Source organism: Castor canadensis, chromosome 16, assembly GCF_047511655.1.
Source record: "Castor canadensis chromosome 16, mCasCan1.hap1v2, whole genome shotgun sequence".
NCBI lineage: Eukaryota > Metazoa > Chordata > Mammalia > Rodentia > Castoridae > Castor > Castor canadensis.
In genome coordinates this window covers 26,999,061-27,071,149 of record NC_133401.1, presented here as the reverse complement: position 1 = coordinate 27,071,149, position 72,089 = coordinate 26,999,061, and the positions used below count along the sequence as shown (strand labels likewise).

Here is a 72,089-nt window from a genome sequence, read left to right as displayed (position 1 = left end):
TTCATTATTAGCTCCATAGTTAATGTTCAGAGGGGTTTCTCAAAGCATGCCAACTGTGAACACTCTCTAGTTTGGTCAGTTCAACCCCTTCTGTTACTTTTTCTTACCCCTTCCCTTCCACACCCCATCATTTGACAGCTTTCAGTAGATATCATTATGTCATCTACTTGAACAGATGTGAAGTATTTTGATTTTGTTGTATTTCTGTCTCTCTCTTTTCCTTTCCCTCCCCCTCCATGTTCCATAGTGTCCTTCCACTGTTACAAATATGTTCTATGTTAGATGTGAGTATGTTCATGCTTGTTTTTGTGTACACATTTACCTTTAGACTCTTCCACATATGAGAGAAAACATGTGGCTTTTGTCTTTATGAAAACAGGTCATTTAAAAAAAATCATTGTCTTACAGTGTGGTTTTCAGGCTCTCCACTGTTCAGTCTCATCAAACATCATTGTGTTGATCCCAAATGGATCCTGGAGAAATGACACAGGACCACATATGAAGAGTGGGGTCTTAGTGGCGATGTTTTCGATTCAGCTGTCTTGGTTTTCCACTCTGAGTTTAGACCATTTGTTCTAGTACTCTCTCCAAATTTTGTGTTTGAGCTGAAGAAATAGAAAAGCAATAGCATACACCAGATAATGTGGAAACTGCACAAAGTTGGGAAAGGTTACCTGGAGTGCAATGGAGCAGTAGGGATGGTAGAAGCATTAGGGTTGAGAAAGGAAGTGCCCAATCAATTAAAGTGAATAATGTTTTGAGGAAAGCATCACAATTTAATACAAGATGTTTCCTTCACAACTCACACAGACATTCCCTTCACCCAAACCAAATATGTCACCTCACTCAAGATCCCCAGCAAACAGTTCACCGTATCCCCAGATGCTATTCCAGAATCTCCTCAGCATGTAGAGCTCATTGTGCAGGCTCAACCACCCTCAGATGTCGACGGTTTGCCCCCCTGTTTTCCTCCTGTTGGATGTTGGTGTTTTCTGTGACTCTACCAATCCTGAAATAGCAGAATCCCAAGAATCACCAGGACCAAGGCAGCCATGCCTATGCTAATGAAATTCTCCACTGTGTAATCCTGAGTATGTGAGGCTGGACATTATGGACCAAGGGGTTGCAGAGGTCAGTGCAGTCCCAAATCATCCCAGTATCCCTGCATGTCCACCACTGAGGGCACCCACCTCCCTGGACAGGACTTTACATCTTGTCTTTCCCTATAATTGCAAATTTTCCTTACTCACTTGTCTCTAGGACCTATTCTGTGATGGGCTAATGGTTTCCATTGCTCCTGAGAATCGAAGAATTGAAGTAGGATATGTGAAGCCTTGAAGAGAGCCCAGCCTTTGTCCTAGACTCCCCATTCTTATGTGTTATTCTCAGACATAGGTTTATGCAGACCCTGAATGAACCCTTTCCCTTTTAGCAGGGCTTCCTCTTATCTCCTCATTGGATTCTTCAGCCTCACTCTGCTCCATGAGTTCAGACCTGTGTCAGAATCACACTACAACAAAGTTTATCTGAACCCAAAGACATCAGGATGAGTGAGGAAAATGATCTTCCACTTTGTAAATAATCATTCCCTCTGTGCTCTGTTAAATGTGGGACAGAGGACCATGTAAAGTAGCTCCCCTGGAGATGAGTTTCCATGGACTCACAAAGTGGGAATCCAGGGTCCATGGGTGTGTGTTTGGACTGAAGGATCCTGTACTTCAGGAGCAATGAGGGGTGAATGTCTGGGGCTACCTCCCCTATACAAATCTTAGCCAGTTCTCCTGGGGATTCATCATCCATTTATCCTCTCTTTTACTGATGCTCACATAGTTAAGAACACCTGCAATGTGCCATGCACAGACACAGATACACAAACAAATGTACGAATAATCTAAATGGCAGTAATGGACATGGTTCATAAAGACATGTGTTTATCCATTTTAGATATGTAAATATATGCAGAATGACTGATAATAATGTAGTAAAAGCATACCAGTTGAACAATATTAATATATTTGAAGATGAATTATTTGTCAACATAAATGCATTTAATAAGTATAAATATATTTACATATCTATATTACTATTAATAATATATATTATAGACATACATGTATATATTTATATAATAGTAGATATATGCATGAATACATAAATACTCATATGAGAATCAAGAAAAATGGTGTGGAATTCAAAATTAATAGGTGCAATTTCTGTCTTGTACCACTGATTTACATTTTGCTAACAAATTAGAACAGGTTGATTGAAAAGCAATTGTAAGTCAAGAATTCTAAGTTAATATAAGATGAATTAATGAGTTAATGTGTCTAAACCAACCACTGTACTCAGTCTACTCTATTATTCAAAGATCTGCTGCCCACTCCTTGGATGGAAAGTGTCCTTTGGGCTCTTGGTCATGTCCTCCCCTAAACACTGGGCCCCACAGTGTCCCTCTCAGTGCAGCTGAGAGGGTCTGTCAGGGAGCTAACCTAGAAAGAAAGAAGAGGGTGAGGGGCTGCTCTACCTTGTTCTCAGCTGAGACCTCACCAGGGTCTGTGTCTGAAGATTTTGTTCTCTCTGTCTGTCTCTGTTTTCTCAGAATCTGCTTATCCCCACACCCCTCTTCTTTCTGTCTATCTTTCTCCTTCCCTGACATCCCCACCACTCATCTTGCCTATCACCTCCTGGGACTCCAACAACAGGGCCTCTGAAGAGTCTGGTCTCTGACTGATCCCACTGGCTCCTCACCTGGGATCAGGTTGTCCAGTGGGTTATTGGGGCTAAGAGGAGAGGCTGTGTGTATAGTACATCTATACCTGCACACATGGGAGCCACTCAGAGGACCCAGGGCTTGAGAGAGCCCAATATGGTGCCGTGGCCCAAGACACTGGTTTATGTCATGATCCCCCTCCCTGGACAGAATGAATCTGTCGTATTTGATATCAGAGAAAAACCACAGGGCCAAGTTTTCTCCAGTGTGTGATTACAGGGCCCCTATGGGTCAGGAAGGGTCACTCCAGGGCTTTCTGGACACCCCTGGAGTGAAGATGAATCAGGGACTGAGTGACTGGTTCCTGGGAAACACCTGCCTTCTCACATATTTCCCAGCAGCTCTCAGTGCCTCTTCTACTCTGGATTTCTGTGTCAGGAGACTGAAATCCCCTTTTGCTCCCATAGTGTGGTGGAAGCTCCTTGGGAACAGTGCTCAAAGCATTGTGTTTGAGGGCTCAAAATGACTGTGTTAAATGAGACCTAGAGCTCCAGGGCAGGGGGTCACTGGGTACTGACCACACCTGAACTTTGCTATTGTTATTGCCATAACATCTGAACATCCAACTGTGGCTTGGTGACATATGACGCACAGAGAACAGGGCTTGGAACTGCCCTCTGGGGTGTCTTGGCCTGGGTCCAAGAGTCTTTGGTTCTCCTTCCTTAGTCAGCAGGAAACTGTCAAATCCTAACCCCAAGCCACTCTAGAGGGTCCCATCCCCTGCTGAGGTCACCATAGTGCTGGGCAGGGCTCAGAGGCTTGGTTTGCTGGAGATTCCTAGGGGAGATTGGGACAGTGTTCTAAATGGATTCAAATCTCCCACATTATCCACAGGGTAGGGAATGCGAGGGGGTACCTGTGAGAGCAGACCCCCTTCCTGAAGGAGGAGACTGGGCTTTGTCCCTCTGAGTGTCCTCTCACCTGTCACCATGGGATCACTATACAGTGAAGAGCCAGGAAGGCTCTGACAGTAACAGTGATACTGCCCTGCATGCTGATCTTCTATGGATAGGATGAAGTACTTGTCCTTGTTGCTGGGCTCCAGTGATGTCTGTGTGTCCCAGGGCTCTAGGGTTCCCTCTTAAAGCAGGTAGTACTTTCGGGCCTTCAGCATCCCCTTACATCAGATGGTCACTGGTCTACCCCAGTTGATTATGGAGTCTGACTCAACCCAGAGGGTTTGTAGAAAACAAAATCTAGGAAATAAGAGTCTTGGTTCCAAGTCATCTCCCTTCAGCTCTCTCAACAACAGGACCTTCCAGGAATCCTGCCATTAGCCCACATCTGCAGTTCTCCCATCCTCACTTTTCAAGGGTGGCCCCTGTTGTCAGTGAGGAAGAGGACCTGGGACAAGTAGAGACACAGTCACCTATGAGCAGTTGTGTTGTGGAGTCTAGACATAGTCCTTGAAGGGAGTTCCCTGTGATAGGATTGTCCCAGAGCAAATCCTCTCCTCCCCTGAACCTCATGATCCATTGGGGTCTGCTGATAGACCAGTGCTTGGCTGTGGGTTTTGGTCCCTCACATGCTACAGCTTCCCTTCCTCTCTTCACAGCTCACCAAGGAAGAGTAGGGCCATGAGGGTGGGAGTCATGGTCTTCTTGTCCCCTGGCTGTGTGATTCTGCAGATTAATGAGACTAGTGAGCATGGCAGGACTAACAAGAGCACAGGATATGGTTAGTTGTAGAATATCTTCTCTCCAACAGGGATTTTCACATCAGGAGGACACAGAAATTGGAACTGTCCAAACTAGGAGCCAGGCTTTCATTTCTCCTGTGCTGCAGCTGGGGTGTGTACCACATTCCCTACAGTGACTTCCAACAGAAGTGTGGTTTCCCTTGAGCACATCTGCTGTCCACCTCTTCTGTCATCTCAACAAGAGCTGGGGTGGAGTAGCAAATACATATGCTGCTTTCCTGAACTGGCCCCTTCCAGGTGAGCTGGCCTTTTACAATGGAGCCTTCTCATGGGATCTCCTTTCCTTCTTCAGCTTGTCCATCCACACAGCATTGTGGGGTCCTTCATGGGAAGGTCCAGTCGCCTACACATCCATGGAGATTGATCAGAGCAACAGAGACACAGAGAAATCCTGACTGCGCAACACATATGGAGCTTCATGACAATGATGAGCACAGAGGAGAACACTGAAATTTATGAGTCTTTTCATGACATTGGTTGTTTTTTTTCTAAAAAGAGGTTACTTTATGTCTTTCCTTTTTATCTACTCCTGTGTCCTGGGAAACAAACCTTTGAGTTGTTCATGTTTCCAGGGCACCATGAGGCATCTTCATCTGCTGCTGTCCATTCAAGTCTTGTGGAACAACACTTAGGTTTGAGCTCTGGTTTTGTGGATTTGAACCTGATTTGAAAATAAATAGTCCTGGTAATTATCATCCTTGAGCATTGGCACCACTTCTCTGAACCTTGGGCTCCCTATCCTGGAGTTAAGTCACTGTGAACCCCAATCCTCAGGATGTGTTGGGCTCCGTGTTTCTTATGAAGTGTTAGGGGATCCATTGTTGTTAAGACAAAAGGAAGTAGTTCAGACACTAAGGAACCTGATATGAGACTCTAGAGTCAAGGAGGACAAGTGATGTATTCACTGAAGAGCATCCATCTACTCTTAAAACTATGAATTTGTACACAGTACTGCTTCAATACGAACTAGAATATTTGTAAGCAGAAACAGTGAAATGAAATTTCCCCAAGTGGAGTAGAAAGCTTAGCAAGGAATGAGGGCAAATTGAAGAGGTTACCAAGGCCTGGGACCAACATTAGGTCACTAGGTGAGAAGATACAACCTTCATCCAGATAACAGAGAAGCCAGGCACAACACTAAATATAACAATGCAAGTGTACTCAGTGAAAATGAGGGTAATGATCAATTTGAATTTTTGTGGTACTGTGCTTTGAACTGAGGAATTCATGCTTGCTAGGCCGGCACTTTACCACTTGAGCCACTCTGCAACAATGGTAATGATAAAAAAAGGCATAGAAATGCCACATATTGGAAACATTTAAAAAGAGTGGGTACATTGGCTCAGGTTTATAATCTATCAAAGAGGAAGAGATTGGGGATTGGGGGGATCTTGGTTCAAGGCCAGCTTGGGCAAATAATTCTCCAGGCCCCTTGTCAAGCAATGCCTGGGCATAGTAGCACAAATTTGTCATTCCAGCTATGCTGGGAAGCACACAGAGGAGGATGGTTAGTCCAGGTCACCCAGGTATGAGGTGAAATACACTCTCAAAGTAACCACCAACAAAATGGCTGTTAGTGTGTTCAAGTGGTAGAGCAACTGCCTAGAATGCATGAGGCCTTGAGTTCAACTCAGTAACATCAGAAAAAAAGAAAAAGAAAGACTACATATCATTTCCAAAGTGGTGTTATAGTTAAATGAGAGAAATAAATTCCAGTTCATCTAAGAGATATCAGGAAAGTAGAAAAGAAGAAGCAAATCCCACATACCTGAAGGAGTCCCACTCTTCTAGGTGTAGTATTTGGGTGGGTTTCCACAGTTGACCCCCCTGAAACTGTGGCTGCTGTTCTTGCAGTTGCCCCAGGCCCTAGAGTTGCTACTTTGCACCCATAGCAGACTTGTGTCCTTGTGCTGCTGCTTTGGCCACAAGCAATTCTCACCCCATACCCGAGCCTTAGCTGACCACTATGCTTATATCAGCCCAAGTCACCTGAGAGGGGAATTGCAGGCAGGCCTGTGCCTAGAAGGGAACTAGTACAATATATCAGGGGAGCCACAGACAGAATTCTGAGGGCCAGAGCTTAGGGAAAAACACCTGTTGTTCAGACAGGACCCAGCCTGTTTCCACTCTCTTTCTCAGCATGAAGAAATATTGGATGATTCCTCCCCCCGATTCACTTCGTTTTGCCTTTCTCTTCTATAGCTATACTGTTATCTCCTACCTTATTTCTTGTACCTTCATCCAATTTTCTTTTCTTCCCTTTACTTATCTTCCTTCTCATTCATTCCTTTGCCATACCCCTTCATTATTTTTAAAATTTAAACTTAATGAATTTAAATTTACCCTTAATTTTAAATGCATACCCCTTTAATAATTTGCAAATCTCTAGTTTTCCCTATAAAAGTCCTAGATTCCCTCTCCTACAGTCTTATTGGGTGTATAGTGATGTTTCTAATAGTTTTTAAAATAAATTATTTCTCAATTTTAGGACAGGCATGGTGTAAGAACTTGAAATCAAAACTGTGGAGGGGGAAGTTCAAGGTTGCCCAGGCCAAAAGTTGGCAAGAACCAATTTTGAAAGAAAACAATGCAGGTCAAGTGGTGCACGTCTATAATCCCTGCTACTCAAGAAGCAGAGATAGGAGAATCATATTGAGTTTGGCTCTGGGTGTGAGAATGAGCCTCCACTGAAAAATGAAAACTAAATCAATAAGAGTGGGGGGCAGGGCTCAAGTGCTCAAGCACTTGCCAAGCAAGCACAAGACTCTCAGTTTAAAGCATTTCTAAACTGGACTCCAATCACTCAGGAAAATTGCCAGCAAAGTTGACCAATGGGGTTTCATCAAGCTAAGTAGTTTCTGAACATCAGAGGAAACAGTTACCAGAATGAAGAGAAAATTCATAGAATGGAGAAAATTTTGCCAGTTACTCATTGTATAAAGAATTAATATCTGAGGATCCAAAATGGCAACTGGGACACAGATGCAGACTGCTCTGTGAATCAGAGACCTTGCTGAGATGCTGGAGATACACATGCTTGAAGTAAAGCACAAGGGAAAGCTGAAACTTCAGTACCCTGAACACTTAGCCTGTGGAAGGATTCTCCATGTCACTATACACTGAAAGAACAAGCAGGCTCCCACAACACCATCCTAAGCCAGGCCTCTTCCCTGCAGGCCCACCAGACTGCTACTCACTGGTCCACCAGGCTTCTGCCCCACAGAAAAGCCAGGCCACTGCTTGCCATCCCACCAGGCCTCTGCCCCATGGAAACGCCAGGCTTCCACCCTGCCAGCCCACCACAGCAACGCTCTGACATCACCAGACACCGGCTCCAAACCTGCCTCAGAGACGCAGACAAACAGGACTGGATGCTAAAGGAGTAAGACCAGAACTACTAAGACTGAAATTCTACTATTCCTGAATCAGGAATTTTTCTTCTTTTTTCTTTTTCTTTTCTCTTTCATGTAAGTGTTTGTTTGTCTTGTTCACTGTCTGATTGCCCACCATATCTCCTTGTTGATTTCTTTGGTTCTCCACTCTTTTTTCTTTTTTTCCCTCCTTCTTTCTTGTTTTTTTTTAGTTCTACTATTGTATGTTAGTTAATACTAAATTACACATAGACCAGGGACAGAAACAGTACCAAACAGAATCATGGGAACATGAAAAAAGGATGGAAACCATTCTCCCCCCAAAAATAATTAGTATAGGATTCAGAGGGAAATGAAGAAAATGGATACCTAGATCCAGACCCCAACAATGATAAACTATACCAAGGAACCCAATGAAGCCCACAGAAAAACCTGAAGGAAGAAATCCTGTAAATAATCAATGAGAATTTCATAGAGATAATACTAGACATGGTCATCAAAACGTGCAGGAGGCATTCAAGAAATTCCAAGACAGCAAAAATAAAGAATAAAAGACACAGAAACAAATAAATGAAATCATAGAAGCCCTAAATAAATATCAAAGTGAAATAGAGAACACCATAAATAGAGAGATAAATAAATTAATTAATTAAGAGGAAGTGACCCATGATATGGAAGATCTCAGAAAAAAGAATGAAACAGAAATAGAAAATACCACGGAAGGTCACTCCAGCAGACTAGAACAAGAAGACAGAAAATCACAACTTGAAGATGAAATGTTAATTAAAGGAAAAACTGAAGAACTATTTGTCAGTCAACTCAACCTGTGAAAGGAATATGCAAGAACTCAGCGACTCAGCTTGTGGTGCAAGCAAGAGGAATTTGTAATAAATTCAATAAAATAATAACAGAAAATTTCTCAAATCTAGAGAAAACTATGCCCATTCAGGTAAAGGAAGTCTCCAGGACACCAAAAAGGCTTAACCAAAATAGAACTACCCCACAACATATTATCATTAAAACAACAAGCACAGAAAATAAAGAATATTGATGGCTATAAGAGAGAAAAAACAAATAACATGCAAAGGTAAACCGATCAAAATCACAGCAGATTTCTCAACAGAAACCTTAAAAGTAAGAAGAGAATGGAGTGAGGTTTTCCAGGCACTAAATGAAAATAACTGCAACCCTGGGATACTCTATCCAGCAAAGCTATCATTCAAAACAGGTGGAGTAATAAAAGTCTTCTATGATAAGCAGAAACTAAAACAATATATGACCACCAAGCCACCACTACAAAAGATTCTTCAAGGGATCCTGTGTACAGAAAGTGAAAGCAAACAAAACAATGAAAGGGCAAACAATGCCAAACCACAGGAGAAGAAAAGGCAAGAAAGTAGAGAGTAACACTGATTCAGCTGCATAGAATCAAACACTTAAACAACATAGACAGGAATCAGCACATACCTATCAATACTAACACTGAATGTTAATGGACTTAACTATCCCATCAAAAGACACTATTTGGCAAACTGGGTTAAAAAGAAAGATCCAACAATCTGCTGCCTACAGGAGACCAATCTCATTGACAGAAACAAGCACTGACTGAGGGTGAAATGCTGGAAGAAGATTTACTAAGCCCACAAAAACAGGCAGGGGTAGCAATACTTACCTCAGAAAAAGTAGACTTCAAACGTACATTGATCAAACGAGATAAACAAGGACACTCCATACTAATAAAAGGGGAAATACATCAAAAGGAAATAACAATTATCATATATAAGCTCCCAATGTCAATGCACGCAATTTCATCAAACATACTCTGAAGGACCTAAAAACATATATAGACTCCAGCACAGTGGTAGTGGGAAAATTTAATATTCACCTGTCACCAACACATAAGTCATCCAAAGAAAAAATCAAGAAGAATTTCTAGAACTAAATCATACAGTAGATTAAATAGACCTAGCTGATATCTACAGAATATTTCATCCAACATATGTACATTCTTCTCAGCAGCTCATGGGACCTTCTCCAAAATTGATCATATCTTAGAACACAAAGCAAGTCTCAGAAAAGATATGAAAATAGAAATAATTCCATGCATTCTATCTAATCACAATGCATTAAAACTAGAAATCAACAACAAAAACAAGAGTAAAAAACATGCAAACAATTGGAAGCTGAACAACATATTGCTCAACGATCAGTGGCTTATTGATGAAATAAAAGAGGAAATTAAAAGGTTCCCGGAAGTTAATGAAAATGAAAACATGACCTACTGGAACCTATGGGACACAGCAAAGGTAGTCCTGATAGGAAATTTTATAGCCACGAGTGCATATATTAAAAGGTCAGAAAGATCTCAAATCAATGACCTAAGGCTATGTCTCAAACTCTTAGAAAACCCAAAACAAATCCCAAAACAAGCAGAAGGAGAGAAATAATAAAAATAAGGGCTGAAATCAATGAACCAGAAACAAATAAAGCCATACAAAGAATCAATGAAACAAAAAGCTGGTTCTTTGAAAAAATAAATAAGATTGGCAGAACCCTGGCAAACCTCACTAAAATGAATAGAGAAAAAACTCAAATCAATAAAATCAGAAATGCAAAAGGGGAGATAACAACAAACCTATGGAAATCCCAGAAATCATCAGAGATTACTTTGAGATCTATATTCCAATAAATTTGAAAATCTTGAAGAAATGGACAGATTTCTAGATACTTATGACTAGATACTTGGCTCCAAAAGTGAACCAAGAGGATATTAATCACCTCAATAAATCTATAACTTAAAATTAAATTGAAGCAGCAATAGTCTCCCAATAAAGAAAAGTTCAGAACCTGATAAATTCTCTGCTGAATTCTACAAGGGCTTTAAAAAGAACTAATACCAACCCTCCTTAAACTGTTCTATGAAATTGAAAGGGAAGGAACACTGCCTAACCTATTTTATGATGCCAATATTACTCTCATCCAAAAACCAGACAAAGACACCTCCAAAATGGAGAACCATAGCCAATTTCCTTAATGAACATCAATGCAAAAATCCTCAACAAAATAATGGCAAACTGAATCCAACAACACATCAGAAAGATCATATACCATAACCAAGAAGCCTTCATCCTAGGGATGCAGGGGTGATTCAAAATACACAAATCAATAAATGTACTACAGCACATTAATAGAAACAAAGACAAAAAACACTTGATCATCTCAATAGATGCAGAAAAAAACCTCGACAATATCCAACACCACTTCATGATAAAAGCTCTAAGAAAACTAGGACTAGAAGGAATGTACCTTAACATTGTAAAGGTATATATGACAAACCTACAGCCAACATCATACTTAATGGTGAAAAACTGAAACCATTTCCCCTAAAATCAGGAATGAGACAAAGGTGCCCCCTATCCCCACTCCTATTCAACATAGTGCTGGAATTCCTAACCAGTGCAATTAAGCAAGAAGAAGAAATAAAAGGAATACAGATAGGTAAATAAACTGTCAAAATATCCCTATTTGCAGATGATATAATCCTATACCTTAAAGACCCAAAAAACTCTACCCAAAAACTCCTAGACACCATAAACAGCTACAGCAAGGTAGCAGTATACAAAATCAAGTTACAAAAATCATTAGTTTTTCTATATGCCAATAATGAACAAACTGAGAAAGAATATATTGGAACAATTCCATTTACAATAGCCTCAAAAAATCAAATATCTGGGAGTAAAGAGAACAAAGGCCATGAATGACCTCTAGAAGGAGAACTACAAACCCCTGAAGAAAGAGATGGAGGAAGACTACAGAAGATGGAAAGATCTTCTATGCTCATGGATTGGTAGACTCAATATAGTAAAAATGGCTACACTATCAAAAGCTATCTACATGTTTAATGCAATTCCCATCAAAATCCCAATGACTTTCATCACAGAGATAGAAAAATCTACCCTAAAGTTCATTGGGAAACATAAGAGACTGCAAATAGCCAAGGCAATACTCAGCAAAAAGAGCAATGCTTAAGGTATCATAATAACCAACTTCAAACTACATTACAAAGCAATAGCAATAAAAACAGCATGGTTCTGGCACAAAAACAGACATGAAGAGCAGTGGTACAGAATGGAGAACCCAGATATGAGTCCACACAACTATACCCACCTTATTTTTGACAAAGGTGCCAAAAATATATGACGGAGAAAAGACAGCCTCTTCAACAAATGATGCTGGGAAAAGTGGTTACCTGTCTGCAAGAAACTGAATCTAGATCCATGTTTATCACCCTGTACTAGTATCAACTGAAAATGGATCAAAGACCTTAATATCAGACTTGAAATTCTGAAGTTAGTACAAGAAGGAGTAGGAAACACTCTGGAATTAATAGGTATAGGCAAGGACTTCCTCAATAGAACCTCAGCAGCCAGCAAGTAAGAGAACGAATGCACAAATGGGACTTCATAAAATTAAAAGGCTTCTGCACAACAAAAGAAATGATCTCTAAACTGAAGAGAACACCCACAGAGTGGGAGAAAATATTTACCAGCTATACATCAGATAACCAGAATATACAGAGAACTCAAAAAACTAAACTCTCCCAAAATCAATGAACGAATAAAGAAATGCGCCACTGAACTAAACAGAACTTTCTCAAAAGAAGAAATTCAAATGGCCAAAAAACACATGAAAAAATGCTCACCATCTCTGGCCATAAAGGAAATGCAAATCAAAACCACACTAAGATTCTACCTCACCCTGTTAGAATAGCCATCATCAAAAACACCACCACCACCAGCTGTTGGCAAGGATGTGGGGAAAAAGGAACACTTGTACACTGCTGGTGGGAACACAAGCTAGTGCACCTCTGTAAAAAAATTTGGAGGCTTCTTAAAAATCTAAACATGGATCTGCCATATGATCCAGCAATCCCACTCCTGGGGATACACCCAAAGAAGTGCAAAACAGGCTACTCCAAAGGCACCTACACACTCATGTTTATTGCTGCACTATTCACAATAGCCAAGTTATGGAAAAAGCCAAGATGCCCCACTACTGATGAATGGATTAAGAAATTGTGGTATTTATACACAATGGAATTTTACTCACCCATGAAGAAGAATGAAATCCTATCATTCGTAAGTAAATGGATGGAACTAGAGAACAGCATTCTGAGCAAGGACAGCCAGGTTAAAAGACAAAAAAATCGTATGTTTTCCCTCATATGTGGACTTTAGATCTAGGGCAAATGCAGCAATGTTGTTGTACTTGGGTTACATGACAAAGGGAGGTATGGGAATAGGTAGGTTCAAAACATGAACACATTTGATGTCCCCACTCCAGAGGAGCTATACAGAAACCTTAAAGTGACAGAGGTCAACACTAGAAGGGGATGAGGAACCAGTGTAAAGATTAGTTAGAAATGAATCCCTTGGGTTGTAACACATTTGTACATGGATGCAATGCTAGGAATCTCTCTGTATATCTATCTGTATAACTATCAAAACCACTTTGTCTTTCTTATTATGCTTATGTCTTCTCTTCAACAAAATTTGAGATAAGGGCAGAACAGGTTCTGCCTGGAAGTGAGGGGGGTTGTGGAGAACAGGAAGGGGGCAAGGGACAGGGAGGAGAAATGACCCAAACAATGTATGTGCATGTGAGTAAATGAATAAAAGAAGAATTAATATCCAGAATATACAAAGAGCTCAAAGAGTTAAACAGCAAAAGAACAAATAACCCAATTAATAAATGGGCAGATGAATTAAACATTGCTCAGAAGAAGTACACATGGCTGACAAATACATGAAGTGATTTAACATCCTTAGTAATTAAGAAAATGCAAATCAAAACTACATCGAGATTCCACGTCAGCCCAGGCAAAACGGCTGCCATCAAGACAACACACAGCAACAAAGCTGGCAAGAATGCAGGGGAACAGGGACCCTCGTGCTATTGGTGGGAATGTGACCTAGTGCAACCCCAATGGAATCAGTGTGAGATTCATCAGAGAATTAAAAGTACACCTACCTTATGAACATGCTATATGAGTTTTGAGCATATTTATATCCAACGAGTGTAAATCAACATACAGGAGAGACACCTGCACACCTGTGTTCATCACAGTACTGTTCATAGCAGACAAGTTCTGGAATCAGTCCAGATGCCCCACATTGATGAATGGATAAGGAAAATATGGGGCATATACCCAATGGAGTATTATTCAGTCATGAGGAAGTCCAAAACTATATTATTATTTTCAGGAAAATGGAAGGAACTGGTCTCATCATACTGAGAAAAATAAGCCAAGGTCAAAAAGTCAAATGTCGCACATCTTTATCATATGCAGAATCTAGGTTTAAAATGATAATGATGATGTTGATAATGCTGAAAGTAATAATAATTATTATAATATTGGAACATGAGTATAAAAGAGAGACTGTCAGGGGAAATCAGAGGTAACAGGGAGGGGAAAGGAGAGGGTACTTGAGGTGTGAAGAGGTTCAATGTATAATCTCTCTCTCTTTTTCTCTCTCTGTATATATATGAATATACCATGGTGAATCTTAACAAATACTGTTTGATGACAGGGGAGGAGGGAAGGAGTTAAGGGAATATTAAAGAGGGGTGAATTTGTTCAATGTGCAGTTTGCATCAATGAAAACTTCACAAGGAGTTCCAATGTGTACATATACTAACAAACATTATTGCTGCTATGGTTGATGGATTTGAACTTTGTCCTGTTGTGATGTGAGCACCATTCCTATTGATGTTCCTATGGTTGTTTCTTCGAGTGCAGATGTACACAATCTTCTCTAGGTTATGCACTTAGGAGCAATAACTTTGTTTCTCTTCCTTTAACCACAGGGTTCCAATCCACTTCCCTAAATATCAATCTCTACTCCTACAAATACAGCAAGATCATTCTATGTGCTAAGTACTGACTCCCAGCATGATTTTACTAATTTCTTTTTTGTCTATCATCCATATGACAGGATTTTAAAATATCATTATTTCATTGAAATTGTTGCACCACACTGGGACATAAATTATGATCAAACAGAAGGGACACACACACACATTCAGAGGGAAATTGCTTGCCTGGGAAAGACAATTCTGCACATCACTTCCCAACTCCACATCTAGGGACGTCACACTGGCTCCTGGAATCTGGTGGACAGAGGACACACACCACATAAATCAGAAAATACCATAAACCAGTACATTTATGAAAAATGATTTTCTCAGAAGCAGTTTGTGCCTTTTCATTGGGAAATACCTATAAACCCAAGTTCCAGGAGAAACTACACAGGAGCACGTGAAGAGGGGAAGGTGGGCATCATTTTAGATGTTGCCATGTCAGGTTGGAGTCTGACTTAGGCTCATTTATTTTGTTCTTTTCACCAGATTCCGTGTTTGAGCTGAAGATGTAGAGAAGCAATAGCATACATCATCAGGGAATGTGGTTTCTGGGGAGCACTGTGTGAAAGTGTGAGAGGGAAGTGATGTCTGCACAGGTGCATAGGGGTGAGAAAAGAACAAACCAGTCAATGAAAGTGAGAAACATATGAAGGAAACTGTCACAGTTTAATAGAGGACGAGATTTCTCCAAAGACATCACAGACATTCCCTACACCCAGATCAGGTCACCCCCCCAATGATTCCAAGAGGACAGTTTAGCAGTTTATACCCCAGATTTTCTTCCAGAACTATATCCCAGGCTCCACCTGTCTGAACAGTGCACTGCTTTCTCTCCTGTTCACCTCATGGCTGCTTCTTGGGTCCTATTCTGGCTTTGCTGAGCCTCAGATAGCAGAATCCCAAGGACCACGAGGACCAGACCAAACATGCCCAGGTGGATGAGATTCTCCACTGTGTAATCCTGGGAGTGGGAGGCTAGGGATTGTGGATAAAGGGGTCCCAGAATTCAGGGAAGAAAAATTTTTTACCCCATATCCCTAGACATCCACACAGGAGACCTGCCTCCTCTGGACAGGACTTCTCCCTGTGTGTCCAGGACCAGATCTCAGAATTCTCTTTACTGACTTCTGTTGGCGTCTGACTAGTTTTATAGTAGGATGAAAGCCTTAATATCTCCTTTGTTCGTAGCAATGGGGTTTGAACTCAAGGCCTCATGCTTGCTAGTCAAGTGCTCTTATAAACTGGGCCACTTTGCCAGTAGACTTAGCATCTTATGAGAACCAAAAAGGAGGATTTTGGTGAGACTTTGAAGGGGACTGAGGTTTTCTCTGGGTTCCACATTATTATGTCTTATTCTCATGGAGTAATACTGTTTGCTCCAAATGGTTCAGTGGCTCCTCCTCATCAATCAGCCTGAGGATCTTCCATGTGTCCAAGTCTGGCCTGGATACCATGTCCTGTTGACTTGGGCTCTTCTCCTGCCTCTATTCCTCACAGAGCCCCTGGGACAGAATGGGTGTGTGGGGATCATGTAGGTTTGTGTATAGTGGTGTGTATTAGCAGAAAACCTCAACAATCTTGCATGACTCACAAAAGGGGTGGACTCTAAACCTGTGGGATTTTGTAAATCTCAGCAATTTCTATAATACCGTGGCTTCATATTAAGGTTATCACTCAGCAAATATGGATGAAATCTTTGTGCCTAACCACCTCCCTCAGCTTTTTCTTCTTCACAAGTCACAGTTATTGAGAGAAGCAGAACAAGACAGAGAAGGCTGGAGACTGGAGTAGTCCTAGGATACTCCCATCCAGATGCTCCTGAGGTCAGAAATAAAAGGTCCCTATAGTTCAGGTCCAGAGAGCTCCCCTTGTTGAAAAGGGAAGCACAGAGTAGGAAGGAGAGCACTTTCTCAGAATGTCACCTTTCCAGGACAGGCTGAGCCAGCGCAGACTCAGAACACCTCTCAGGGTTCCCTGCCATGCCTGGTTCCTGGATTCATTGTCCTCCTGTTCTTCTACAGTCTGTCCTGGTCCTGACAATCCAGTGAGCAGAGGGGCTCCTGGAATACTGCTCAGGAAGGGCTGGACAGGTACAGCTCTCCCACCTCATCAACTCACATGTCTCCTTCCTACCTGGATCTCAACACCTCTACTCCTGTGAAATACAGATGAGCACCTGCCCCTTCCTTGGAGACCCAGAAAACCACCTGACACTCATTTAATGTGTACCTCTCACTGCTATTTGGGACATAGATCTCGAAGATTAGAAATACGGTTGAGAGTAGTCTAGAAGATTCTCTTGGAGAAGGTAAAGGTCTTTCCACCACACATGGGGTCAGGAACTGTTGGTGAGATATGGGATACCTGAGGAAGTTTACTCTGAGATAGAGATATGGTAGGCGTTGAGGCCACCGTCCATCAACTTCTGGCTAATCGTGTTTCCTGTGAGCATCACCCCATCTCATTCCATCACTTCTACCATTTAACTCTTTCTGAGTATCAGGGGTCAGGAACCCAGATGAGGGAGGTTCAGTCTTTTCAACCCTTTAATGGAGAAGACCCTCCCTGTGTGTCCTCCCCTTCACTCCATGTGCTGTTATGTTACCAGAGCTGTGCATGGGTGGGAGGCACAAGGCCCTGTGTGAAGCTTTGTGCTCAGAGTAGACAGGGTCAGAAGTTCCTCACCTGAGACCACAAGCTCCAGTGGGCCACTAGAGAGTGACAACAGGTAGGGGGATGAACTTCAAGACCCATAGCACCTGTAGATCCCACTTAGGGCTGAGGTCACAGCAGTCATGGAGAATGCTGCCTGTGCTGCTGAGCTTGGGACTTTGATCTGAGACACAGGGCGGGGGATTGGTTTCCCCCTCTTTGGACAAAAGGAAAGTATCTATCAGGCTCCGTGACTGACACAACAGGGTCACATCTCCTGAGGGCACTGTAGTTCCTGACAACACCAAGAGCAAAGGTCTGTCAGGAAGTGTCCTAGGGAGAAGAAGGATGATGAGGGGCTGCCCCATTTTGTTCTGATTAAGACTTTGTCAGATCTATGTCTGACAACCTCAGTCTCTCTGTATGTTGATGTTTTCTCTGACTATGCTTTCCACAACCCTCCCCTATTTCTCTTTCTCCTTTCCTGATATCTCACCCTTCATCCTGCCCATTAACCCCTGGGTTTCTCCTACAGGACCTGTGTAGAGTCTGGGTTCTTGACTGACCCTGCTGGCTCCTCACCTGCAATCAGGATGTCTAGCAGGGTTCCTAGGGGCCTACAACTCAGAGGAAAGATTGAGTTGTCCATAGTATCTGTACCAACCACTATAGCATCTGCTCACAGGTCCCAGAAGAAGTTGGCCTGAGAGAGCCTAGCCTGGAGCTGACTGCCATGGTGCTGGAGGAGGTCACAATACCCTTTCTTAGGTAATGCAAATCTGTCACATCTGGTGTCAGAGAGAGACTGGAGGGTTTGGTTCTCTCCAGATGCCAGGACATAGCTCTGCTAGGTCCTGAGCGATGGCTTTCTGGACAGCCCTAGAGCAAAGAAAGCCAGAGATCAAGTACTCAGATCCTACCAAACACCTGGCCCTCCCCTCCAGGCCTGCAGATCTTACTGTGTCTCACACTCTGGGACTCTGTGTCAAGGTCCCTGAGCTCCCTGGCAGCACGGTTCATGGTAACATGCATGAGGCCTCAAGAAGTAATTGGAACAAGATGGGGTTTCCTCACATTAGATCTGGAGCTCAGGGGATCCCAGAGTTTTGACCATCCAGCAAGGGTGCAATAGTACCACAGATAGCATCATACACGCTGCTCAATCATGGATGGCATGGAGCCTGTTCCCAGGCTCCAGTGAGGTCTGTGTGTCCTAGTTCCCAGAGATTCCTGGGCCCCCAGGGTCCCCTGGTATTCCGGGGTCTCTTTGGTCCCCTGACACCATATGGTCACAAGGCTCCCCTACATGATCACAGAGGCTGACTCATCCCAAAGGGTGAATTTGGGGTTGGTCCCTGTAAGTAAGCAAGTGACAATGACATGGGTTAGTTCTGAAGAGTGCAGCTGTGATATTTGAATTGGAAATGACATTTAAGCTGATCCCTAACTATCAGAAGGGCCAGAAGAGTCATGAGATAACCCATTCCACTTTCATATCTTCTGGTTTTGGCTTTCATTGCTTCCTTTGATTTCTATAACACTGCCCACTGTCTCCAACCCTCTGTATTAAGGAGTTCAGGAGCCCTGGTTCCCCTTCTCCCATCACATACCAGGACCTCCTCAGGACCTGTATCAAGTCCCATGTCTTTAAGTGAAAGGCTGGGACTTCCTCACCTGAGACCTGGCACTCCGAGAGGTTACTGTGTACAGACCAGAGCAGAGGATTTCTCCTGTAAGACCCATAGTGTCTGAATGTCCCTCTGTGATGTGGGGGTCACAAGGCCCACAGAGAACAGGGCCTGCAACAGCAATTGGGGTGTCACTGGGCGTCCACAGTTTAGGAGAGCTTCTATTTCCCTTCCTTGGTCAGAATGAATCTCTCAAATCCCTGCCATGCCACACTCCTAAGGTCACCACAGGGCTGAGTAGGGAAGAGACACTTGTAGACTCCAAGGAGAGAAGGAAGCAGTGTTTCAAATGGACTCTAACCTCCAACATTATCCTCAGGCTGGGCTGTGAGAGGGAGACACTTCTGAGAGAGGACCTCTTCTTGAGGTCAAAGCCTGGGACTGGGACCCCTATGTGACCTCTCACCTGTCACCATGAGCTTCATGGGGTCGCTATCTTCTGACCAGCCAGTAGTGCTGGGATAGTTGCAGTGATTTAGCCCTGCATAGTGCTCTGTCATGTGGGTGATGGAGATCTTAACTTTGTTGGACTGCAGTGGGCAATATGTGTAGCAGGGTGTGAGCAAATCCCTTTATTTAGGTGGTATTCCTGTGCATCCAGGATTACCTCACACCATATAGTCACAGGCACACCACAGGTGTTCACAGAGCCTGGCTCAGCACAGAGGGTGGGTGTGGAGTGGGTCCTGCCAAGAAAACAGAGATTGGTTTCAGTACAACCCCCGTAGACCACAGCTCTCAGCCTCAAGACCCCACAGGCTCCCTTGCATCAGCCACACCTGCTGTTCTCCATCCCCCACTACCCATGGATTTCCCCTTGATCCCAGTGAGGAAAAGGGATCTGGAACAGCTGGGGAGAAACTCACTTCCCTACACTCAGGTCCTAGTGTCCAGATTCAGTTCTGGAAGTGAGTTCCATTGAAAAGTTTGTCCGTGAAGTGTGAGCAGTGTCTCTCCTTCTCAGAGACTCCTGAGCCCTGGGGTCTTTTAACATCTAAGACCTGGCTTTGGGTGGCATCCCCCCCAGTCAAGGGTGCACTGTCTCCCTTTACTCAACTCATTCAGGCAGGGCAAGGCCACAAGTGTGGGGTTCATAGCGTCTCTGTCCACTGACCAGGGATGTGCAGATGGATAAGACTAAGTTTCCCAGAAGGACAGCCAGAGAGACAAACGAGTTGTGGCCATTCTGAGGGCAGGTCATGCCTGTCATGTGGTTGTGGCATCAGGAGCCTTACAGTAAATGGAAGTGCACTGCCTAAAACGGCTATCATGTCGTGAGGGTTGAGGTGGAGTGAACACCAGCCTGTGGCACACACCAGACAGAAAGGGTGATGTCCATGACTACTAGCTATTTCCATCTTTATTTTCTTCTCTGCCCTCAAATCAACAACATATCTTTGAGTATTTTCACGTACATCACTGAATGACACACATTGAAAACACTAACTTTCACAACTCAAAGTAGGAAATATACACACACGCACACACACACACACACACACAGAAATTCAGTATTACTTTCTTATTCCTTAGAAAAACTCAGATCACTAGTTCTGCACAATTTAAGTGCAAAGTGGTCTCTGAATTCGAGTCACATTCCTCCAGGGCTGTGTCCTCTACAGTCCAGGGCAGACACTGCTCACTCACCTCTTCAAGCTCCTGCAGGCTGTGCATTCTGTGCCTCCTCATCCCTCCCCTCTTAAAGATGAGTATGCTGTTCCCAACTCTGCACCACCTTCTCACCTTCATCTCTGACCCTGCCTCACTCTGTCACCTATAAGGACCTTGCCATTGCATTGGGACCCTATGGATAATCTCCCTTCAAAATTCCTTAAATTAAGCTAATTTGGAAAGCCCCTTCCTGCCAGGTAAGTTAATGTAGTCATAGGTTCTCAGGATGAGCATGTGGATATAATTGTACTTGAGTCCAGTGAAGTTTCTGTACTAGGGCACTGGGCTTCCTTCTTTATGCAAAAGGTATTCTGGACATCCAGGTTCCTCTTACACCACGTGGTCACAGATTTCCACAGGTCATCACAGAGCCTGGTTCAGCCCAGTGGCTGGGTTTTCTATTTTGCACACCACATGTTTTTGGGAACGTCTTAAGCCAAATCTCATATGAGTCACTTCTCTGACAATGGACAGTGGATGAGTTCAATTTAGGGCTGGGTGGGTCATGATGTTCACCTCTGGTTCCATAATGAGTAGGCTACATACACATGGCCAGACATTCCCACTCGTGGAACTCAATAGAAATACAGAAATCCCTTCCCCAAAGAAGATTGTCTCTCTGAAGAAATGGGACTGTGTGGCTCTAAAATTTTATGATCTGTGCTGTGACTCTCCACATACACCTGCCACACCTTGGCCTGTGCTGCATCCTGGATCAATTGCAAGGACTTCTCTGGCTCTTGTCCTCACCTGAGCTAGCTGCCTTTCAGATACTTTATGAGTCGACTGAGATCAAACACCCAAGGAGGCACATGCTTTCCTTGAACTCCAGAATTGCCCCACAATGCTTTGGGATTTTCCTTATTACACAAGTGTCCAACTAAACATATCTTCACTTTGTATGGAGAATTTCAACATGCTTCATGAATCTGGACTCCTAAAACTTGTATCAAGGCAGTACGAACCTGAAGGTTGCTACATTTCTTTCCCCCACTCAGAACCCCTTTGTTTCCATCAACTTTCTCTAATAGCTGCTGTGTCTATGAGGTCCACCTCGTGCATAATCACTCTGATGGACGTGAGGTATCCTTAACACTGGAAGAGCTTGTGGCCTGCAGACCAGATGGTAGAGGCTATTTTGACAGAGACTTACAAAGGACAGTAAAGAAGCACTCCTGATCCTCAGGCCTTACAATATCTCATCCATGTTTCAACACTGAAGTTTCCCAGGAAGCAAAACTGCTATTTCCCAACACATTGACCTTTGCAGTGTTCTAAAATAAGATACATTAGTTATCTTTTTTTCCAAAATCTATTTCTGCCTGTCATGAACCTCTGAGGTTCATACTTGATACTTTCCCAAATATGCCATTGGCTGAAGAGAGCCCATTGTGTGAAGGTCAGGAGCAGCCTGGTTCTGACCAAAGTCCCACCTCTTCCTCATCAATGGTTGTATTCATCTCTAAGTCTTCCCAAGTTAGGGAATCCTGGGTAGATTGTGTTACAACAGCATGGATGGGATGCCAGGGACCTTCTCCTTTGGCATTGTCTCTGGTCTTGGGTCAAACTCAGCTGCAAGGTGTTAGGCAAGGGTCCAAATTCCCAAATACCCCAGGACTAAATTGAGAGACAAACACCCTTTCTGCCTTTTGAGGATGCAATGAGAGGTCAGTGCCTGGCGATGTCGACTCACCTACCATGTGAACTATGCAGAAAGGGCAGAGACATGACACTGTCCCTTTGCTCTCCCATCCTGGAGTTCCATGACCTTGTTCAGGGGTGAGGAGCTGGAACTTCAGTGGGAACAGGGCTGTCCCTGCTCTTCCCATCCGCACTTCATGTCCTGCATCAGTTTTAAGTTCCATCTCTCTGCATCATAGCTTAAAACATCAGTGTCTGTGATCTTGTAAAAGGTGCCAGTGATGGATGAAAGTAGTATGACCCATGTGTTTCTGTCATTAGGACAGGAAGGATTTCAGCTCACTCCCTCCTTTGTCAACTGTCCTGCACCCCAGTGTCTGTAGTTCTCCTGGGGCTATGTGCTGAGCTTATAATTAGAAGAACTTGGGAACCTAAAAGCTGGGTGGGTCCCATGTGAGATTCCAGGCCCCCGTATATCCCTGGGTGCTGACATCCCATGGTGATGACTGTCAGAGCTCCAGGATCTGTGGAATATGCTGATACCTCAGGGAAGAAAGAGGACCATGTGTTGTTCCCTTCTTCCACGGGGTCAGATCATGAGCCTCACAGACACTGATGACCTGTGGCAGGAATAGGGTGTCCATGTGAATGGGATCAGGAAGGGGAAGGACAGGGAGGGTCAGCTAGGACTCTCCTCTCCCAGAAGGTTCTCTTTAAGTTCCAGAGGGAGAAGGTGAGATTTCAACCACTCAGAGAGCTGCACACAGGCCTAGGCACTGGGCCAATGACATTAACTTATGCTAGGCAGCATTATCCTAATACAGAAACTGGACAGAATATTGGAGAAAACTAAGTATAGACATACATTTGTCGGGAATGCAGTTGAAAATCTCTCAAAAATACATTCACACTCCACAAAATGACTTTTGAGTCAATGACAGATCTCATATGGTATGGTTGTCCCACAAGATTAGAGAACTTTGTGATATCAGATCCATGTGACACCATGTATGTACACACTATGATCACACAATGACAAAATTGTCCATGGATGCATTCCTCAAAACATATTATGTCAAAAAGTCATGAAAGTAAATTGTAAATTAAATCCAATGATGTGTAAAAAGAATTTCATTTCATGATTAAGTGGAATTTACCCTAAGTATATAAAGCTATTTTAATATTAAAAAACCTAATAATGTAATCAGTCATAGCAACAGAGTTAGAAAGAAAAAATACATGACAATGACATATCTGTAGATGTAGAAAAGCATTTGTAATGATCTCAAATACCTTCCTCATAAAAAGTATTAGCAAATTAGTAGTTGAGAAATTTTAAAATCTGTTTAAAATCAGATGCAAAGAAGCCTGACACTTAGATGGTATTTAATTTTGAGAAACTTCCCACTAAATAAGGAAGATGATAAGGGCATTCCCCTGTCCACTCCCTTTCAGCATTGCACTGGAAGCCCTGGCTAAGGCAGGAAGAGAAATGAAGGAAGCACAAGGTGTACAGATCAGAAAGGACAACTAGAACTTTATTTTAAGAGGCATTGATTGTTGTATAGAAAATCTTTTTTAAAGAAAGTCTTAATGATTTGACAAAATGAATAAAAGATAATGAATGCTTGCAGGAAGGTTGTTTCATGGTTAGTATACAAGTGAATTTACGTTGGCTAGACTAGCAATGAACAGGAATTTGAAATGAAACACACAACACCACTTGAGTTCACTGCTCCTCATCCCTCATGACTGACATGACATCTGCATTTTGAAGTTGGCCATGAAGGGAGTGTATACAGTTTTTAGTCAACGCCACTAATCAAGACTTTGTTTTATAAAGTGACTTTTTTGAGAGCCATGTCAACAGTGCCCACCAGACTCTTCAAACACCAGTGTGTTGTTCCAAATTGTTATGTTTTGGGACAAAACCAGAATCTGACGAGGACTGAGGGCTTGAGGCTCCAGAGAGACTGTTAGAATATCATTGTGCATTCAAGTTTTTTTCACGCCAGAATCTGAGATTTTTCATTTGTTCTGTTAATTGAGCCAAGTTTGTGTTATCAGATGAAAAGATGGAGTCTAATTAAAATACAATGGAGGAAAGGGTAATTAAATATGGAGGAAAATGTTACATGAAAGTGAAGTGAAGCAGTAAGTGTACAAAGATGAGGACCCACACCTGGCCCACACCTGACGTGAGGGTGGGATTCACCCTCACGTCACAGAGGTGAGAGGAGAGGAGAGGCAACCAACAAAAGTCCACGTGGAGGAAATCACAGTTTAGTAGAGAAAGAGCCAACCAACCCCAGACATTCCATGTTCCCAAACCACATTTGCTCCCTGGACATTCTCAGAACACAGTCCCCCAACTCATGCCCCAGATTTTCTTTGAGATTCTCCTGGGATTGTCATATTCAGTTCTGAGACTCCACTGCTCTGCATGGTGTCCTGTTACTTATTCATCTTCAGAGTGCATCTCACGTCCTTCTCTGCTGTGTTGAGCCTCAAATAACAGAATCCTGAGGACAGTGATGACCAGGCCAGCCATGCCCAGGCGGGTGAGATTGTCCACTGTTAATCATGGGACTGTGAGGCTTGGGATTGTGGACAATGAGGACATAGAGGTCAGAGCAGGACAAAATTACCGAGGATCACCACATGTCCACCCAGCGCTCCTGATCCCTTGGACAGCACTGTCCCTTTGTGCCCAGCCCTGTATCTGAGAATTCTCGTTACTCAACCATCTTGGGGTCTGACATGTTCTGGGATGGGATGAAGATCTCTGCTGCTTCTGAGAACAAAGAAGAGCAGTAGAACGTGGGAAGTGTTAAAGAGACCTGAGTCTTTGCCCTGGGCTCCACATTCCATTCCAGTGTCTTATTCTCATGACACAATGTCACGTAGATCCTGAACACACCCTCACTCTACCACATCAAGTTTCCCTCTGGCCACCTCATTGCATTCTTCAGCCTCACTGTGCTGTGTGAATTCAGAAATTGTGTTCTCAGTCCTTGGATAGACAGATTTTATCTGATTCCCAAGAGTTTAGAATGAGGGGAGAAATGGTCTCCCAGTTCAGAAATAATGGACCCCTTGTTTTCTCTCTCTTCATATTAGAACACAGGACAATGTAAGTTAATTCCCCTGGAGATGAGTTTCCACTGACTCGCCACTGAAAATCCAGGGTCTGGGTGAGTGGTTGGGGCTTAAGGATCCTGAACATCACAAGCACAAAGGAGTGACAGTCTGGGGCTACCTTCCCTGTACCCCACCCCTTCCAGTTCCTCTTAACCTCATCATGCACTTAGCCTCTTCTTAACTAACCATGATTAACGAGAAACACCTGAAATGTCACATGCACACCTCCTCCCACAAAAGTGTATGCACACATATTCTAAAAACTGGTGATGTCAGTGGTTCCTAAAAACCATATTGCTTATGGAGGTACCTCACAAAAGTATAAACTGAACTAGTGATATCACTCCTGAGTGTATATCTAAAGGAAGTTGTTCCAGGACTTGATAGAGCCACTTGTGCACCCATGTTTATTGTAGCACTATTCACCACAGCCAAGCTTTGGAAACAGTTCAGATGTCCCATGACTGATGAATGGATTAAGAAAATGTGGTGAGGGTGTATGGTGGATGGACTTCATATACGTACATGAAATATAACAAATGTAACTCTTGCAATTGCCTTAAGTGGGGTGGCGAGGGGGTTGATGGGGAGTGGCGATGGGGGCGATATCACTAATGTACAATATAAGCCTAATTGGAATTGTCACTATGAATCACCCACTGTATAACAAATGTATCCTAATAAAAAATTTATAAAAATTAAAAAAGAAATTAACTGGAAACCTTCAAAAAAGTAAACATGGTATATGTGCACAAGGGAGTTTTATTCAGTCATAAAGAAGGTTGAAATTATGCTGTTTGCAGGTAAATGGATGGAACTGGAGAACTTCATGTTAAGTGAGGTAAGCCTGCCTCAAAATGTTAAAGGTCACATATTTTCCCACACATGTGAAAGCTAGAACTGTAAGTTAAATGCATATGTAGATATGTATGATCATGTATGTATATATTCATAAATATAGTGAGAGAGAACAAAATTGTATCAGTGAGTCTGTCTGAGGGGACTTTGTGAGGTGGAAAGGAAATGAAAATGTTAGAGAATGAAAAACATTGAAACAACCAGTCTACATGTGAATATATTACACTCACTGTAAGCTGTTGATATTAGGTGTTCATGGTGATAGAAAAAGTAAGAAATGGGGGAAGTTAATTTGATTAAAGCATGATGTAATCAGACCTGAAGTGCCAAGGTGAAACCTTCTTAGACTATGAATATACACTTAAAAAATAAATGAAGGGCAGGAGGGTAACATAGGTCTTTTGCAGGGGTGGGTTTAAGAGGGAGGGTGGGTATAAGGAAAGGGTGGATGAGGGTGAGTAGGTGCATGTTTTCATATTCATACATGAAAATAGAAGAATAAACCCTGTTGAAAATGTTCTGGGAATGATGGAGGAGGTGAATCTAACTAAGATCCACTGAAAACACATACGTAAATATAACAATATATTCCCCGTACTACTATTATATGCTTATAAAATTGTTATAAAAAGAAAAAAACATATTGCTAATTTTAGAGGTGTATATCTACATTGTTACCAATAACAAACATGTAAAAACATACCATTTGAGCAGTATTGATATGGATAAATATTTGAAAATATGAATCAAATGTAAACTAGATATACAATGTATATAATTATAGATGTGTATACATATGTATGTATACACATACATATGTGCATATATATATATATATATATATATGCACATATGCATAGGTGGTCTGAGATGTCTCCAGGTTGGGTGGGGACCCAGAAAACTCCTGAACAGAGGCCTCCAATACTCACCAGCTGTTGAGATGGGCCCTGAGAATGGGCGTATTGGTACCCCAGAGGGTCCTGCAAATAAAGAATTAGAGCAGAGTGAAGGGGTTGGGGCTGCCCCTAAAGACCCCAGCTCTGCTCACTCCCCTATATCTGTCCTGTGGCTTCCTCAAGGAACACTCACTGCCCATAGAGCAGTGTAGGTCACAATAAAGGGGAGGGAGTACACATGCCTGGGTAGATCCTGCCATCCTACTCCTCTCTGAGTTCTCCCCCTCTATCTGTCTCACTCCCAACCATGTTCAGAGCTGTTCTTGGAGCAGGCCCCTGAGTGAACCTCTGAGCTCAGAGTGGACAGGCTCTGGGGTCTCACATGAGAGAAGGTGCATCAGAGGGTCACTGGGGGAATGAGCTATGAGAACTCTGTAAGTGCCCCTGAGGGATAAGGTCACAGCAGCCATGGAGAATTCTGCTTAGTGCTGCTGAGTTCAGGACTTTGACATGATATGAGGGGGGAATTTTGGCTGCCCCCTCCTTGTAGAGAAGGAAAGTGTCCATCAGCTCTGTGACCGACATGACATGGTCACATTTTCTCCTGAGGACACTGTGGGGCCAAGATGCCCTGAGAGGGAGGTTCTAACAGAGAGCTGTCCTAGATACAAGGAGGGTGATGTGCATCACCACCTTCTCCTCAGCTGAGACCTCACATGGCATGTCTCTGAGGATCTACCTCTCTCTGTCTTTCTTTTCTCTGACTCTTCCCCTCCCCATTCCTACCCAGTCTCCATGTCCCCCTCCTGAGGGCCACATCACCTTTGAGGCCCTGGTTAGAATCTGGTCTCTCACTGACACTGTTGGACTCTGCACCTGTGATCAGAATGTCCAGGAGCTCATTGGGGGTCAACACATGGAGCAGAGGCAGTGTGCACCAGAGCATCTGTATTTGTCCCCATAGGATCCTCTCACAGGTCTCAGAGGGAAGTTGGCCTCAGAGAGCCCAGCCTAGGGCTACCAGCCAGCATGCTTGGTGAGGTCAAGTTCCCCTTCCTCGGACAGACAGAATCTGTCACAGCTGGTGACAGAGTGACACTGGAGGATCAAATTCTCTCCATGAGTAAATTCAGGATCCTTCTGGGTCAGGAAGGATGGCTTCCTGGAGGGTGATGAGCTGAGTGATGAGGGACCATTTCCTGTCTCAGTTCTTCTTTATTCAGAGTCTCTGACTCAGTATCCCTGATCTACCTCAACATCAGCTAGTGGCAAAGTATTAGGGATTCAAAAAATAATTCTGTCAAAAATTAAGCTACTTCACCTGAGACCAGGAGCTCCAGGAGGTCACTGGGTCCCGACCACACCTGGGATTTGTTCTTGTAATAACTGTAGCATCTGAACATCTATCTGTGGCTGGGGGACAAAGGGATCACAGGAAATAAGGCCTGGAACTGTGCACTGGAGTGTCACTGTGAGTCCAGGGTCCAGGAGAGCTTGTGTTCTCCTTCATGAGTCAGAATGAACCTACCAAATCCCTGCCAGGAAGTACACTGGAGGGTCACCATTCTTCCTGAGGTCACCACAGGGCCTGCAGAGCCAAGAGGCTGGGTTTGCTGTAGACTACTAGGACCAAAGGAAGCAGTGTGTTAAATGGGTTCACACTTCCCACATTATCCCCAGGGATGGACTGTGGAAGGGAGGGAGACCCCTAAGAGCAGACCCCCTTCTTGGGGGCAGAGCCTGGGGCTGGAAACCTGAGTGTCCTCTCACCTGTCACAACCAGCTCCAGTGGGGGGTCACTGTGTTCTTACCAACCAGCTCGCTGTGATAGCTACAGTAATATCACCCTGCATAGTTCTCTGACATGGATGGGATGGAGAACTTAGCATTGTTTCTGGGATGCAGTGGCTTCTCTCTGTCCCAGGATGCTGAGCTTCCCTCTTCATGCAGATGGTACTCCTGAGCCCCCAGGGTCCCCTCACACCAAATGATCACAGCACTCCCTCTGGTGATCACAGACCCTGGCTCAGACCCAAGGACTGGTTTGAGGAGGATTCCTGCAAGGAAATTAAGGGATAGGCCACAGACTCCCCCTTCTTATTCCAGCTCTCAGTCCAGTACCCTCCAGACACCTCCAGCATCAGTCACACTTGCCATTCTCCACTCCCACTACCCTTGTCCCCAGTGATGAGGAAGGACAGCCTGGGAACACACTCTCCCGCCTGCACTTGGGTCTTTGGTTTCATGCTAAGCCCTGGAAGAGAGTTCCTTGTGAGTGGTTTGCCCCTGAAGCCTGAGCAGATTCTCTGCTCCCTGGAGCATTCTCAGGCCATGGGGTCTCCTGATGGGCCTCACAGATGGCAGTGGTTTGAGACTTCTCCCAGACAAGGGTATCTTAGGGTACAAGATACCCTTGACAAGATGTCCCTAAGACAAGGGTATCTTAGGGACAAGATACCCTTGTCCCTAAGGTCTCACTGAGGCAGAACAAGACTGTGAGGGTGAGGGTCATGCCATCTCCACCCATGACTCTAGCTGTGCAGATGGATGAGGCCACATAGACATAGAGGATGTGGCATTGAAATCTGGGTTTTGCCTGTTAGAGGACTGTTACATCAGCATCCCTACAGGAAGAGTAACTCCCCTTTTCAGAAGACTAGTTTTTACGGCCCTATGGGTGGCACCAGGGCTGGCACTAGACTCTATGCAGACACTTTCAACAGAAATGGGGTCTCCCCATCTCCATCCATATTCATTGATTTGTTCTCATCTCACACGCAGAGAGCTAGGATACAGGAGCAAATAAACCTGGTGCCTTCAGGGTGACTGAAGTCTGGTCATTCCCTCTCAAGCCCTGATGTAGTCACATTTACTCCTTCAGCTTATCCACTGCATTGTGTTGTGGGGTCCTTACCATGGCCAGTCAACTCCCCAGCCCTGCGGATGCTGTTGGGCATTTGCAGGTCTCTGCTGCAGAGAAGAAGCAGAGCAGAAGAGACACAGAGAGCACCTGACCATGCAGTTCATGTGGAGCTTCATCATGGGGATAAGCACAGAGGAGAAGCAGGGACATGTGGAAGGAAACACGGCTCTTCTCTGTGCTCTGGTTGTGGGTTTCCTTTGCTAAACTGTCCCCTCCATGGACTTTCTTTTTCCTAGCAACAGCATCCCCAACTCCATCTCACTAAAATAGATTCTGAGGCATTCTCAAGTCCTCTGTGATCCTGTCTCCCAGGGCAGAATTCTTCTGGTTGGGTGGGGGCTAATTTGTATTTTCTACCTGCTCACCACTCACTGCCTGGGCCATCTTGAGGATGGACACCTGTCTCTGAGCCTCAGTTTCCTCCTTTTCATCCTGCACTTCATTCCTCAGAGTGGTCATCACTCAGTGGTGTCTGGGACATGGAGAGGCTCAGCCATCATTAATTTCCAGGGCAGGATGGAATATGGGTTTGGGACATGAGAGGTTCATGGTGTTGTACAATGTAGGTCCCCTAGAATGGTCCTTATCTGCTCTGAGCTCTAGAAATGGTCCATGTAGTATGTGTGAAACCTGTAAATCATCACAGTCATGAACAAAAGGAGAAACAAAACTTCCCCAAATGGAGAAGAATCCACACCAAAGACAGGGGGCAGAGGTGGTGCCACAGGATTCTAGGATCATCCTGAAGATCTTAGTGAGAAACCTCAGTAAGAGCAGGTTTCCTCCATTGTGTGGGATGGAATTGAAGACAGGGTTCCAGGTGAGGGTTTATAGCTGAGTGTCTCCTCCCCTGTGTTTGCAGATGGCACTGGGCTTTCTCAGCTCACTGTCCATGGCCCATGGTCAGCAATGAGCCTCCTCCCTATGTGTGTAAATCAGATTAACTCAGGTGCTGTTACCCATGGTGTCTGTCTCACGTGTGAGTGTGAGGGTCACGTTGGACCCATCCCTGCCAGGCACAACCATGAGAAGGTGCTAAGTTGGGAAGAGGGGATGTCACAGGGCAGGTGAACCATCCCCCATCAGGTTGGAAGATGAGGTGCAGGGCAGAAAAGACACCCAACAGGAATGGAGAGCACACAGCAGGCTACAGGTGAAACAGGCATCAGAAGTGATTAGGGAGGTGTGATAGTGGAGGAAAGGAGTGAGTCGAAGTGATGTAGTAAAAACAATTCTGATCAGTGTGGCACTACTTTTTGCTTTTTATTATATTATATTTTATTTTTGTGCTGGGGAATTATTTTCCTTATATTCTTTTGTAAGTTGACATTGGATTTTATTAGAACAATACTGGATTACCTTCTTAAGATACATGTTGTTTAATTTCCATGTGTTTGTGATCTTTCCTGCTTCTCTTTTGTTATTGATTTCTGGCTTCATACCATTGTCATCTGCAAAGATACGTGATGTGATTTGAATCTTCTATTCCCTCAGAAGGTTTTGTGACCCCTGTGCTCTGTCCTGGAGAGTGGTCTGGTGTCTGTGAGGGGACATGTTCTCTGCCTGTGTGGGCTGGGTGTTCTTACCGTCTGTCAGGTCCATCAGGTCTGCAGTCCTGTTCATGTGCCCTGCTTTCTTATTGATTTTCTCTCTGTGTGGCTGACATTGAAGTGGAATGTCGACTTCTCTTATTATCTTCTTTCTTCCTGTTTCTCCCTTCACATCATCAGTGTTTGCCTTTTATACTTGTGTGCTTTGATTTTGGATGGATATATATATATATATATATATATATATATATATATAGATAGATAGATAGATAATTGTTATATTTTCTGATAGATTGATCCTTTTGTCATTATTTAGTGACTTTTTCTCTGGTGACAAATGTTGACTTAAAGTCTATTTTGTCTGTCATAAATATACCAACTCCTGCTCTTTTGTTATCATTTGTGTAGAATATTCTTTTCTACTCTTCTCCTTCAGCCTATGTATGTCCTCACTTCTACAAGGAGTCTTAGGAGCTAGGTGTGGTGGCACCTGCAGTCCATGATATTCAGAAGACTGAATTAGGAGCATTACTGGAATCCAGGAGTTCAACACCAGCTTGGGCAGCATAATGAGTCCTCATCTCAAAAACTGATATAAAGTAAAACCAGGAAACAATGTCCTCCAATTTAAAGGGAGTCTATTGTGGACAGTACATAGCTGCAACTTGTGTTTGGATGTGTTCAACTCCTTGTATCTTTGATTGGAGAGTTGGATCTGTCTATGTCTAGAACAACTACTGGTAGGTGAGGAGTTCCTGTTGCCATTTTAAAGTTATTTTCTGTCTCATAGCATTTTGTCTGTCTTTTCTTTCTTGCTATCTTCCTTTGCTATATTTTGTAGTGACATGGTGTGATTCTTTTCTTTTTTTTTCTCTTGTGCATCTTCTGTAGATATTTTCTCTGTGTAACTAAAGGTTTACATTACACATCAGTCTTTCCTATGCTGATGACAGCTTGACTTCAAGGCATATAAAAACTATATGTCACTTCTCCTTCACATTCTCACATCACTGGTGCCATAATTCACATCTTTTTATATCGTTCTTTCATTAGTACATGTTTGTAGTTAGGAATATTAATGTGTTTGTTATATATTAGCATTAAAGTGATTTACATATCCCATTACACCCTACGATATTCTGCATTTGCCTACCTACCTATGACCATTATTAGAGAGCTTTATACTTTCACTTGTTTTTTTTGTTGTCCAGGTGTTTTGTGGTTGTTGCAGGGCCTGGTATTGACTGAGGGTCTCACCATGCAAGACAAGACTCAACTGAGCCTGAACACAGCTCTCGTGGTTCTGGGTAGCTTCCTTGGGTTTAAAGATGAAGATTTCCATTCATTGTTTGTTTTAATGCAAGTCTAGTAGTAATGAACTCCCTCAGAATATGTTTGTCTTCCATTTTTGAAGGAAGACATTTCCATATTTCAACCCTCCTAATTTTTGCTATGCATAGAAAGAAATAAAATCAGGTGCTTACAAGATGTCTGACTCCTGTGATACAGAAGCATTACTCACAGTAGCCAGAGTGTGAAAGCAAACTAAAATCCCATTGGTGGACCAGTGAGTGAACATAATGTGGTTTATACTCACAACAGAATGTGATTACACTTCCAGAAAGAAAGAGATCCTGCCATATTTGACAATAAGGATGACACAGTGGAATAGCCCAGTCACATAAGGACAAAAATTGCATGATGTCACTTAAGTAAGGGATCTGAAGTAGTCAAATTCATAAAAACAGATCACACATGGTGGTTTTGGGGTCTTTGGGTGGTGGGGTTAGGAGTTTATGTTCAATATGGATAAAGTCACCATTAGATACTGTGAATAAGTTCTAGAGATCTGCTGCACAACAGGATTCCTGTAATTCACAATAATGTATTGAGAATTTAAGTTTTCTAGATGGAAGCTTTCTTGTTAAGCTTACATAACACAATAAAAATTGGGTAAAAATTCACCTGAAGCCAGGTGTTGTGGCTCATGCCCATAAAGAATCCTAGCTACTTAAGAAGCAGTTATCAGGAGGATCAAGGTTCGAAGTCAGCTTGGGCAAATAGTGAGACACTTTCTTGAAAAAAAACTTTCATAAAACAAGGACTGAGTCGCTCAAGGTGTAGGCCCTGAATTCAAGCCTAAGTACCACAAAAATATTGACCTGAGGCTGGGCATTGTGTTCCATTTCTACAATCTTGGCACTCAGGGGTCTGAGGCAAGAGGATCATGAGCTTGAAGACTGGGAATGTAGCATGATGCTGCCTAGAAATTCATTTATGATCAATTCATAGCTGAAATAGTGAACATTAAATTGGAATAAAATATTGATTAAAGTTTATGGAATTCACCACACTGAGAACATAAATTTAAAAATAGAACAGATGAATAAAATGCACCAGAAAGGGAATGAAAGAAGGAAATAGACGCCTGTCACATTCCAGGTGGAAACAAATGGAAGCATTAGGCAATATTTGCAGAAGAAGTGGCTATTTTTATAGAAATGAAGACAGAATAAGAATTTAGTGCAAGAATGTCACAGTTTGGAACTTGAATGTCCCCAGAGGCTCCTGTGTTGAAGGTGTGGTCACAGCATGTGGTGCTATTGGAGTTCCTAACACTTTGGGGTTGTTAGGAAGTGGGCTTAGGGGACGGGAGTTAGGTCATGGGGTCACGCCTTCAAAGGGTATATTAGGTCACCAGCCTATCCAATCTGTGCTTCCAGCTGCCATGAGGTGAGCAGCTTTACTCCACGATGTGCTCCCTGCCATGACGTGGGCCTGGTCACTGGCCCACAACCAACAGAAACAAATGACCATGGATTGAAGCCTATACACCATGAAGCAAAATAATTCCTTTCCCTTTTAAATTGATTTCCTCAGGAGTTTTGTCACAGCAATGGAAAACTGACAACATGTTAATGTGATTCTGTTTTGTACTTTTTTGGGGATTAGTGATGTGGAGACACTTTTCATATATATGGGTCATTTGTGTCTCTTCTTGGGGATGCCATCCTGCATTTATGGATCAGAAACATTGTATTGCTAAAATTCTCATAAGACCCTAAATGACCTACAGATTCAATGCAATCCCTTCAAAATCCCAGTGACATGTTCTAGGCAAGTTAAAAAGCAATCCTAAGATTCATATGGATACACAAATTCAGTAAAATGGTGGGTTACAATTTTCCTCCATGTGAATCATTGAATGAGAAGCACTGGAAAGATTACATTCCAAAGAGAGTTGAGAGATAAAAGATCAGGAATCAAGAAAGAGGTGAGAGGACCCCAAAAAAGCATGGAGAGTCAGAAAGGCAGCTCAGATAATAGAAAGAAAAAGTCTACAACTCAAACCCTGGCTCCCAGAGTGTGGGAGGGAAAGATGAGACATCACAGACAAGGTCAGCCAGGAAGCCATGGTGACAATACACTGGGATTCCTAGATGTAGGAGGAACCCACAATTCTCTCAGGTCTCATATCCAGAGGGGGACTTGTTGTGACAGGGAGTCCTCCTTCATGGCAGACCAGCATTGGAGAAGGAGTCCATTTTGGTAGTAATCACAGCCCATATCTCAGATGCCATAGCCAGGCACCATCTTCAGATTTCCAAGAGAGAGGCTTGTGGAGTTGGGGATAATTGGTCATGGACCCACTGAAAATTTTAGGAAGCAGAGACCTTTGGTTATAGAGAGTACAGTGGTTGGTGGTGCTGCCCACTGTGACCAGGAGCAACTCTCTTACTGTGAATTTCCTCAGAGACTACAAGCCCCAAGCTGTGGCCAGTGATTGCATGTCCTCTGGAGATGCATCCCTGCCACTTATGGTTTGCTGGTAAGTGGGGCAGAGAGCTCTGAACTTTGGTCCAGTGAATTACTTCACTTACTGGATCACCTCCCCAACACGTGTGGTTTGCTATTGGGTAGATTGAGAGCTTTGAACCCAGGTTCCAGGGATCACTTGGTTTCCACAGCCTCCTCCTTTCCACAGTGTGTTTCACTGCTAAGAATCATAAGGAGAGTGTCAGGTCCCTTTGGCTATCACCCTCCAGAACTTGCTTTCCTCCACTGTGAAACAGATGGCAAAAAGTACCTCTCTCTTGGGCACCAGGGTAGGAATTTAAGTAATAGTAGATCATTGTTAAACACTGTCCAAATACTGTTGATGTTAATAATGAGCCTTTGTTGTACACATCTATTTTATGTTTATTTTTCCTATAAGTGTGCTGGCATGAAGTGGGTTGAGGTCATTTAATGTTCTAATTGAAAGCTCTTATCCCCTTCCCTGGGTCCCTGGCTGCCTTGACAGAAGAAATGCCAGCCAAGCAGATGCAGACTGCCCTCATTCCAGGTCCACCTTGAGGAATTGAAACGACAACCAGCGCTGGCTGTTGAAGCACAGCTCAGCACTGGAAGGCAATGCCTGTGTAAGTAGCTAGCACCACATGTTTTGCTACTACAATCCTGGCTGAATTATTGAGGCCAGTCACTTCTACTCAGGCCACAGGGGGACCACTTCTTTTTCTTGGGTGTCTGGGAGAAGACCTGTGACTTGCGTAAACATTTTCCTTCTCTTCCATAAGAGACTGCCATAATTGGTGACAGGTCTGTGCCAGGATTGGTGCAAATATAATCCTACATTTACATGGCTGTATGCAAATACCTGTCAGAAACCCATTCTGTATACATCAGCAGACTTTGGCTCACATTGTGAGTAGCCAGAGGACAACAGGTCCAGGTGTGGCAATAGCAGGTCCAATGAAGACTTCTCACAAGTGACTTCCTTTCCTACTTCTGATTTCATCATTAATAGAGCATCTGAACTAGTAACAGGAAGAAAGAAGAGAATGTGCAGTGGTAGAGACCACAGCAGGGCAGTGAGAGCAGAACTGACACTAGGTGATCAGGCTCAGAGGCAGCTGCTGACAGGAAATCCAGATCCTGATCCCATTGTTGACTCTGCCAAGAGTTCTTGTCACCTGCTCCTACCTTTTGTGTCCTCTATGGGATTGCACAAAGCAGCCAAGGGCCTGGGATAACTGAGGAACTTCTCTTTGCCTACCCAGAATTTCTATAGAGGTAGAGCAGAAGGACCCCAGCCAGCTGTCTTGTAGAACCTGCACTGGAAAATGTGGGCTGTGGTTCTCAAATATCCTCATTTGGGATTGAAAGCACCTATGTGTTGGCTGGGTGTGGTGGCTTGTGCCTCAAATACCACCTACATGAGAGGCAGGGATAGGAGGATGGTGGATCAAGACCAACCTGGGGGAAAAAATCAAGACCCTACTTCAAAGAACAAGCCAGGCATGGTGTGACCCTCTATCACCTAGCAGTGTGGGAAGAATAGGTATGTGGATCATGGTCCCACACCTACCTGGGGAAAATTTGAGACCTAATCTGAAAAATAACTAAAGCAAAAGTTTAAATTCCTGTAAAGTTGTAGAGGAATTGCCACTCAAGACCGAGGCCTTGAGTTTAAAACCTCAGTATCAACAACAACAAAAATGTTTACAGATGCAAAAGCAGAGAAACAATTGTGCAGAAGATGCTGAACAGGGCTTTTTTTTCTTATTTGGAATTACTTAGAAGTTTTTAAAATTGTTTATTCATTTTTTTCATATGTGCACACGTTGTTTGGGTCATCTCTCTCCCCTGCCCCTCGTCCCCTCTCTTTCCCCCCATCCCCCTTGCTACTAGGCAGAACCTATTCTGCCCTCTTCTCCAATTTTGTTGAAGAGATGACATAAGAGATAATAAGGAAGACATAGCGTTTTTGCTATTTGAGATAAGGATAGGTATACAGAGAGATTCCTAGACTAGCTTCCATGTGCATGTGTATTACAATACAAATTGGTTCATCTCTACCAGACCTCTTCACTACTTCCTGGTCACCTCCCCATAGTGGCCTCTGTCAGTTTTTGATAACTTTATTCACTCTGGACAGGACTTTTTTGAAGGCCCAGCACACAAACACCCAGATAGCTTTGGGGTGGTGGCTGATCTTGCCTGGGACTATGATGATCCTCAGAACAGGGTTCAGTGACTGGCAAGGGTGATCTTGCAGGCCTCCACTGACAACTTGGAGTCACCCTCCTTCCTTCTTCTTTGCATTCACAGATGGGTCATTTGTTCTCCACAACTGGTCCTTGGATGTGAGCTGAGCTGACTGGAGTTTCTGGGTGCTCACCAGGTGGTGGGGTCTTTTGCTGGGTCTGTGCCTCATGCTCTGGTTGGTGTCCATCTTGTCTCTGCTCCTTCAGTGGTAGGGTCATTTATTGCTGACTGAACATCCCCTTAGTTCCAGTGGGTCTGCATATCCATGAGTACCTGCTCTTCAAAGGTGTGGATTTGGGTAAGGTGTGGTGTTTTGATATGCAATTTTGGCAGCCCTTCTGCCCAATGGATTCTTGCCAGATCCATTGTCGCATTTTTTTAAGCCATGTACACTCAAAAGCTTTTCTGGTTTTGTGGTGGGTTCTTTATTGTTGTTATTCTGAAGACAGGCACACAATCAAGATGAGACTCTCTCTCTCCCCCTAGTGATTTTCTTCATAATTGCTCATTTTAATTTTTTGTTTTATTATTCATTTAAATATTCTTATATTATTGTCATACTGGGGGTACACTGTGACATTTATAAAAGTGCTTACAATATATCATAGTCAAATTCACGTCTCATCATTCTCCTTTGTATCCCCTCCCACCTTGTTAGAACAGTTTCAACAGGTCTCATTTTTTCCATTTTCATACACAAATACATATTACTTCCACTATATTCACTCTCCTTCACCTTGTCCCTAATCCTGTGCTCTCCCATTGGTACCACCTCCAATAGGGCCCATTTTTACCTTCCTTAATTCCTTCATTTTTGAAAAAAAGGCATTTCTGTGCAAGATAGCCTCATAGGGAATTAATTGTTCCCTTTTAATTTGACAGAAGAGAGCATATGACCTCTCCTGAGGGCAGGGATACTGGTAAGTTCCATCTCACAAGGGGCTCATGGTTCTCCTGGTGCCTGTGTGTGTCTGTGAGGGTACACACGTGTGTAGATGTGGGTAGGTGAAGCCATTCTGCCCTCACTGTCTTAATCCTTGATCCACACACTCCATCAGCAATCACGGACCCCAACTTCACTAGTCAGATGAACAGATTCAGGGTTCCTATGTGCAGCATTGCTATAGCGAATGTGATATGTGTATGATTTTAGCCATGGGTGCAAAACACATGTGCACATCAGCTCCTCACAGTGCACACCTTGAACATGTGCAGTCTTGTTCAATTAGACACCTTTGTGGCTCTCCTTTCCCCCTTTCATCATCTGTCAAGGCAGCGAAGGGATAACATGTCTGTGTGCCCAGGACCACCACAGGGCTGTGGATGTTCATTGCATAAAAATGCCCACTGATGCACCAAGAGCTGCCTAATGGGGATAATGGGCTCAGCTCTCAGCTTCTGACAGCCCAGACTCAGAGTCAGTGCTGGGGTCTAGAGAGGATGTTGATTCCACCAAGCCGCTCCTGAAAACAAAGTGGATTTTCCCAGAAGATGTCTGAAATCAGCTGAGCAACTGAGACCTGGTAATGAAAACAGCTGAGCAGCTGTGAAAACAGCCAGGAGACTGCAGCTGGGTCTCTGGAAACAGCCAGGAGACTGTTCTTGCGTCTGTGTAGTTGACTTGGATCTCCCTATGGAGAACAGCCCAGAATATCAGTGGGGAAGGCGTTTTATTCAGGGAGGATGGTGGTGAAAATCACATACCAAAGAGAGAATATGGTATTTGGTGCCCTTGCCTTACACCTGTATTCCTAGCTAGTCAGGAGGCAAAAGATCAGGACGGTCATGGCTCAAGGAGCAGCCAGGGCAAATAGTTCCCAAGATCCTATCTTGAAAATATCCAACACACACACACACACACACACACACACACACACAGTTTCAGTGGAGCTCACTCAAACTTCTGTACAAACATTACACACACACACACACACACACACACACACACAGTTTCAGTGGAGCTCACTCAAACTTCTGTACAAACATTACACCATCATCTCTAGAGCTTGTCATTTTTCCAGTCTGAAACTCTGTCCTATGAGACACCAACTGCCTGCTCTCCTCCCCAAACCCTGAGCACTAGTGCTCAACCTTCTGTCTCCTGGAGATGAACTTCTCTATCTGCCTCATGTAATAGGAACCACACAGGGTTTGTCACAGTGCTGCTGGAGGATGTCACTCAGTACACTGTCTTCAAGGCTCTTCTGTGCCCTAGTTAATTTCTATTTAAGATGAGGTGGTAACCAGGCTGGGGATTTAGTTCACTGGAGGACTGACTGCCTTGTGCACACAAAGCACTGAGTTTGGTTCTGAGATCCCCACAAAGGTAGAAAAATATCTATCACATGTCTACATTATTAAATCTCTGTGGTCATTGGATTGCTTTTATTTTTATTATTGTGAATAGGAAGATGGGTGTATGACAATCTTTCCTTGTATTTCTTTGGTTATCTATGGAGAACTGGAATTGCCAAGTAAAGGCAATGCTTTATTTAAGTATTTTGAGAACCCATTTGGAGCAGTTGTTGTAGTCTGATTTCATTTGTATCTGAGGAAGCCAAAAACTGAAGAGAAAAGTGGGTTATTATTATTGCAACCCCACAATGACACCTGTGACCAGAGCAGAAGGACTATTAAGAAGATTCCCAAAGCAAAGGGAGAGATGCATGAGCAACAAGTAATGTCTGCAATGGATTGTTATTTTTGGGGGCCAAGGGACCCACCAGGTGTGGATTAAGGACTGTGTTCTAGGGTTCCTATGGATGTGTCCATGTGTCCTGTCCATAACTTGCCCAACTGCTCCTCCTCCCCCATCAGTTTCAGCATCTTCCCTGTTTCCAAGTCAGGTCTGGAAACCACATCCTGCTGGCCCATCCAGTTCTCCCTCTTCTTCCCACACATCCACAGGGACAGGTGCTGGGGGCTCAATACAGAGCTGTGTGCCATGGCAGCTCTCATGAGAAAATATGAATGATTTGAAATTTAGAAAGAGACAAGCTGTACACTTTCACCACTTTTAACCAAGATCATAACAGAAGCTAGACACAGTGGAACACACCTGTATTCCTAGCATTCAGGAGGCAGAGGCTGGGCCACTGCAAATTCAAGACCAGCCAGGGAACAGAGTGAGACTGTCTGAAAACACCAAGAGCTGGGAGTTTAAATCAGTGGAACAGCACCTGCCTGGAAAGCCAAGATTCTGGCTCAATCTTTAGCTCCAAAAAGAAAGAATTAAAAGATTGTAATGGAAGCCCTATCAAAAGCATTACAGAAGAAAAAGGAATCCTAACTGGAAAGAAAGAATTCAAATTGTCCTGCATATGGGACCATCACTGTGCCTGTCCCTTGCACAATGTCACTGTCACTGTGCAGAGGGGACAGGCCCACTGAATAATTGTGTCCTGGAGGCTGCCCTGGGAGGCTTCCTCTGCCAGGTGGTCACAGCCATATTAGGCATTGGAAGAAGTTTGAAGGTCTGGGTCAGGCTACTCCTTTACACTTGGAGAAACTGAGCCCCACATGAGGGAGGGGCTTGTCCAAGTCAGTGTCTCCAAGGAGGCTGCACCAATCCCAGAACTCAGATTCTGTTCCCCTGCACTCAACCTCCTACCAGAGCCCTTCCCTTTCCTGTCTGGGGTCCTGAGTCAATGGGGTGAAGGAATGATGCTCAGGACCTCTGGGGTTGGCTAAGAGGTGAGTGAGTGAGCATCTTGCTCCCTGTGTTAACCTGGCTACTTTTCCCTCAGCTTAGGTCCCCAAATTTCCCTCTGTCTTGACTTCACCCTCATGGCACCCAGGTTCTGAATTCCTGTACCTCATGGATTCTGACACACTGATATGTGACCCACAGCCCCCTGGACACAATCAGAGCTGGCACAGGAGTGAGGGCTTAGGTGGTCTAAAATGTCTCCAGGCAGCTTGGGGACCCAGAGAATTCCCTGAACAGAAACCCCAAAGACTCACCAGCTGTTGAGATGGGCCCTGTATATGGGAGTGTTGTTACCCCACAGGGTCCTGTGAATAAGGAGAATAGGGTGAGACACTGGGGCTGCTTCTGAGCACCCCAGATCTTCTCACTCCCCTACATCTGCCTTGTGGCTTATTCAAGGACCTCCCACAGCCCGTTTGGCACTTTAGGTTCCAATGAACGGGAGTTGGTCACGTGTCTGGGAGGACACTGCTACCTTACTCCTCTCTGAGGAGTGCTCCTCCTATGTCTGCCTCACTCTCAACCAAGTTCAGAGCTGTCCTGGGGCAGGGCCCTGAGTGGCCTGTTGAGCTCAGAATGGACAGGCCCAGGGGTCTCACCTGAGACCAGGAGCTTCAGTGGGTCACTGGGATGTGACAAAAGTTAAGAGGATGAGCTATGGGAGAATCATTGCACACCTGAGGGCTGAGGTCACAGCTTTCATGGAGAATTCTGCCCAGTGTTGCTGAGCTTGGAACTTTGATAAGAGATGGGAGTGGCGCACTCAGCTGTCCCATCCTTGGACAGAAGGAAAGTATCCATTGAGCTCCATTACTGACACAGCAGGGTCACATCCTTTCCTGAACACTGTGGTGCCAAGCTGCACCAGGAGGGAGGGTCTATCAGGGAGCTGTCCTAGATAGAAGGAGGGTGATGAGTATCCCCACCTTGTCCTCAGCTGAGACCTCACAGGGCATGTCTCTGAGGATCTACATGTCTCTGTCTCTCTTTTCTCTGACTCTTCCCCTCCCCACTCCTACTCAGTTTCTGTGTCTCCATCCCGAGATCCACATCACCTCTTAAGGCTCCTCCAGCAGGCCCTGTGCAGAGTCTTGTCTCTGACTGACACTGATAGGCTCTTTCCCTGTGATTAGAATGCCCAGTGTGTGCTGGAGGTCAACAACCTGGAGGAGAGTCTGTGTGCAACATGGCATTTGTACTGGATCCTATGGGAGCCACTCACAGGACCCAGGAGGAAGTTGGCATCAGAGATCCCAGCCTGGAGCTGCCAGCTAGGATGCTGTCTGAGGTCAAGTTCCCCATCCTGGGACAGAGAGAATCTGTCATAGATGATGACAGAGTGACCCTCGAGGATCAGGTTCTCTCCATGAGTGAAGACTCAAGGGCCTCCTGGGTCAGGAGGAATGGCTTCCTGGATCCCAGTGGATCGAAGATGAGCCAGTGGATGAGGGTCCATTGCCTGTTTTAGTTATTCTCCACTCTGGGTCTCTGACTCAGTTTCTCGGCACTCCCTCAGCTTCAGCTAATGGCAAAGTGTTAGGGATTCAAAAATAATTGTGTCAAAAATTAAGCTACCCCACCTGAGACTAGGAGCTCCATGGGATTGCTGGGTCCTGACCACTCCTTGGATTAGTTCTTGTAATAACCATAGCATATGACCATCCACCTGAGGCTGGGAGTAACAGGGACAACAGGGAAGAAGGCCTGAAACTGCCCACTGGGGCGTTGCTGGGAGTCCAGGGTCTAACAGGGATTGTGCTCTCCTTCTTTAGTCAGAATGAACCTGTTAAATCACAGCCATGAGCCACACTGGAGGGTCACGTTCCCTTCTGAGGTTATCACAGGACTGGGCAGGGCTGAGAGGCTGGGTTTGCTGTAGTAGACTCTGAGAAGAGAATGAGGCAGTGTGTTAAATGGGCTCACACCTCACACACTGTACTCAGGGCTGGGCTGTGAGAGGGGGACACCCCTAGGTCTAGAACCCTTTCCTGGAGGCAGATGCTGGGGCTGGGACCCCTGAGTGTACCATCACCTGTCACCATCAGGTTCAGGGGTTCACTGAACTTTGAAGAGCCAGCACGGCTGACATAATAACAGAGATATCGTCCTGCATCCTGCTCTGTCATGGATGAAATGAACAACTTGGCCTTTTTCTGGGCTGCAGAGGAGTCTGTCTAATCCAGGTCTCTGGAGCTCCCTCTTTATTCAAATGGTATTCCTGGGCCTCCAGGGTCCCCTCACACCAGATGGTCACAGGAATCCACTGGGTGATTACAGAACATGGCTCAGCCCAGAGGGTTGGTTTGGGGAGGGTCCCTGCAAGGAAATCAGAGGCTGGGTCCTAGGATATCCCACCTCCTATCCCAGCTCTCATCCCAGTACCTTCCAGGCACTCCCAGGATCAGCCACATCTGCTGTTCTCCATCCTCACTACCCTTGTCCCCAGTGATGTGGAAGGATAGCTGAGGACACACTCACCTGCCAGCACTTGGGTCTTTGGTTTCACCCTCAGCCCTGGAAGAGAGTTCTCTGTGAGGTTTGTCCCTGAAGCCTGAGCAGGTCTTCTCCTCCCAGGAGCCTAATGAGCCCCTGGAGTCTCCTCACAAATCAGGTGAGGCTGTGGTTTGAGATTCCTCCCAGACAACGGTACCCATTTTCCCTCCTGTCTCACTGAGGCAGAACAAGGCTGTGAGAGTGAGGGTCATGCCATCTCCACCCATGGCTGTAGCTGTGCAGATGGATGAGGCCACATAACACAGCAGGTCAGGTTGTGACTTTGGAATTCACGTTGTGCTTGTCGTAGGATTGTCACGTCAGCAGCCCCACAGGAAGAGGATCTACCCTTCTCAGGAGCCTGGTTCTTGGGGTCCTATAACTGGGACCAGGGCTTACGCTATGCTCATTGCAGACACCTCCAACAGAAAGGGGGTTTCCTCCACCCCCTTCCATATCCACTTGATCTGTCCTCATTTCACTGAGGGCTAGTATATAGCACCAAATACACCTGGTTCTTTCAGAGCTGGCATTTTTTAGATGAAACTGACTGAAGTACAGTCCTTCCTTCTCAAGACTTCCATGGAGTCCCCTTTACACTTTCAGTCCATTCAACTGCACTGCATTGTGGGGTCCTCACCAAGGCCAGTCACCTCCCCAGCACTGTGGATGCTACTGGGAAGTTGCAGGTCTCTGTTGCAGGGCAGATGCCGAGCAGAAGAGACAAAAAGTACACCTGACTGTGCAGCTCATGTGGAGCTTCATCATGGGGATGACCATAGAGGAGATAGAGGGACATGTGGAAGGAAACATGGCTCTTCTCTGGGATCTGATTGTGGATTTGCTCTGCTAAAACATCCAATCCATGGCCTACCTTTTTTCTTAGCAACAAAATCCTCACACCCATCTCCCCAGAAGAGATTCCAAGGCATTCTTACCTCCTCTGTGCCCCTGTTCCTCAGGGCTGAATTCTTCCAGTTGGTTGGGTGATGATTTGTATTTCATGCATGCTCACCACACACTGCATGGGTCATCTTGAGGATGGACACCCCATCTGTGAGCCCCACCTTCCTCCTTTGCATCCTGCACTTCTCTCCTCAGAGTGGTCATGGGTCAGTGGTGTCTGGGACTTGGAGCAGCCTTGCCATCATTAATTTCTAGAGCAGGATGGAACGTGGGCTTTGGACATGACAGGTTCTTGGTGTTGTAGAATGTAGGCACCCACTAATGGGTCCTTATCTGATCTGAGCCCTAGAAATGGTCCATATAATGTACCTAAAATCTGCATATCATCACAGTCATCAGCAGAAAAGAATAAAGGAAAGTTCCCCAAATGGAGAAGAATCCACATCAAGCACAGAGGCCTGAGGTAGGGGCTACTGGATTCTAGGATCATCCAGGGGTCACTAAGGGTAGGTGTCCTGCTCCACATGGAGGTGGAGTCAGGGCTCCAGGTGAGGGCTGCAGGTGTGTGTCACTTTCTCTGTGTTTGTAGATGGCTCTGGGCTTTCTCTGCTCACTGTTCAGGACCCATAGGCAGCACAAAGCTGCCTCTCTGTTTGTATAAATCAGATTCACTCCAGTGCTGTCATCCATAATGTCTGTCTGACATATGAGTGTGAGGGTCACATTGGACCCATCCCTACCTGTCACAACTCTGAGAAAGTGCTAAGTTGATAAGAGTGGCCTACACAGGACAGATGAACAAACCTCCTAATGAGGCCAGATTCCTGCATCATCTCTGGGAGTAGTGCTCTGTGGGAAATCAGGAACAGAATTGTGAAGGTAGGTTGTTTATTTGAAATTTTTGTGTTTTTAATATTATAGGTATTTATTACTACAAACTTCCCTCTTAGAACTTCTTTTGCATCACTCATTAAGGTTTTATTTTACTCTTTTTCACTTTTGGTGCTGGGAATTGAACCCTGGGCCTGTAGCATGCTAAGCATGTGCTTGGCCACCTAGCTGTCATCCTACCTTATCCCATAATTTTCCATATATGCTGCTCTCAATTTAGTTTGACTTGCAATAGTTTCCAATTTCCCTATTGATTTCTTTGACCCTATGGTTGTTCAATATTGTGTTTTTAAATTTCCATGCAGTTGTGAGGTTTCCTGCTTGCCTTTGTGGTCTGAAAAGATACTTGGTGTGATTTCAGTCTTCTGAAATTCATTCAGACTTGTCTTATGACCATCCTTGCTCTTTCCTGGAGAATGTTCTGATGTATGCAAGGGGATGTGTGCTCTGCTGCTGCTGGCTGGGTGTTCTCACTTGTCTGTTAGGTCCATTGGGTCTGTAGTGTTGCTCATGTCCCCTGTTTCCTTATTGTTTCTAAGTATGGATACTGTATCCATATTAATGTTTGACATGGAAATAGAATAGAAGATTGAGAAATAAAAGGACACAGTTTTAGCCATCTGATATTTGACAAAGGGCAAAAAACATATACCATTGAAAAGACAGCCTGTTCCCAAAATGGTGTTGGGAAAACTGGTTCTCCACATGCAGAAAGATAAACATAGGTCCCTATCTCTCACCCTGTAGAAAAATCAATTCAAGTAGATCAATGATCCCCTGTAATTCCTACAATTTTGAAAGTACCACAGGAAAACAGGGAAGACACTAGAAGATACAGATACAGGCAACAACTTTGTGAATGGAATCCAGCTGTTCAGGATATTAGAGCAAGAATTGATAAATGGGATTAATCAAATTTAAAATATTCTCAACAGAAAAGAAATAATTAACAGAATGAAGAGAGAACCTGCAGACCACAAGAACATCCTTGCTAGCTATTCACTGGACAATATCCAGAACAGATAAAGTTCTACAGGGCTGGCAGAGTGGCTCAAGTTGTAGAGTGCCTGCCTAGCAAACATGAGGCCCTGAGTTCAAACCCCAGTACTACCAAAAGAAAGAAAGAAATCTGTATAAAGAGCCAAAAAATTATCCCTAACAGATCAAATAAATCCAATTAATGAGTGGGCAAATTCATTGAACAGACAGTTCTCAAAAAAAGATGCTAAAATGGCATGTAAATACATGGAATACAGGAAGTATGTAATAATTCTTTTGAATTTTTTACAAGGACTCACAGCTGAATTTCACTTGATTTTTCAAGGGGACATTGAACTTGGAAATTTCTGCAGTGCTCATAACATTAAGATTTTGGGGACACTTTTTTAATTATTATGCTGGGTGGGGGTACAGTGTGATATTTATAAAAGTCCTTACAATATATCAAATATATCATACTTAAATTCACTCTTCCACCATTTTCCTTCATCCTGCCTTCCCTCCAATTCCTGGAATAGTTTCAACAGATATCATTTTTTTATTTAAACACATGTGTACACAGTATTTGCGTCATATTCATCCTCCTTCACCGTTTCCCCTCTCCTACTGGTACCCTCTGCAGACAGGACTAGTTCTGCCCTCTGTTCTCCAATTTTGTATAAGAAAAGAAGAAAAAAATCACATTTTTGGTTGTTTAAGATAGCTATGCAGCCAAGCACCAGTGGTTTCATGCCTGTAATCCTAGCTACTCAGGAGGTAGAAATCAGGAGGATCACAACTGAAAGGAAGCCCCGGGAAAATAGTTTTGTGAAAAACTATCTTGAAAATCCCTTCATAAAAACAGTGCTGGTGGAGTGGCTCAAGATGAAGGCTCTGAGTTCAAATTCCAATATCATAAAAAAGATAGCTACACAGGGAGTTTTCTTATGGAACTTCTATGTTTATATGTGTTATAGATTGATTTGGTTCATCTTCTCTATTTTTCTTCTTTATACCTTAGTCCTTTTCTTATGGTGGTTTTAACCACAGTAAAACTTGTATATCCATTCTTCTGTAGAGAGTACATAAACCATAGTTACCTTCTCATCTTCCTTCTTTTACCCTCCCTCCCTTAAATGTAACCTTACTTACATATAAGGTTACTCTGTCCTGTCAGTGAGGGCACTGACAGGGACAGAGTGGGATGTTGAATGTTGAATGTGGACATGCGGGAAGACCCTGATGAGGCTGAGGTCATTGAGTTCCTAAATTCTGAAGAGAAATTTGTCACCAGTAGTAGTTTCTCCTTCCCCAGAGGAGAAGGTTAACCGTGCATACTCCAAGGAATCTATATTGAACTGCTCCCTGACAGTTGCCATGCAAACAGTCCTGGTTCACCAAGGTCCCACCTCACCACCTATCTTTGCTTCTAGACTCATAACTACATTTAGGCTCTTTAATATCCCTAAGAGTGAGTTACAGAGTGAAACCCATCAGGCTGAGTGCTACACGCCAAAGTACTTACTTGATTTTGCTAAGTTATTCCCACAGAAAACTGAGGACCCCATATATGTGGTAATTGATACAGTAGTGAGAGATAATGGTAGAAAGAATAAAAATCAAATCATGGCAGAGTTTTTGATATGGACCCACTAAACAGAAGTACTGCCTGAGTCAAACCTCCAGCCCATTTTGCTCTTTTTATTTGGAGATGGAGTCTTGCAAACCATTTGCAGGGGTTGGTTTTGAACTGTAATCCTCCTGGTCTCAGGCTCCCAAGTATCTAGGATTACAGGCGTGAGCCACTGGCACCCTGCAAGATACCCTATTTTATGTTGTAGCTCATGAAAGCAAAGACAGTTCTGGCATCATTTTTTCTTGTTGGTGGAGCAAATGGTGACCCTCAGCGAATGAACTGGAAATCCACATCTGCCTTGATTACTATAGAGGAATGAATTTAAATAGTTAGAGGAGAGAGGAATGTTAGTGGGATTTATCATTAAAGTTTCCTCAATCCACACTGAAAGAGTCCAGAAAGTATCCCTCTTACCTGTCCTTTGAGGAACTTGTGAGGGCATCACTGACATTCTGCAAGGCTCTATGACTGCTCTTCTCTGCAGGTCAGAACTTGCAGTGGGAATGGCTGCTGCTGAGTTGGGAACCTGAATGTAGCAGGATTGTGTAGGTCCTGGAGTGGAAGGTTCAAGTGAAGGCATCCTGCCACCAAAGGCAAGGTAACTTTGGCTACCATAGAGGACAGCAGATTCACAGAAGCATAAGGGGCTGAGGGTGTGCTCACATGGTAGAGCTTGCCTACCATCTTTGCCTAGCAATCACAAGGCCCTAGAGTCCATCCCCAGTGCAAAAAGAAAAACTTAAAAAGCAGCATTGGAATGTTCTGACCACAGAGAGCCACCAGCAAAACAGAGAGGATGCCTGAAAACTTCTTACTTGATTTGTATCAGCACAAAAGTTCAAGGTCAAGAGAACAAAAATATGACTCAAGTCATAAAAAATGAATCATGGCCCTTCATCAATTCCCAGATTCAACTCACTTTTCAGGCACAAAACCCCTTGAGAGAAGGGGAGGCTGGGGACTCCTTCAGGAATTATCCTGGCATGATTCAAAATGCATATGCTTTCTCTCTCTCTCTGTCTCTCTTTGTCTCTGTCTCTGTCTCTGTCTCTCTCTCAGATGCTATGGCCTTTCTCCATAGTTACTGAACTGAGTAAAAGGAAATAAAAAGATTTTGAGGGACTACCTGGCACTGGATTTGAATTGATATTGATTCCTAGGAAGACACAATGTCGCAGTGGTCAGCCGGTCAGATGACGGCCTTGTGGATGTCAGGAGGGCAGTGTAGTTTAATCACAAGTCTGTCTAACTATCCCATTGCTGTTTCTCAGGATCCAGAATGCCTAAGTGCAATTGACAAACTTAGCAACTGCAGAATCCCCATATGGGACTCCTGGCGTGTGGGAGAAGGCACAACAGAAGTGGACATCCTTGTATTTTGAAGGTTGCATATTTCTCATTTGTGTGCAGAACTCCAGCCTGTGTACCAAGAAACCTCAAAAAACTGCTGGTGTTCAGAGGGGTCAAAAATAGCAGCAGGTTCTGCAACAGGTCCAGGATGCTGGGTGCTGGTCACTCTGGCCATGTGGTCCAGCAGATCCAGTGGTATCAGAGGATGAAGTGAGGCTGTGAGTCTTTGACAGGGCCCTGTAGTGAGTCATGGCTCATGACTCTAGGATATTTGGTAAAGTCCTGTCCTCCTACGTGGACAAATGCTCTGTTCTTGAGAAATCACATTTACTTGCTACTGGACCTTAGGAGGCACTGAACATGGACAGAACTGAGTGCTCATGTATCCTGGGCTACCTATCATGAACCAGCCAGTGCCATAATCTGGGATGTGAAAGCATCCCTCCATCATGACATGGAAGTGGTACACATGCAATGGAACTCGTGAAGACCCTGAAGGCACAGGTAAGTTAATGAAGTGGCCCAATTGCCTGTGGTCGCCTCTCCTGCTGCAGAGCCCCCTCTCTCCTACCTGCACATAGTGTCTCATGCAGAGCCCTCTAAATAAATGACAGTGGAAGAGAAGGCTCAAGCTTGGTTGATGGATGGTTCTTCAGGACATGATGTCAGCACTTGAATGTGGACAGCTCCAGACCTACAACCCACTCTGGGGCATCCCAGCAAAATGGGAGTGAGGGGAAATTTCACCACAGTCAGAGCTTTGGGCAGTGCACCAGGTTGCCCACTTTCCCTGGTAAGATAAATGACAGATATATGATTACATACCTGTCCATGTGCTAGGCCAATGGTGTGGCTGGATATTCAGAGACTTGAAGGATTATGAGGGAAAATGACAAGAAGGAAATTGTGTAACAGGGACATGGCTGGACCACTCTGAGTGTGAAAGGAAGTGGAGAAATTTCCATCCTGTGTGATGCTCAACAAAGAGTGATCTGCAGAGGAGGAATTTGACAGAATGACAGTTGATGCTGTTCCACAGATGCTAATTTGTTTCTTTCTCCATCACCCATGTCATCACTCAGACCAATGATGAAAGTGGACATGGTGTAAGGGATGGAGATTGTTCAAGGGCTCTGCAACATGCACTTCCCACTCACCAATGCTGACCTGCTTACAGTCACCACTGAGTGCCCAATCTGCCAGCAGCAGAGAGACACTGATGTGACACTGCTCCCTGAGGTGACCAGCTAGCACCCTGGTGGCAGGATGGCTACATTGGACCCTTCCATCAAGAAGGGACAGAATTTTGCTCTTACTGGAAGAGACACCCTGTATACAGATGTGCCTCTCTTCCCGGCACACATTGCTTCTATCAGAACTACCATCCATGGACATACAGAATGCCTGACCAATTCTCGTGGTGTTGTCACTCCAGGTATGAATTTACCTCCTTACAGCTGGTGAATCCACTGGTCTTGCACATTCTCCATAATCCTGAAACAGCAGGCTTTGTGGAATGTTGGAAATCCCTTTTGAAAACCCAGTTCAGAGTCAGCACAATGGAGAAGGGCAGAGGTGGGCATTGCTTTATTCTCCCCTCTTAACTGGGTCTCTTCCCTTCTCACAGTTCCTCCCACTTAACACTACCAGTGACCTCATTGCTGTTGGATACATGAATCCCTCACTTTCCTCCACCTTCCTCTTCAGATCCTCCTTGTGGACATTCAGAATGGAAAAGTGTAACCTGAGACAGCAAGATCTGAGGGAGACTGACTCCTCTAGGCTGAGGTGGTGGGGGGGGGACTCTGTGACTTAATAGGCAGGACCCTTGTTCACATGGGTAAAGGACTGTGTGGCCAAATGCTGCTTATAATGTGGACAGAGGAGGTTGTGGGACTGTGGCTTCCTCTTCCTCTTTTGGTCGTTTCTTTTGCTCACAGGTTTGCCTGGTTTCTCACTTCAATCTCCTCCCTCCCTTCATCCAGCACTGGTTTGTCACCTTAGGCAGGCACAGGGATGGAAAGAGGTGAGATTTTCTCAGATTTTGCTAAGTGACTCTAAGACAAATATCTTTGGCAGGATGCCCAGCCAGGTGTTGTGAGGCCATCTCAGGACTTTTCTGTGGACACTGAAGCCCCACAGTCTTGTTCTCTCTGTAGCAGAGGTTCCTACACTTGGGACTTCTCATTTCATGCCTTCTCTCCACCCCACGTAGAGAGAAATGGTGCTGAGAATGTCTGATGGTTTCACTAGGGCTGGATCCTGAATTAGGATCAACTCTGCAGTGAGAGAACTCAGATTACACGAGACCCTTGACCTTGCTCCCTGAGTTTCTTAAGTCAGTCTGGGGGTGGGTCAGTACATAGGGCATTGTAGTGCCCAGTGACCAGCAGAGGGATGTCCACAGGTGCAGTACCCAAGCAGGCTGTAGTCCAGGAAGCAGTAACTGGGATCTGCAGTTTCTATTCCCTGTTGCCAACTAACTACCACACAGCCAAGGTGATCCTAGTGGTGGGGAAGAAGTGGGTCTCTTGGGCACTGTTCCACCTGGATAGGAGACACACCACTCCCATGCTACTACTCTCTCCTGAGAGCAAACCATAGGACTGGGAGCCTCTCGTGTCACTAAGCTGTGACACCTGGAGGGATGAGCTGTGTGATGTGGAATTGATCTTCTTCTCTCCTTAATGAGGCCACTTTTGGGGTTTTTCTCCATTCATGATCTGAGTATTCACCTGATCCCACAAAGTTTCTCTCATCCTTCTGTGTTTGTTCAAAACAATTATTCTGTAGGGTTTGTGTTGACAGTCCTATGGTGCCCCTTGCTGGTGTCACTTTTAGTTGAAATTTTGTGTTTTCTGTTCTATTCTCACCTAGGCAGGACTCAAGTAAGGCTGGATAAGTAGTCAGAGGTCATGTTATTAGGAAACCATAATGTCAAATTAGATGTTCAATAGATACTTGGCCTGCAGAAATTCCCAGCTTACTTCAACCCCACCTGAGTATGTTGTATGCACACTCAAGGTAGCTTACAAAATAGAAATGCACTATGGCCTCTAGAAACAGGTGCACTAAGAGACATCAAAGGAAAGCCAGCAAGAGCTTCACCTGCATTCTAGCAGCCCCTCTGGCTTCACCTTCAGCACATCCTCCCCATAGCACCTTGATGTTACCACTGTAACAAATTACATAGGATTCTTTCATTTCCTTTAAACATAGGGTTTATGTTGGGAATGCCTTCCTAAATAGTAAATGTTGTATCCTTTTGTTGGTATTGGAATACCTATTAGGCATTCAGTTTATATTTCATTTACTCACAACCATTTTGAAAATTGATCCTCATTCTTGTTTTCAGTTTTTGTTCATATGTTTTCTCTTTTCTGTGTTTACTATTTCAATATACACATATAATACCATATTTTATTTGGTTGTTGCTAGATAGAATTTTGTACTGCAAAGCTTTTGGCAATATGAACAGCACTCCTATCAATATTCTTGTGATTGCATCATGGTGCATATGTGTGTATTTTTATCTAGAGTGTATACCTCACAACAATTGCTGGTGACTCCCTTCCTATTAACTGCATGATGCCAATCTACTCTGTTAATTGATTTAGCCAATTTCTATGAATTTTAATGCATGATGATTTTATGTGCTAATCATTGTCTCCAAATAGGATGCTCCTAATTTCATTTTCCTCTATATGGGAAGGACGGGTTTTTTGTATATGATTTCATTGAAATGATGGCCAAACATCAGGGCATAATTTGTCACAAACAGAAGGAATATATGCACACATTGAGGATGCCAGAGATACATGGTGCCAATGCCTTACACTCCCTTGGGAAAGACACTTCTACACCTCACTTCTCAACTCCACATCTATTGACATCACACTAGCACCTGGGATTTCGTAGAGGGATGACCCACACCACAAAAATAAGCAAATGCCACAAAAAGGTCATTTTTCAAACATTGATTTTATCGAGTGTGGTTTTCCTTGTCCACTAGGTGGTCCCATCAAACACAAGTGTGTCCATCTGAAATGGGTACTGCAGAGACTACACAATGTCATCACAAATGGAGGATCTTTTTTTGTTAGGACTCTGATTTAAACTCAGAACTTCATGCTTTGCAAAGCAGGTGCACTACTGTTTGAGGTACAATTCTGATCTATTTTGTTCTGGTAATTTTAGAGACAGAACCTTATGCACTATTTGCCCAGGATGACCTTGATCCATAATCCTCCACATCTCAGTTTCCCAAATAGCTAGGGTTACAGGCATGAGTCACTGGTGCCTGAAAAAGAATGGAGGGTCTTATGGAATCATTCTGCATTTCTCTATCTCAGGTTGAAATCTGCGTTTGTCCCATTTAATCTGTTATTTTCAGCAGATTCTGATTTGAGCTGAAGAAATGGAGACTCAAGAGCATACATTAGGAAATATGGTAATTCCCCACAGTAAGATATTACCTAAAGTGCAATAGAGAGGTGAGGACTGTAGAGGTACAAAAGGGTGGGAAAAGAATGAGCCAGCATTTGGGGCAAATGTCACAATTTAGTAGAGATAGAGTTCTCTACACAGAAAATCCAGAAATTCCCTTATCCCAGCCGTGTTACCCCAAATGATTCAGAGCAGAGAGTTCACCCAATTTATGTCCCACATTTTCTCCCAGAACCACCTTCTCCTGTAGGATTCATCTCCAGGACTCCACCAGTCTGGGTGCCCTGCTCTCTTTCCTATTTACTTCCTCCTAGCACCTTGTGTCCTTCTCTGGCTGTGCTGAGCCTGAAATATAAGAATCCCAAGGACCATGAGGACCAGCCCAGCCATGCCCACATGTATGAGATTCTCCTGGAACTCTGAGTCTCGGGATTGTGGACAAAGAGGACGTGGAGGCCATGGAAGTCCAAATGACCCCAGGATCCCTGCACATCCACTTGGGGCATCTTCCTCCTGGGAAGGAGATGACCCTCTGAGTCCCATAACTGAGAATTCTCCTTAATCTCCCATCATGAAGTCTGATGTTCTGCATGTTGGGTTGAGGACTGAGCTGCTCCTGAGAACCAAAGCAGAGAAGTAGGAACTGTGAAGTGTTTAAGGACCTGAGACTTCCCCTGGGCTTCCCAATCTTGTGTCTTCTCCTCATAACATAACTTCATGTAGATCTTGAATGACCCCTTTCTCTAATGTAGCAGGGTCCTCTCAGTTCTCCTCATTGGGCTCTTCTAGGATCATATATTATATGCACTCAGTTCACCTTTCCTTTATTTATTTATTTTTAAATTTTTTATTGTTCATTTATTCACATATGCGTACATTGTTTGGGTCATTTCTCCCCCCTGCTCCCCAGTTCTCCTTTCTGAGTCACTGAGGAGCAATTAGTCTGTTTCTGGACAGTAGAAAAAATTTCTCTCACCCAGAAATAACAAGCAGTCGTGTGCTCTCTGTTCACTTCATGACGCAAGACCATAAGCTAATTCTCCTGCCGATGAGTTTCCACTTTGTGACCAGCTAAGAACTCAGGGTCCAGGAGTGAGGGATTGGTCCTCACAGATGCTAGAAGTCAAGAGCAAAAGGGTTTGACAATCGCGGAAGTCTCCCCTGAACTCCACTCCAGCCAATTCCCTGGATCTTCACCATCCATTTAACCTCTCATTAACCAATAGTCATGGAGGTAGTAATACAATAAGATGTACGTGTATGCTTATTAGGTGTGCGTGTGTTTTACCTACCAACACTCAATGAATATATTTTTATCAAATAGTATTTTTAAGTCAAGTTAATCAGCATATTTCTGATTTCCTGGATTGTGAATGCATTTAGGTAGAATACATGTATATATGGAAATGTCACAATGAAACCTCCTGTGTAACTGTCATAAACTAACAAGATATCTTTTTTAATGAAGGACAGGAATGTAAAATAGGTCTTGTTCAATGGTGGGTACCAGTGGGAGGGGAGGGCATAAGGAAAGGGTAAAGAAAGGTGAATATGGTGGAAGTATTTTGTTTTTGTGTATGCAAATAAAACCATGAAACTTATCAAAATTATTCTAAGGAGTAGGGAAGAGTGAATAAAGGAGAAAGATGGAGAGGTGAAACTAATTAAGATATATTGTGAGCTGTTATGTAAATGTCACCATGTACCCCCCACGCGCTACAACTATAATATAATAATAAATAAAAAAAGAAAAGTCTGGCAGCCAGGCATCAGTGGCTTATGCCTGTAATCAAGCTTCTTTGTAGGGTAAGAAAGGGAGGATTATGGTTTGAGGCCAGTACGGGCAATTCGTTCATGTGACCTCATCTCCAAACAACCAGAGAAAAATGGAGTCAAGCAGTAGAGAGCCTTCTTTGCAAGTGTGGAAGCCTGATTACAAACTCCAGTCCCGCAAAAAAACAAACAAAAAATCCAAAGAATAAACCTGGCAACACATGCTAATGAAATATTAGTTAGGTGGATGTATATTTCTAACTACAGATTCTGCATGCTATGGTTTGAATACTTGTGTCCTCTTTAAAATTCCCATGAAAAGTCAGTCCTGAGAGGAACAGTAGAAAGATGCAATGTTTGTAGGTGACTAGATCACAAAAATCTCCACTTTATGCACAGTTCAGTGCTCCTGTGAAGGAGCCAAGGGGCACTGGCAGGGCCCCATCTGCCTCTCTGTTCTTCCTGCCAAGTGAGGAGTCCCCTATCTGGAAAGCACAGTGTTCAGGAAAACAGAGACTGGACCTTTTTAGACAACCAGCTGCCTGTCAAGACCTTAGACTTCTTTCCTCCACAAACAGGAGCAATGTCCAGGCTGCTGATCTGCCACCCAGTCTCAACCGAAAGAAAGCAGATTCACCTCTAGAATCTCAGCAAGGAGTGAATCTCTGTTAGTGACTTGATTTTATTCCCCCAACACCCATTTCTGAATTCCAAGCTTAAAAGCAGTGAAATACTCTTTGAAACTGCATAGTTTTAATTCACTGAACTTGCAGAAATTTGTTATATCAGCACTATCCAGCTCAAGGAACAGCAGTGGAATGAGGTTAATGAAAGTGTGTGTGTGCGTGCGTGTGTGTGTGTGTGTGTGTGTGTGTGTGTGTGTGTGTGTGTGTATACCTGATTCTATCTTACTGCAAGGCTCTCACTCTACTGACTGGACCACAGTTGCATCCTGGCAGACAGAAGCTTATCCCCTGGTCAATGGGATTTCTCTAAGAACTCCTCCAACAGTTTCTCCTTCCTTTCTCATTCATCTCTTCTTCAGTAAATATTGGAGCTAGAATCAACTCTGCATTTTTTCTGGGCAGGGGTCTTGTTTACTCTCCTGTTCCTCTTTGAGGAAGTTAGGAAGCCTTGGCTGTAGGAAACTAGAGCTCAGAGTGTTTTCTGAGCCCCTTCTGCTGTTGTAGAGTTTGGGGATTAGTGAGGGAGGATGACAAGGCCAAGACAACAGAGTAGGAAGGTGGCTGAGCCAACATTCGAACTCATGGCTTCTGCTTCCTAGATTTCCACAACAGGGAGAAGAAAGTGCTTGGCTCACAAGTTTTGGAGTCTGATTCTGTGGGTAAAGGGCTCCTGCTTGCGGAGTTTGCTAGAAAAGAAGACAGGAGAGGAAAGAGAGGTGGGCAATCAGGCAGCTTGTCTTCCACCCTATGGAGGCTTCTTTGAGGTTGGTCAGGACCCATAACTCACGTTTCCCCCTAATTCTGAGTCTTGTGATTCCCAGGATGCCCTTCTTAGTGTCTTCAGTGGAGATGACTCCCTCCCTGAGACCTCATCTGTGAGAAGAGGACAGCAGATGCTGGTAGAGAGATCTCTGTGGGTGAGAGGTTAGGAGGGCATCCTGGAAAATGCACTAAGGTGAGGGGGCTGATGCCACCTCTGACCTCCACAAACTGAGCCCACCCTCAGCTCTCCCTGGGGTCTGTTCTGACCTCTTCTTTCATCTGCCTGGCTGCATAGTCACCCCAGTGTTGGCCTCCATGCAAGATGAGGAGGGATTAGAGGAGTCCTGTCTGACATTCTGCACCCTGATGTCTCTGTCATACTCAGTCTTTGTTTTCCTCTCTGCTTCTCTGTGCTTGTTTATTTCTATCATCAGCAGAATGTTCCTCAGATACAACTTTAGGATTCAGTTAGTTTGAGTCACAAGACATGGACCAGATATGAGCCTTGCTCACCTGTGATAGAAAGGTGCAGGGGATCATTTGGGGGTGTCCAGGCATAGGGAGTGCCATTGAAGGAGCCATAGCATCTGTAGATCCCTCTGTGGATCACAGGATCCAGAGGGAATTAGCCTGGGATGTACCATTGTGGGTCTGCACTACAGGGAGCCAGTGTCCCTGGGGCTCCACCTCCCTGGACAGATGGTACATGCCAATGAAACTGTCAGAATTGTAGGACAAGGTCACATTCTCTCTTGATCTTACCACTGGGCATGGCTGGGCTGAGAGAGAAGAATTTTTTAATTGATCTGGAAGAAAAAGAGGCTGTTTAGTTAGGGAGGCTGTTCCTTATCACTGTGCCCTTCATTCCTGAGCTGAGAACTCTCTATTCTTTCTCCCAAGACTTATCTACCATGTCCATTTATGTGCTTATACTTTCTCTATCTCTCTGGGTCTCTGACCTCACCCTTGTACCCCAGGGTTTCCTTTTTGTTGTATTTTACACTCTGCCTTTACTAGCATTGGTTGGTTTCATCTTTTTTTCTTTATCTTTCAATTGAAGTCTCATTTTTCCTAATGTCTCTGTCTTTATGCATTGTTATTTATGTCAACCCACTTATTTTTTAAAAAATGGAATGCTTCTTGAATGTAAGTGTCTTTCTTACACATGGTCTGTGCTGTCTGCATGGTTCCAGTTGTAGCATATGTGCTGCTGATGTGAGCACTATCTATCCATGTATCTATCTATCTATGTTTCTTCTGTCAATTTATCTATCATCTATCTCTTCATACCTAATATTTGTCATCCATCACAATGTATTTCTCTGCTTCTCTGTCTCTGTAGCTCTCTTTTGGAATTTCTATCATGACATCTTTGTCTTTTATCTTTATGTTTTTCATTCAGGCCCTGAATTTTAGGACTGTTCTTTGCCATTACATGTCAGTATCTCCACTTTCCTACCCCCTATACTCCCTTTCTTGCTCTGAGTCTTTCATTCAGCTCCCAATTCCTGGCTCATTCTGTGTGTGCATGCATTCGTGTTTCTATGTCTTTGCTTTTCACTGTGTCTGCTTCTCATTGATTGAGTATCTTTGTCCTCAGTCAATCTATAGCATCTGGGGTCACTTTGGAATATGGACCTGGGAAAATAGGAGACAAAAAAAACCACATAACACACAGGCACTGGTGTTCTGCTCCTTCACCCAAAACCATGCTATTCTGGGACAAATTATGATTCAACCACATGGAAGTAATAAGTGTTAAAATGAACCCACATCTGTGGGTGACACTGGGTTAAGGCCTCTGGATCCATGGGGAATCAGCCTGAGAACTCAGTTCAGCCCTAAACTCATGTCAGATCTGTGACATGTCTGGTTCTTCTGGTAGAGAAGAGAGGATGAAGATAAAATGAAAATCCAACTTCTCAGCTGTCCTAGAACTCTGAACAACATCAGAGTAGAAGACCCTGCTCTCTGGTGCATGGTTATCTGTTAGTATATTCCATTTATGACTCCTCTGCATTGTTCTGGGACTAGTGATTTGCATCATGACCTTGTTCATTGTCTCTGTTGGTAACACCTTCATGAAATCTGTCTCTGTCCATAAGAACTCCACACTCTTCTTCCTCAGTCTTCTCTCCCCCCAATTTTAACAGTTTTAGTGGGTTTCATTATGCTGTTTTCATGCATATGTAATGAGGGTTGCCCACAGCTACAAGAAGAATTTCCCCTCATCACATAGACAAGTCATTTCTTCCTACAGCAAAATATGTTGTCTGAGAATATTTTTACTGTTGTGCTGGGTTGGGTTACATTGTGGCATTTACAAAAGTTCTTACAATGTATCAAATATATCATACTTGAATTCACTACATCCCCCCCTCTCCTTTACATCCCCTTCACCCTGTTCTTGGAATAGTTTCAACAGGTATCATTTTTACATTTACATACATGTGTACACATTTTTGAACCATATTCACCATCCTATGCCATTTACCAGCCACCATCGCCTCCCAATGGTACCACCGCCCCCCAGGGCAGGACCTATTCAACCCTCCTGTTATCCAATTTTGTAGAAGAAAACAGGGAAAAATGAATAAGAGATTCTTCCTAGATTTTGTTCATGCAAAGTTAGTTGCTAAAACAAGTCAAATAAGATGGCATATTGGGCAGGATGCATGTGAATGAAGTAATGTAATGTGGAAAGTGATGTTAGCAAGAGGGTGCAATGGGACTTCTCTTTCTTCACAATAACTCCCAACAGAAATCCAATGAAACACAGGCAAAAATACCATTGTAAATATACTAGAAATTGGAGAGAAGTCCTGGACAGCCTTAGATTACAGAATTGGGAAAAACCCTAATAGAACAGGAAGTAGAGTGGTACTCTTGCACCACACTGCCCCTCTTTATTGTCCTATGAAGGGCTGCATTGTAGAAATCCCTGTGCCCATGGTGTGCACATTGGGAAGGGTGAGTTAGAGGCAGATGTTTGTCTTCCCCACAACTTTGGGACCTTTTACAGGAAGGTTGCATGGGAAACACTGTGGGTATTGGCAGGGCAGGCTGACCCAGGGCCATTTGGAAGTGAGGGTGGGGCTCACAATGACCAGTGCATAAATCTTGGAATATGGCTTACATTAAGCCAATATAGATACTTCACAAGAGAAAAGAGGCAACAACATGAAACTCCAACCAAGAATGACTCTCAGCCAGGGAGGACATTCTGTCAACCCTCCTCAGTCAGAGACAATTACAGAGCCCATCCAGAAACCACACCTGATGGCAGAGAGAAGCCAGCCATCTCTCTGGAGCTCAGAGCACAGCCAGCAATGACATTTGTCATTAGAGAACAGGTATAAAAACTGTCCATATAGAGAACTGCACACCAAGGCCTTCCTGTCCAGGGTTTCAGATGTCTGGCCCATCTAGAATCTCAGGCTAGACTAAATGGTAAAGCTCTATAACCACCAAAGAATTCCTGAAAAGGCCAGAAGAAGGGGGCCACCTCCTCAAGTGTTCAGGTGTCAATGTAAGGACACAGGACAATGAATAATCAGGGAAATATGAGCAGAGAAAAGAAACTATTAAGCTCCAGTAAGACAGCCAGAAAAAAAGCAGATCTATGGAACGAGCCAGATATAACTCAGAGTAATTCTCTAAATGAAGGTCAAGGAGCTAGGAGAGAGTACAGATAGAAAATTCATTGCCATTTGCAAATAAATTATTGAAGAGCACAAGTAGTTTGACAATGAATGAGAAACAAAAGAAGAAAGAGTATAGATAAATTTTAAATTTAAAAGAAAAATAGACAGAAGCATTAGTGAGCGCAGACCTGACATTTAAAATTACCCAATCATATGCACAGCCACAGAAAAAACCAACCAAACAAACAAATGAAAACGAATTGAACAAAAATTACACTATTTACTAGATAGCATCAAACAAGGAAAATTTCTGTCATTAGAATTCAAGTGAGAGTTGAGAAAACAAAGGAGAAGAAACGTTATTTAGAGAAATAATCAGAGAAACATTTCCAGACTTCAAGAGAGATACAAACATCCAGGACAAGAACATCAAAGGACACAGATGAAAATAAACCCAAGCAACATGGCCCCAATTAATATTATCACCCAACCATCAAAGTCAAAGACAAGAGAGGATCCTGGAATACAAGAAAAGCTAAGCGCACGTAAAGGAATTTTAACATGGCTAGTGTCAGACATCTGAGGAAAACTTTAGATACAAGACAGAGAGGAATGATATATCCTAAGGACAGAAGGGAAAATGCCTACCAGGAATTATGATCCCAGCAAAGCTGTCCTTCAGAAATGATGGAGCGATAAAGACTTTCTCAGAAAAACACACTAGGGACTTCGTCATCACCAGACCTGTCTCACAGGAAATGCTAAAGAGAGTTCTTCAAGCTGAAAGGAACGGATGTCAATAAAACATGAAACCTTCTGAAAGCATAACCCCCTCCTTGGAAAAGTATAAAAAATAAATAGAGTGAATATTAGAAACACTAATAGTGTCATGGTGGAGCCAGTTTGTATGCGCAGCCTGAAAGTTAAAATAGGAAAACAATAACTTCAATAATTTGTTAAGTGATACACAATCTAAAAAGTCATACTTGTGAAATAAAGACCTAAAAATATATGTGGGATGGGTAAGAAGTGAACAAAATTAGAGGTTTTATTTTCATTTGTTTGTTTTAGAATGAAAGTGGGAAACTGTCTTATTTATCTGCTGAGTGGCTGGATGGGTCTGGGACAGAGTCAGGGCCCAGGTTTCCAGGACCCCTATTTCCATTTCACAATAGATTCCATGATCAACCCATCAGACTTGACCCTGTGCTGTCTGCCTTCCTGTACAGGAGTATCTTTCCCCTTGGGGTGGATGGTGACCTAAGGTTTGGGGACAGAGTCACCCACTTGTACCCAGATCCCCTAGACCAGGAAGAACCCTGGAAAGAAAGAGTCATGATGGATGATGCATGTACTTACAAACCCCAAAGCCTGTATCCCTTCTGTCCCTTTGTGGTGTGAACTCTGGCAGCTGCACCCTGCTTTAAAGTTCAGCTCTACCCCCAATGCCCATTCACACTGTGGAAGCAGTGCTCTCTTCTGAGCCAGGGCCAGCCTCCCAGGACAACATTTCCACCCCAATGCTCCCTATCCCTCATTCCCAGCAGGACTCACCAGGACACAGCACAGTGATGAGTGTGGGCAACATGGTGCTGACCCTCCTGATAGGGGGTGGCAGGCCAGCAGAAGTGCACGGGATGTTGTGAGAGGCCCAGCTCCTCTGGTGCACCATTGACCACATCACGGAAAGGTGACACACACAGGTTATCATTGCCTTGCATGTGGCTGAGTGAGGAAGATGGCTTCCTGGAAATTGTTCAGATTCAGCCATCTCTTCTCAGCATGTACCATGGCTGGGACTGGAGCAAATCTTAGACCAATACCTTTTGTTGAGAATGATCAAATTTTGTAATTCAATCAAAAGCTTTTCTTGTATTTTTATTTAGATGCGTTTATATGTTGGTTTTATTTGTATATATTAATTGTGCAAAACATTGGGTTTCATCATCACATTTTCATATATAAAGTACTCTGATTATTTTTACCCCATTATCTTGTCTTATTACTCCTCCTCATTTGAAAATCATCCCCCTTCTTCTTTCATGTCTTAATAATATAGATTCTGCATGTGAGAAAAGCTAAGTGATATTTGACTTCCTGGGTCTGGCTTATTTCATTTACTATGATAGTCTCCAGTTCATCCATTTTCCAAAAATGTGACCTGATTTCTTTTTTTTTGTGCCTGCCTAGCCAGCATGCGGCCTTGAGTTCAAACCCCAGCACTGCCAAAATAAAAAAAAATTTTTAAATAAAAATTTTAAAAGATACAAAAAGGAGGGAGGGGGCGGTTGGGATATAGCTCAGTGATGGAGTAGTTGCCTTGCATTCTTGTGAATATTTGTGAATGAAACTCAATTCTCTTTATATACCACGTTTTCTTTATCCATTCATCTGTTGATGGGTACCTAGGCCGAGTCCATAGCTTGGCTACTGTGAACAGTGCCCCAACAAACATGGGTGTCAGTGACACTAGCAATCATCAGTCCCCAAGGTTTCCTCTTAAACACAACTTTTACATTAATCTCATATGTCAGCACAATTTGGTATCACTTGGGATTTCCTCCTTTCTTTATTTAGGGTCAAACATAGCTATGCCTTCCTAAGTGATAAGTATTATCGTTGTTTGAATTTATGTAAATAGGATATTCTCTCACACACTTTTAAACCATCCTGTGTTAATTCAACATCATGCTTTACGACTGGTCTCAATTGCTACTGTAGAGTTAATGTGTTAACTTTTCATGTAATATTTCACCATGGGTATAAAGGATTAGCATTCATTTTTAGGAGATTGATTGATTTTGGAAGATTTTGTCCAATATGAAGGGCACTGCTATAGATTTTCCTGTGAGTGTGTTCTGGTTCACAGTCAGACTAATTCATGTATGGTACATGAATAAACACCATAGAAGTGCATCCCCTCCTTTAAAGTAGATCATTTCAATGAATTCCCATGAGTGATAACCAACTAGGTACTGCCATAGACCAATTGATTATTGTAATGCATAAGAAGAGACTGGAGTTTATGTGCTCAACTTTCTCCTAAAGTTGATGTTGCTCTTTTTTTCTTTTCCCCCTAATGTTGATGTCCTAGGATTCTTATATCCTAATTCCTCAAAAACTTTGCAGAAATGGTGCAGCACGGTGTTGTCATATCTTTAAGTAAAAGGAGACATAGGCACACATGAGGCTGACAATGACATGGCTGCCGCTGTCTCACACTAGCTTGAGAAATCAATTTTGTGCTTCATTTCAACTCTCCACACAGTGATGAAACACTGTCACCTGGAATTAGTGAAGGAAGGGAGTAGTGTACATCACAGAAATTGGCAAAAGCACCAACCACTGATTTTATTAAGAGCTGGTTTGCCAAGATACCACCATGCCATTGCTTAAGACCCAGTGTGTTCATCCCATGTGATGACGTTGGAACTGGAGTTTGAAACCATGGCTTCACGCTTGTAATGCAGGCACTCTACCACTTGAGCCACACCTCGAGTCCATTTTGATATGTTTTTTTTTGGCAATGTAGTTTCACAAACTATTTCCCTGGGCTGTCATTGAACTGAGATATTCCTGATCTCAGCCTCCCGAGTAGCTAGGATTACAGGCGTGAGCCTCTGACACCCAGCTTCAAATTTCTAAGGAATCGTGTGTTGCTTACTTCCAGAAAATCTCCTATAGCATGCTATATCAATAAATTTTTATCTCCTATAAAATGACATACACAGTCATTTGTGATACTGTTTTTGGATGATGCTTCTTTTCTGTAATTAAGCAATTCTATAGGGAAAATCAAAGGTTATGTTCAATAACTACTGCTCATTCATTTATTCATTCTCGTCAGCATCACTGGTTCTTATGTGTGTCTTGTTCTCTCATGGGAACAAGGAAAGAAGTCCTCCCCCCCATGTTTGTATCCGGTGTTTACTCAGTTTCTCTCTGATGGGACCACAGCTTTGGGAGCAAATCTTACCTCTGTATGTGCCATCAAATTCATGTAGAAGGGGAAATGTTTCATGCTTGAACTTAAAGCTCTCTAGTGAAAGAACTTATCTTAAGTATGAATGTGTTTGCTTCTGCAATGAAGGTTTTCCATTGTGTATAATTAGAAAAAGATTTTGTTGGTGGGTGAACTGAACCAAGATACATTGTAAGCATGTATGAAAATGTCACATGAAACTCCTGTACTACTAATCTATGCTAATAGATACGTACAAAAAGACATGTTCCATGTGTAAAAATAAAGCTCTGTTTGCATTGATTGAGATGGAAAATTTTAATGATCTCTGTTAGGTTATTAAAGAATAGTGATTGGTTTTTAAAATTAACCTTTCTTTGTTTTCCATTAGCAAAACAAACAATGCAGTGTGGTCCTTATTGTCTTTTTGAGTAAAATGAAGGGTAGTTGTGATATTTTTTAGGATTTACATCTAAGTTCATGGGAAACATTTTCTTATGACTTTCCAATATTGTACTGTGTTTGCCAAGGTTTGTATTCATTTTTTCATTGCCTGATGAAATGTGTTTAGGAATATTTCCTCTTTTCTCTATTCTCAGGGATTGTTTAGGTTGGAAGTGTGTATTGCATTTGTGTGTGTATATGCTGTGTTTCAAAAGTGCATAAATACTTAGAAGTCATCACTAATAAAGCATCCTATATTGGAATTAAGGTGAAATTTTTCACTACAAAGCCAATGTACAGTCACGTGCCATATATCAAATTTGGACCATGTGTGGCATGGAAGTCCTGCAAGGTTTTTATGGGGCTGGAAAATTCCTATAATCTAGAACTTTTAGTCAACCTTTTCTGTGTTTAGATACTTTTAGAAATATTGGAACTTACCATCTGCTGTGTTACATAATAGTATCTATGCAGGTTCGCAGCTAGGAGCTGTGGGCTACACCATGTGGCCTCTGTGTGCAGTGAGCTATACCATCTGGGTTTGTGTAACTGTGACTTTCACACAATGAAGATAGATGAAATTCACATTTTATCAAAACATAACGCTCACATTAAGTCCTGCACAACTGCAGTTAAGGTTTGTAAAACAATCCACGTCTTCTATTTATTCTTATGTCTATTCAATAAACTAAATGTGGAAAATTTTGTCCCTTTGCTTACATTTTCAATCTGTGAACATAAAACGTTCATAGCACTGTTTCTTTACATGAATATATGCTCTGTCTCATTCCTCTGTGGAAATTTCACCTGCTCTCTGTCTTTCTTGGTCACTGTTTCTGAGAATTATAAATGTCATTCATGTTTGAAGCATGAACTTTTTGGGTATTATTTATATTTATTTGTATGTCTGTTTGTCCTCATTAGTAGCTACTCTATGACATTTTTTCCTTCCCTTTCATTCAGAAGAGATTGCTATTCTCTTTCTATATTCTCAATATGATAGATAGGGTCATTTAACTTTAAGGTTTTTAAAATTTCTTTATTTCTTAATGGCTGTGAAATTTCCAGCATCATGTTTTAATGTGCCATGGTTACACGATTGTCCAATTCAAACCTTCTCTCACCAGTTTTGTTTTCTCACATAACTCATTGTTTATCAACAAGTCTTCTGTTTTATTTTCAAATATCAAGATATCAGTTGTTTCTGACAGTCTAATCAGGTTAGACCCACAAGTTCCTGAATGCTACTGGTGCCAGGTGAGACATCTGTGATGTGTGGCTCATCAGTCAATGTCCACCAGGGCAGATTCCATGTCCTCTGAGGACCCTCCATGGAGTGAGGATTCATGGTCTCCCAGTGGTGGACGCCAGAGCAGTGAGCTCCCCGGTCTCAGCTGGGCTCCTCTGACTGGGAGGAAGGAGGTGCAATTTTCCCTGTCTGAGTGCCAGCTGGGCGTAGGTCACTTCCTGAGGACCCTTAGGAGCAGCAGCCTAGAGGGGAGACAGTGAGAGGGAAGGCGCACACTTGCTGTTGGAGAGCCAGGGCCTGGGGAAAACAAGACCCATTTGAGTGTCCACCTGCCTGTCCCTATCTACCAGTGTGTCCTTCGTGTGCAGGAATTCCCCTGACATCAGGGAATGACAGGCAGCCCTTTCCCTCCTGAGTCTGGAGTGCTTCACCTGGATGTAGGTCACTCCCTGGGAGTCTTCCTCAGGTGGGCCCTGCAGCAGGGAGACAGTGAGACAGAGACAGACCCTCCTGATGCCATCTGGACCTCCTCAGCCGGTTTTCCTCATGCTGGGCCAAGTGATACTTTCAAAACTTAAATCAGATTATGCCATTCATGATGGGCTATTCAGAAGCTTCCTAAGACCTCTGAATGTTGGACAGCTTCCTTCCTACAGATCTGTGCTCTCATCCTAACACTCTGACCCTTGTTCACATGGCTTGAGTCACAGTAGCCTATGTGAAAAAGTTTGTTCCTGCCCCAGGACCTTTGTATATGCTCTGTCCCCTGCCAGCAGGCACTAGTGTACTAGCTGTTTGTGCTTCCTCTCCATCCATGCTTCTCACCAGACAACTTATCAGAGTCCCCTTGTAATTCACACTGGCCTCTCTGCCCCAAGCTCTTTCTCTGCTTCATTTTCTTTAACAGACTTGCACTCCTAACACGTGGCATTTATTTGATGTTGTCTCCCAATCTCAAGGTGAATTTAGGGCAGAGGGTATTCCAGTCACTGCTGCATCTGCAGCCCCTGCAGTGAGCCTGGTCAAGACGGGGCTTCCTGTGCGTGACTGGGGGAAGGAATGGAGGGGCTCATTTACGCATGTGTGCTTCTGAGATCCAGGAGCAGACTAACAGCCAGACAGAGGTTGAGGTGGCAGGAAACAGACAGGAGAGAGGTGCCATGAGGTCACAAGAAAGCCAGGAGAGAAAGAGAGGTCACAACAGGTGGAGGTAGAAGCTCCCAGTAGAAAGGCATCAGGAATGGATGTCTCAAAGTGCTGAATGAGGGGAGGTCAGAGAGGGTTTCTTGGATGAAATTGGGCAACAGAAGTTCCTGGAGCCATGGATGGTTGTGGGGGTCTCACCTCACTGTTCAGCTCCACCTGGTACTCAGTCTGTGTGTCCTTCACAGCTGCATCTGTGGGGACAGAACTGGGTGTCATCTTCTGGTGATGTCCCCAGGTTCACAGTGTGGGGTTCAGTCTGACTCAGCCCAAGCCCACTTCCTCCCACTGTGGTATTGAGACTCAAGCATTGTCCTCCCAGGGTCCCTCTTTCTCTCACAAAGGTTTTCATCCAGGACTTCAGAAGCTTTGCTGGAGCTGGGGAGACAAGGACATCAGGTATCAGTGAGGGATGATAGGCAGGTGGGAGTCTGCGTCCTTTTTTTTTTTTCATTTTTCTTTTATTATTCATATGAGTCTGCGTCCTTGAGCAAGAATTACCTCTTCTGCAGTCCTCTGTCCCTGGACAGTGGCTCCATGGCCCTTGCAGGATGTTGGAAGTCGGCCTTTCTGTGGGCTGCGTTACAGGGAAGAATCTCAGATCAGAGGGCAAAACCCACCTCACAGGACACTGCAGGGGAGGACAGGGACTTTAAACACACTGGATTCATGTCCACTTGTTCCTGAGGTGGAAAAGCTCAGAAAATGTCTAAAATTTGCACAGATACCAAGTTTAAGTGATTCCTGTTTTAGGTTTTCTGATTTGTGGTTCTGCAGAAGGGTTTCTCACCTGTTCTGTCCCCACCTGGATGGTGTTCCTTGGGCTTGGTGTCCTGAGCCCAAACTTGTTCAGTGCTTGAGGAAGCCCACCCACACCTGCGACCCATGTCACCCACTCCCTGCTCACCTGACCTCCTGCATTTTCCCTGATGTCCATGACAGAAGCAGTAGAGAAAGAGGAGGAGCAGCAGCAGGAGGAAGGCCACTGAGATCCCGATCAGAACCAGCTGGTATGACTGCAGTCCTTGGGGACAAGTGAAGTAGTGAATGAGCAACAATGCCACTCATCTGACCACCTACTGTGTGATATGCTCATGCTGGGTAATTTGTAACCTTCATCTCTGACCCTCACACTCCTGTAACATGGGATTGCCACCCCATCCCAGCTAGCCTACAAAAGAGGAAACTGAGGCTCAGAGAGGCAAACCACCTGCCCTAGGTCACCCAACAGGGAGCAGCAGAGCTGGGATTGGACCTAGGGAGTCTGACTTTCAGCCTGGATGGCTGCACCAGAGCTGAGCCTCCTGAACAGGAGGGAAAGAATCTGAATGTCCCTGTCACGACCCTGTGCCCATTCCTGCACAATGTCACCATCATTGTGGCAGGGGGGACAGGTCCACTGCACAAAGGGGTCTTGGAGTCTCCTCTGGGTGGCCTCTTCTCCCAAGAGGTCACAACCAAGGTCAGCTCTGAATGAATTTGAAATTCTTGTCCAAACCTCTTCTTTATACTTGGAGAATCTGAGGCCCAGATGGCAGAGGGGCTTTCCAAGTAAACATCTCATAGGACTCTACACAAACCTTATAGCTCAGTCGCTGCCCACCTAGACTCCACCTCCTAATTTATCTCCTTGCTTACCTATCTGGGGTCCTGACACCATGGGGGTTCTTGGCTGATGCTCAGGGCCTGTGGGGATGCATGCGAGATGAGGCATGGATCCCTGATCCCCACCTCAGCCTAGTCACATTTCCCTGAGGGTTAGCCCCAACATCTGCCTCTGTCTTGACCCACCCTCATGCAGACCAGCCACTGAGCCCCTATAGTTTAGGGGTTCCCACCCACTTTTCCATGATACCCAAAACCCCTGGACACAAGCAGAACTGGCACAGGAACAAGGACTTAGATAGTCTGAGATGTCTCTAGGCATTCTGGGGATGTAAGAAACCCCTTGGACTGAGGCCCCGAGACTCACCATCGGTTGAGATGGGACCTGAATATAGGGGTGTTGGTACCCCAGAGGGTCCTGTGAAGAAGCACAAGAATAGAGTGAGGGATTGGGGCTGCCCCTGAAAATCCCATCTCTGTTCACCCCCCTACATCTACCTTGTGGCCTCCTCAAGAAATTACCAATGCCCATATAGTATGTTCTGGATTCCAATGAAAGGGAGGGGTGCACATGCCTGGGAACCCCTGCATTCCTACACCTATCTGAGGGTCACTCTCCCTCTGGCTGAGACTCTGTCCAGATGCCTCACTCCCAACCCAGTTAAAAACTATCCTGGGGACAGAGCCCTGAGTGATCCTTTGAGCTTAGAGTGGATAGGCTCAGGGGTTCATCACCTGAGACCAGGAGTTAGGAGGGTCACTGGTGTAGTGACAAGGAGTAGGGGGATGACCTCTGAAACCCAGAGCACCTGTAGTGCCCTGAGTGCTGAGATCACTGCAGTCATGGAGGATTATGCTTGATGCTGCTGAGCACTCAGCACTTTGATCTGAGACAGGTATGGGTGGGGTGAGAGGGGTGGGGAATCAGCTGCCCTCCTTGCACTCAGAGGGAGGGTCTCTCAGGAAGCTGGCCTAGAGTGAAGATGGAGGGTGAGGGGCTGCCCCACCTTGGTCTCAGCTGAGACCTCAAAAGGCCTATCTCTGAGGATCAACATCTTTCTGTTTCTTTTTTCTCTCTTCCCCTCCCTACCTCTACAAAGTTTCAATGTCCACTTTCTGAGGCACACAGACCTCATCCTGGCCATCACCTCTGGGGATCCACCAGCATGGACTGTGCAGTCTGGTATCTGACTGACCCTGCTGGGTTCTTTCCCTTGATTAGGATGTTCAGGGGTTCATTGGTGTCTGAACACTCATTGGGCTGGCTGTGTGTGTCATACATCTACACCAGCCCCCATGGGAGCTGCTCACACGTCCCAGTGGGAATTTGTCCTGAGAGAGCCCAGCCTGGGGCTGCTGGACATGCTGCTGGGTGAGGTCATGCCTCCTCCTCTTTTCACAGAAAATATGTCATAGCCACATGCAGAGTGACATTGGAGGTTCAAGGTCCCTCCAGGGGCCAAGATAGGGCTGTGTTTGTTCATGAGGGATGTCTTTCTGGACATCCCTGGAATGAAGACAGATCAGGGGCTAAAAGGAGATTCCAGCCACACTTTCCAGTCTGGGTCTTTGACTCAGGATGAGAAGCTTCCCTCCCACTGGGAACAGGGAAAATGACAAAGTGTTAGGGATTCAAAAGTAATTGGGTCAAAATTAAGCAATCTCACCTGATACCAGGAGCTCCAGGGGATCGCTGGGTTCTGACCACACCTGAGGTTGGTTACTGTAATGGCCATAGCATCTGAACATCCACCTGTGACTGGCAGTCACAGGGCCCACAGGGAACAGGGCCTGTAATTGCCCACTGGGATGTCTCTGAGAGTCAAGGGTCCAGTAGACCTTGTGTTCTCCTTCTTTAGTCAGAATGAACCTGTCATATTCCTGCCATGAGCCACACTGGAGGATCACATTCTCTCCTGAGGTCACCACAGGTCTGGACAGGACTGAGAGGCTGGGTTTGAAGTAGGCTGCTCCTAGGAGGGAAGGGGTCACTGTGTCAAATTGGCTCACATCTCTCATGTAGTTGAAGGGCTGGGCTGTGAAACGGGCCAACCCTGACAGTAGACCCCATTCCTGGGGGCAGAGCCAGACGTGGGGACCCTTGAGTGTCCTCTCACCTGTCACCACCAGCTCCAACGGGTCGCTGTCCTCTGACCAACCAGCAGGGCTGTGATAGTTACAGTGATATCTCCCTGCATTTAGGTCTGTCATGTACGTGATGGAGAACTTGGCCTTGTTGCTGGACTGCAGAGGCTTCTGTGTGTCCCAAGGTGCTGAGCTTCTCTCTTTAAACAGATTGTACTCCTGGGCCTCCAGGTTGCCTTCACACCATATGATCACCAGCATACCCCAGGGGTTCATAGAGCCTGGCTCAGCCCAGAGTGTAGGTTTGGGGAGGATCTCTTCAAGGAAATGAAAGGCTAGGTCTCAGGAAATCCCCTGCTCCATTCCAGGTCTCAAGGAAGGACCATTCGGGCACACCCAGTGTCAGCCACACCTGAGGTTTTCAATCCTCCATGCCCAG

At 44.1% G+C, this 72,089-nt stretch overlaps 1 protein-coding gene and 3 pseudogenes across 1 annotated transcript in view; all 4 read right to left on the bottom strand.

Moving 5' to 3' along the window:
- Window positions 1-25,148: 25,148 nt before the first annotated feature.
- Window positions 25,149-30,690, bottom strand: LOC109674491 (leukocyte immunoglobulin-like receptor subfamily A member 5; annotated as a pseudogene).
- Window positions 30,691-42,937: 12,247 nt separating this feature from the next.
- Window positions 42,938-44,243, bottom strand: LOC109674492 (leukocyte immunoglobulin-like receptor subfamily A member 5; annotated as a pseudogene).
- A 14,338-nt stretch (window positions 44,244-58,581) lies between these two features.
- Window positions 58,582-58,682, bottom strand: LOC141418313 (U6 spliceosomal RNA; annotated as a pseudogene).
- A 7,800-nt stretch (window positions 58,683-66,482) lies between these two features.
- Window positions 66,483-72,089, bottom strand: part of LOC109674493 (leukocyte immunoglobulin-like receptor subfamily B member 3) — a 26,240-nt gene continuing 20,633 nt past the window's right edge. The window contains exons 5-13 of the mRNA XM_074058255.1: window positions 71,683-71,967; window positions 71,233-71,538; window positions 69,933-69,983; window positions 68,868-68,984; window positions 68,462-68,537; window positions 68,301-68,338; window positions 68,102-68,154; window positions 67,105-67,230; window positions 66,483-66,999 (exon numbers count right to left, since the gene is read on the bottom strand). Coding sequence (XP_073914356.1) covers window positions 66,853-66,999; window positions 67,105-67,230; window positions 68,102-68,154; window positions 68,301-68,338; window positions 68,462-68,537; window positions 68,868-68,984; window positions 69,933-69,983; window positions 71,233-71,538; window positions 71,683-71,967 — 1,199 coding nt within the window. The 3' untranslated portion in view covers window positions 66,483-66,852. The remainder of the gene's footprint in view (window positions 67,000-67,104; window positions 67,231-68,101; window positions 68,155-68,300; window positions 68,339-68,461; window positions 68,538-68,867; window positions 68,985-69,932; window positions 69,984-71,232; window positions 71,539-71,682; window positions 71,968-72,089) is intronic.